Here is a 72,089-nt window from a genome sequence, read left to right as displayed (position 1 = left end):
TTGTCTTTCAAAATTTATTATATTTATGTCCCCTAAAATTATTCGTTATGTCCCCTAAAATTATTCGTTCCCCTAAAATTATTTGTCCGCCTCCGTGGTGTAATGGTCAGCGTGTTTAGCTACCGTGCTGGAGGTCCCGGGTTCGATTCCCAGGGGGGGTGAAAATAAATATTAGTGATTTTACACTGTAATATTTATTTAATATTACCCTGGACTGGTTCCTGAAGCGCAAGAGTGATCACCTTGCCTTCATGTAAGTAATGATCAAGATAACACTGCGTCAATTCGATGCAGTGCCCTATGCACCATTGGGTGCGGATAAGGGTTATAAGTAAAGTAAGTAAGTAAAAATTATTCACTTTTTTCTAATTTTATTTTCCTTTAAGTGTTTTTTGTGCTTAACAAATGATCGAAAGTAACATTATTATAAATTCACCTTGTTTAAGAGAGACAATTTTATTACGAAAGTTTATAAATGGGTACATCATCATGCATTATATGTATCATACATTATAATATCTACAATATTCTGTAATATGTACTTACGTACCTACTTTTAGTTAAGGGGGTCTTAAATGATTTTCCATAAACAGTATTGTCAGATTGGAGAAGGCAGGATGCGGCTGCAACCAACAGACGTGAAATGCGCCACAAGCTCCCGGATCTTTCAGCGTAGTTTCCGGTGTTTAGCGCCAAACCGGAAGTACGTATCTACAGCAGATACAGCCTCTGCCAAACGTGTCACCACCGCAATGTATAAATATATTAATTATCTACCATATATTATTGTACTTACATTTGAGTAAAAATAGCATTACAAAAGCCATGTTCGCTTAATGATGTTTTTTTTCCATTTTTTTAATCAAATTTATGAGGCAAATGTGGTTGGTAATACAAGCAGAGGAAGAGCTAATAAAACTTGGCATGATCGAGTATTTTAAAAACTTGGGCGTAGTCAGGTCAGGAGTCGGAATAATCGGCGGGTATGAATGAGGAAATGCATGATTGTGGAAGAGGCGAATATTATTTGCAAAGACAGATTGGTGTGACGTTCTAATTTATCTGACTACCCTTGCAATGAAGCGGCATAATGGTTAGTTAGTTATATTATGTATTGATTCGAAACTTTGCAGAATGACATGTTGATTATTTTAAAAATTAAACACTTGTATATTACCACTTATTGAGTTTTATTTCATTACACATGTTCACACGTTCAAAAACTACTAATGTTTTCATCAATAGGTGATTATTATTATTGATTGGTTTGTTTGTTTGTTTATCACTATAAATACAGTATCAACTGTAATTAATGTAATGTAACGTATGTATTTACAAATATATTTGAAAAATTACTATATACTCGTATTACTTAGTTGTTCCGTTTCGAGCACAATAGTAGAAATAAAAGGTTTTATAGGATTGCTCTGTAAAGTAATGATGTAAAATTAACATCAACTGAGGTCGAAATGAGGTACCACCTAACCTTTATGCTACATTAAAACCACCACAGCGTTTTCGGGAACATTTCTCGGCACCTCGGCTTTGTGGCGCCGGAAAAACACAAACTGACATTCAAAAACACATTAAAATCTTAGCGAAGGGAAAAATTATTGCAATTAGATATAAATTTCTATTCAAAAAGCATTTTAACAGGGTTTGAATATTCTATATAATCTGTAGTAAAATAATATAGTTTCAGTAAAATATAAAATTGTTACTCAGCTATTTGAAATTTATATTACTTTTTGACATCTCATCAAAGATAAAGAATAATATGGAAGTCTGGGCATTTACGGGGCTGACGACCGTCATAGGCTGGTTTAAGTGATCACTTTACACACGTGTAACATTTACCAATTCAACTCATTATTGACAACCACACTACTCAAATTCTTGGAAGTTTTATATATTTGAACCAATTTAGAAACCTTGTTCTTGAATCACTAGAACTTTACTAGAGACATCAATTGGTGAGATGAAAAAAAAGCTTGTTATTGAGCGTAAACTCTTTTATAAGTATGTGAGGTCCGAATCCTAGATTATAATCACACACATTAGAAATGCCAGAAAATATCATTTTCATTTTTATTTTTTAAGCTTATAATCTGACCAGATAATTTATTCACAACATTTTGAGTATGTCTAAATACTTGTTCACAAAATCTGGATTATCTCCATTTACATGAGTTATTTTCATATTATTTAAAATAATATGAAAATAACTCCTGTAATTGGAGATAATCCAGATTTTGTGAACAAGTATTTGGACGCACTCAAAGTGTTGTGAATTTGAAATTTACTCCAAAGTATGTAACGTCGCTCGGCAGGCAAAAATACTAAAAAATAGTTTATTTTATTATAATTCAGTGACTTTTTATAATTATGTGATACGAGTCAATTATTTATTGACCTATGCACACACGGGTATGATGGTTAGAAGAAGACAAGGAATGTAGTATATATTTAGAGATAAAAGGTAAGGGTGATTTTTTTAAAGTAGTATTCAATGGACCGTTCAGTCGGAGTGAGGTCAGAAGGAGAAAAATACAATTGATGGGGATGATTTTGTAAAATAAAGTAAGCAAGGTTGGATTTCTTCTTATTCCGATGTTTTAAGTCAAGGGATTCTTGTCCACACCCAATGGTGCATAGGGCATTTATTAGTAATTCAATGCTAATTGGATCGTTTTTTATATGAAAGCATGGTGATCAGTCTTGCACTTCAGGTGACAGTCCAGAGTAATATTAAATAAATATTAGATTGAAAAAACACCGGTATTTATTTTTACTCCCCTGGTAAACGAACCTGGGACCTCCAGCTTGGTAAAACATGTGCTGAACCACTACACTTGAGTACGGTCGTATGGATTAAAAAAAGTATAAATAAAGCATTTATATAATGTGATGTATCGCTCATTCCTTTCAACAACGTCATATATCAAAAAAACTTGATTTTTCAGGAGATCGTTTTTAAAGTTTAAAAATATAAAACAATGTATTAAAAATACATATCAAGCCACTTATTGTGTAACACTTTTTAGGTAAAATCTGAAGGTTTTTTCTTCATTTAAAAATATTTAGTTATCTTAAAAAAATAATTAAACAATACATTTTCTTCAAAATGCAAAAACAACACTTTCTGCCCTATAGCAAGTAAATATTAAGTTTAAAATATGCCGCTTTTGTTGGGTTATAGTACATTTTCTGGGCATTCCAAAAACATGCACAACTGAAAATTGACGATTTTTGATATGTGACGTTGTTGAAAGGAGTGAGCGATATGTATATGTTTATTTTTGAATGCCGAAATAATAAATAAAATGTTTATTTTTGCATTGAAATTACAAAGTAGATTTGACATATGAACTCGTTTTTTTCTGTAGATACTGGAGCCATTCGCGCTTCGTAGAAGCATCTAGTTATGAATATTCGAGTACAGTGCATAGCGTCATATCCATAGTTCATATTGTGTTGGCGATGCGGTTAACATTTCTATGTAGGGGCTGAATGTTCAGTAGCCAAATGCCGCAACTAATGCTACGTTGTTTCATTCCTCCCCAACTATAGAGGGTTGGACGCTGAACACCCTGTGTAAGAATAATTTAATTAATATATGCAGAACCCACAGACCATAGCCTATTATCGCTCTTTGATTTAGGAAAATACAAATGAAAATTGTTGATGGTGAATTTATAATTATTACCATCGTTCTTTAAATTCATTGCAATACAAGTTTGCATTGTTTTGAAGTAATAATATTGAAATTTGATTTACCATGAGTAGAACTGGAGAAGGATTTAAGCAGAGCCTGTTTATTAAATGTACATATAACTAAGTATAAAACTGAAAATGCTGAAATTTGCATTTTGAAAAGTATGTTAGGTTTGCGTTCATATGTAGAATAACAAATAAAAAACATCAAACTGGAGTTTTCTTTTTATTTCTATCCTTGTAAATATAAATTTTATTATTTTATTATTAAAATTTAAGATACAATATTTACTTTTCAGTTAGTAATTTTTGCTTTTTTTTTATTTTTCTTTTTAAATGTTTTTTTTTATAAAAGTATATAACCTCTCACACACGGTTATACTAACATTACTAATATTTTTGTAAAAAATCAAAATAATAGATGGGAAAGGAAACGCATTTCAGTGTAACTCAAAAAAGTTAGTACAGTTTAAAGATTAATTAATTGTCAAACATTTTAAGATTTATTTTGCACTTCTCACAGACACGAAACAATTCAATGAAAATAAAATATAGAAATGATCGGACATTTACAACGTTAAATAAAGACTAGAAGTAAGATGGCTTCATTGTTTTATTCTCATATGAAATTTGAAATATTCTGGATCGTTTATTTCAAACATGTTATTAATAATATATTACTTATGGTATCAACTATTTTTAAAAAATACTGCACATTATCTTTATTTTATTATACTCAGTGTTTGTTATTCATAACATATGTAAATGTACGAGAATACTGAAGATGACACTTTTCTTGTTCTAATTCATAGTATAAAAAAGTTACATTAACGAATTATTTATACAAATCCATTTAACGAATTGTTATGCCTTGGGTAATGGAATAAAACTTTTCATGAATGAAAAGGATTCAAATGGGAGGTCTCCATGCATAGAAGATATCACTAAATGTAGTTGGTTTTGTATTAGACCATAGAGTAGGCATTGTACGAATGTGGTGACCATTCTTTGAATAAAATAGAAGTAGAAATAAACATTAAATTAAACATATGTATAAATAAATAAGAATATTCTGAAGATTACAAAAAAATGTACTTATTTGTTTGGAAATATGATATATTTTTTTAAAAAATGGAGAACAATAATTGTTCACTAGTGAGTTATTCACAGGAATGTTTTTTTAGAAAAATAGTTTTAAACAATGTCTAATGAGATTAAAATTTAAAATTGTCGTCGGCACGGTCAGGGTTATTCTCGATTTTTAAACAAAACTTATATTTCACTTGAATCCAGAATAACTTCGACACCTCCAGTCATCATGACACCGATTTTATATATATATATATATATAAATATATATATATATATATATATATATATATATATATATATATATATATATATATATATATATATATATATATATATATATATATACATATATATATCCGTAAATAGTAAGATTATGGTCACAGGAGTATGACGCTATCAGACAACACAGTGAGGACGGAGTAACGGGCCGTTAGGTTGTCATGAAGCCCGTTAGCGACTGTTCCTAACGCCCGTTAAACAGAAAATAGCGGAAGTCACTCATTTTTATACAACGGAAGTGTGGTAGATATATGAAAATTATACGGGGAATATATTTTACTAATGAACATTTTGTGGGCGGTTACAATTATCGTTTGAAATATGTTGTGGACCTTTAAACTTAAATTTTCGCGATAAAATATAAATTGAATTATTTTGAATTATTTCGTCTGGATAAGTAAAAAAATACCAAAAGTAGGTACTGTATTAAATATTATAATTTTATTTTTTGCTATGATAAATGGCTGAAGAAAATTAAACCAGTTCCGTAATTCTTAGATAGTAAAGGAAAATGTGCATTCGAGCAATGTTTAACGTATTATAAGAGTATTTTCACCCTTAATATTTAAAGTATTCAAAATTTGGATGAATAACATAATGATTCTGTCATAACTTTTCTTTTATAGTTTGATTCTTTAAAATTGATTTAAACACGTGTTTCGACATACTCATATCATCATCAAACACCGTGTGTCCGTTGATAATGACGTTCGACGCATCTAAATACGTGTTTTAAGAGATATTTATAAATATTGGTATTTACTTACTATAAGGCGAATTAAAAATATTCCGATTTTTAGTTTTAATAGCGTTTTAGTAGAGTTGATCCATGAAATAATAATAATAATATATTTTTATTTTTATTTAAAGGAATAACCCGCAAAGCGTCTATTTTAGACGCTTGTCTGCATGTAAGATAGTAAGGGTAGGAAAGGTAAATATGAAAAATCACAAACACCCAGACCAATTGCAAATAAATATTTCTTGAATCAATTTTTCAATTTGCGGTAATCGAACCCGCGACGCCAGTTTCGCAGTTGAGCGTCTACCCAACTACGCCACGGCGCCTGTTTTTGATAATGCACTACTTAAATTAATACATTTAATTTACGTAGTGCATTTTCAATAATTATTATTTATTTTTTAAACAAATGCATATTTCTGCAGAGATAACAATAATGTGGGACGATCGTAAAAAAACACGGTGCTCTCTCCCGCCGGCCTAAATCTATCATACATTCATATATCTGTGAACAAGATTCACACAATAAACACATTTATTATGCTCGCACTGCCTCCTTGACAGATTAATAGTGGTCGGGAGATGAAATGGCCTCCGACTCCAGAACACAGGAGTCAACTGGTAATCGTCACTAATATTTACGTTGGAATAATTGATCGCCCTTGCCAGCATTAACATTTCTAAAATATTTATCCAAACATCGGCCGTAAATTATTCATTACGGGCTCTTGTAATTATAATTGTGGCCATTAATATCGAGACGACATCGGGACGAGACATTTAGTGCCTGTTTATGATGATGATCTTGTACAACTTGTGCTAAACTAAATGTTTGTAATTTCATTAATTGGTTCGGCAATCACTTTGGGGTAGCATCCATCTATTTTTAATTAAAATTTTGCTATTCTCAATATTATTGATATTTAAAGCATTTACTTTGAGGTACGTTACTTTTACTTTTACAACATTTTGAGTATTTGGCATACCTGATCGTGCCAAATTTTTCTCGGTCTTCCTCTGCTCCTTTTTCCAACTCATTCGTTCTACATTCTAATTCTCTAACCATTTATTAGATAATAATAATAAATAAATAATAATAAAAACCTTATCCGCACCCCAATGGTGCATAGGGCACTGGGTCATATAAACGCAGTGTTATCTTGATCGTTTACACATGAAGGAAAGGTGATCAGCCCTCCGCTTCAGGTACTAGTCCAGGGTAATATTGAATGTGTCCAAATACTGGTTCACAAAATCAGGATTATCTCCAATAACAGGAGTTATTTTCATATTTTTTGACATCTCATCAAAGATGAAAAAGAATATGGATGTCTGGGTATTTACGTTTTTTTGCGGCAGTTCAGCCTCGTAAATGCTTAGACATCCATTTTCTTCTTCATCTTTGATGAGATGTAAAAAAATAATACTTTACTTTTATATTTTTTTTTACAAAAATTTTAGTAATATTAGTATATAACCACTCACCAAAATTTTTATGTCTACCGGTTACGAGACGTACCCGTCTCTTCGTCAGGGCAATCACTACCAAAGCATGCAAACAATACTACCCATCACTACCATGCATGTTAGACCGTGCACTACAGTGCATGTTAGACCTCGGCTCTTAATGCATGTTTGTTCTGCAACCCCTAGTGCATGTTGGTCTTCGGGTCGACCAAAATCGCATGTGTTAATCATTTTGCTTAGTTTTAAGTGTGTAAATAGTGCTATGGTAGTGACGGGTAGTATTGTTTGCATGCTGTGGTAGTGATTGTCCTGAGGAAGAGATGGGTACGTCTCGAAACCGATATACATAAAAATCTCGGTGAGTGGTTATTTACTAATATTACTAACATTTTTGTAAAAAAATATAAAAGTATGACTGACTTTAAAAAAATAATTTGTACAAAAAATAATTGAAATGGAATTGGATGGGTGTTTTTTTACTGGAAGCAAATGTACCCACAACCACAGCAACGTTAGTATTTTTGTTATGTTAAAGTATAATAAAAAAAATATTTGTGATTTTACACTGTGATATTTATTTAATATTACCCTGGACTGGTTCCTGAAGCGCAAGAGTGATCACCTTGCCTTCATGTAAGTAATGATCAACATAGCACAGCGTCGATTCGATGCAGCGCCCTATGCAACATTGGGTGCGGATAAGGGTTATAAGTAAGTAAGTAAGTAATAATAGTTGGGTTATTTATATTTTAGTTTACGCTTTTACACCCGTACACGTGTTGCTGTGGCTCAGTCTAATTAAATGACAAAAAACTATTGTTTCTAATATGACAATTTTAATCCGCTTCCATAGTATAGTAGTTAGCGTGTTAGGCTACCATAGTAGACTTCTCGGGTTCAATCCTTAGGGGGTCAAAATAAATATGACTTATTTTACTAAAATATTTATTATATGTAACCTGAGGTGCAGGGCTGATCACCTTTCATTTGTATTTTTTACTATCAAATTTACACCTCTTCTTTACCATGCAGTGCCTTTACATCTTTGGGTAAGGTTGGGTAAAGTAAAAATTTTAAGAAGTATTTATTTAAATCGCTTTTTAATTTTATTGCCCGTCTACACTTATATAAAATGTATATAATGTACAATTGTATGAACTTTTCAGTGACGTAGTAAATAGGTATTAATTACTTTAAACTATATAACGACTAAGAAATTTATTCCAGTTATTGGATAGTCTCCAATTCTCAATGGTAAATTTACATGTAGGTATATATTTATATATATATATATATATATATATATATATATATATATATATATATATATATATATATATATATACACATATATATATATATATATATATATATATATATATATTTATATATATATATATATATATATATATATATATATATATATATATATATATATGTATTTATATATATAAAATATAGCCATCTCGATTAAAGTCAATGTCATCTGCCTCAGTGATCAAATTAGCACATATTTATGTAAGTGCGTCTGCAGTTACCCATGAATGTATATTGGCAATTTCAAGAAAAATGCTGTGTACGAAGTCGCGGCGTCTCATATCATATCTATCAAGGAAAACGTCGTAAGAAAATTGAGTAGAGAATATTGATATAATAGTTTGAATGGACCTGACCAAAATATCTACGGTCGTTTGACTAGCGAAAAATTCTTTAACCACGTTTTGGTAATGGAATCGGTAACACGACACTTCACCCTTCACACGAATAATTGTAATTATTAAAACATGTTACGATATGTACTAAAAAATACCTTCACCTACAAAAAACGGCTGCTGTAGATGATTGTAAAGCAGTCGCTTAGCTAGTTTTACATATAACGTTTAACTAGTATGCAACTAGTTTTATAACATTTAACTAGTATGTAACTAGTTTCATAACACTTATCAAGTATACAACTAGTTCTATGGTAAAATCGTTGTTTTTTCGTTAACATTCAGATAACACACAATTTAAACAAATTCTAGAACTTACAGCAGTTTTTCAATAAAAGTTTAAATTGCAATAAATTTTGTTAATTGATTTGGCAGTCACTTTGTGGTAAAATCGATCCGTTTTTAATGAAAGTTTTACCTTGTAAAACCACTATTTTACATTAATACTAGATTTTAAGAAATAGTGATATTTACCGAATAAATCTTAAATTAAAAGTAAAATATTTTATTTTTAAAAATAAACACAAGGATTTAAAATCGTTTTAGAATTTGAAGTCAAAGATATATTTATTTTAACAATAAACGAGATATTTTCTCTCATAAACTTATAGTGTTTTTCTTGTCAAGGCGAGATATAATCTGCTTTATTCATTTTCTATTTCTATTCATGAACAAGCAATAAACCACTTGAAATACCAATCATTGAGACTTTCAAAGTATGGTAGCCATACACCTGTATTTGCTATAACATTTGTATGAATACAAAATGTATTTTTGTAACACATTCAGTCGCGGTGTTAAAAAAAAATATTGGTGTGGATTTTTTAAATAATGATATTTTTAAGACCATTGATATATTATTAGTATAATTGTAATTTACGCCTATAAATAACATATTTTGTTTGTTTTTTTACTGACTTTCAAATGAGTATAATCCAAAAATAGGTTTTCCTGATTGTGAACATTGATTTCTTACACTGGCAAAAAAAAATGTATTAATGATGATTTTGATACTAATATTCAAGTAAATTAAAATATTTACACGTATGATAAAAAAAAATATAAAAATAAATGTTTTTTAAAGAGATTTAAATGAAACAAAAGAAATTTAAAATCATTTTAGTTTATTTAATAAGGTTTGTGTAATAAGTATACATGTAATATATTATATACAACTTGGTTACGGCCATTAATAAAGGAAAAAAACGATCCTCCATAAAAATAATCTAAAAACAAAATAGAAAAATTCAGGTATCGAATAAAGAATTTGATTTTTAATTAATGTTTTACTTAGTAAATACCACTATTTCTTAAAATCTACTGTGACACGTGTTTTGATGCATTCCGCATCATACGGTGTTTGAAAATGATGCGGAATGCATCGAAACACGTGTCACAGTAGATTTTAAGAAACAGTGGTATTTACTAAGTAAAACATTAATGAAAAATGGATAGATTTTACCACAAAGTGACTGCCGAATCAATTAATTAAAAAAGAATTTGATATTTAATAAAAAAAATAAAAACGCAATAAACATGTTTATATTACAATAACACCCGGTCTGGTACAAAAATTCATCTATAATAACAAAAATTTAACAAAATTCTGATTCTTATCTATAGGCTTGTATTTAAAGCGTTAGTAACTTTATGGAGACTTTACTTCAATGTGTTAAAAAGAATATCATGTTTATATGAATAGGCTTTACACCTTCACCTCAACATACGTTAAGGTAAATTTAATCAGGTGTTTTTAATAGCAAAGTAATTGCAACTGAATTAATATTGCATGTTTGCTTGGAATGGGAGTACATACCTTAATTGGTTAATTGAATAATGCGACCATTTGTGATATGTTATCATCTCTGTAAATAGTACTGAAATAGTGTTCACGGCTATTGAGAAAATATTTCGTCTTCTAAGTTACGTAAACAGTAGTTATTTCCAGCTATTATATTATAAATATTTCTCAACGCCATGGCCGGTTTTATCAATATTTACTTTCGTAAGGATTCATGTCATCTGCGTGGACTAATAAAAAAACTTGTAAAAACATTACAAGTTTAGATTTGAACAAAGTAAAGAAGAAAATGATAAATTCAAGACAGTATATCATAAAATTGTAAAAGTAATTCTGCTTTATAAAAATACAATATTATGATTGGATTTTCAGAACGATAAAATTGTAAAAGTAATTCTGCTTTATAAAAACACAATATTATGATTGGATTTTCTGAACGATGAAATTGTAAAAGTAATTCTGCTTTATAAAAAAAAATATTTTTGATTGGATTTTCAGAACGATTTAATATTAAGTAGAATACATTTTTACAGACAGGTAATTTAATAATTACAATTAACTTGATTAGGACAAAATGAATTAACCGCGAAAACGTGGTCACTTTAGAAGAAGCGGATTGCATCGAAACATACAGTATGGATTTTTAGAAATAGTGGTATTTGCCAAGAGAAATTAAAATTAAATATTAAATATGACATGTGGTAATGATGCTGGATGCATCGAAACAAGTATCACGATATGTCTTAAGATAGAGTGGTATTTACCAAATAAATATTTAATTACATAATATATATTTAAATCTTCTTATTCAAACCCTTATCCGCACTCGATGGTGCATAGGGCACTGCATCATATAAATGCAGTGTTATCTTGATCGTTAACACATGAAGGAAAGGTGATCAGCCCTCCGCTTTAACTACCAGTCCAGGGTAAGATTGAATAAATATAATTTAATTTAACACTCGCCTAGCTAAATTTTCTTCAGTAGGGTCATCTGTTTCATTGTACCAAATTGTTTACTGTCATTGGTAAATATTAATCAGAGTAATGTCATCGAAATCATTCGACTCCATAGTGTAGTGGTTACCGCGTTTGGCTGGATTCCTGAGATGAAAATAAAAATTGTTTTTTCACTCAATAAAATATATTGAATATAACCCTGAACTGGTACCAGAAGCTTACGACTTACCACCAACTAATCCATATAATTAACGATCAACTTAACAGTGCATCAATTTGATGCAGTGCTCTGTGCATCATCGGGTGCGGATATCGGTAAGAAGAAGGAGTAATGTCATGTCTTCACTCGATGTTGAGTTCGTGGCAGTAGGAAGATTTTATTGACAATCCACCCTATGATTACTATAAAAAATTTGACACTCATATTTAAAAATAAAATAAAATAAATTCCATTAATTGATTCGGCAGTCACTTTGTGGTAAAATGAATTTGTAGCAAACTCCGACGTCCCATGAATTATTTTTCCCAATATATTAATAATAAATCATTTTTAATTCTCATACCTAGTGGATATTTAAAAAAAAAACTAAAAAGACATATAATAATACTAAGGTATGTATTATAGGTGTCTCAATTTGAGATGAAGATCTAGCGCTTTTACACGAAAGAAGATGGATAAAGTGATCACTTAAGGCTAGCTGCCTTAAGTGATCACTTAATAAATTTGTATAATGTTCACCATTCTGACCTTTAATCGCTATATGCGATAGATATTCATCTTAGGGCGAATAATACAGTTTCTGATAGAATAAATAATCTCACATTCTGACTACCGATTTGGAAGCGAGCAGCATTTTTCAAGACATTTTATTGTGTATGCATGCTTGCAAAGACGCTTCCGTGTAATATGTATAGGTACCTTTATGTGTACCATAGGAATGTTTTTTTCTTCTTCAATAATATGGCTACCGAAAAACACGAATTTCGATATCTGCCCCATTCATCATGATATTGTATGATGTGTTTGTTCACAATCAACTTCCGCTCATGACATGGTGTAGCGTTTTAAATCATTTGGAGATCAATGCAAATATTGATTTGGGCATTAGGTGCGATTAGCAAACTTCGACAGAACAAGCCCACATTCAAGGAACACAGATTACAAGTTAACGACAAGATTATATTATATAATAACACGTACACAATTTGTTTGTTCAGTGATAAGTATCGAATTACAGGAATTCATAACCATCAGAGACATCTAGTGAATTCAGTAGAAGAACGATGTCTGTTATGCAAAAAAAAAGCTAGAATAAAGTTTATCATTTTACATGCGAGTCAGAGAATGCAAAGAAATATATATATATATATATATATATATATATATATATATATATATATATATATATATATATATATATATATATATATATATATATATATATATATATATATCCTTGATAATAAATCATGTTTTGTAATTTAAAAAGTATCAGTAGCATTATGCATTGATGGGACTAGTGTCAGTGGTTGAATATATTAGGGAAAAAAAGAAAACGAAATTAAACATGACAAAACAAAACTCGTATCCTAAACATTTGTAATACGCTTCTAAATATTTTTAGAAACTGAAAAAAACGTTTTATTGAAGGCCATTAGATGGTATGGGCACATAGGACGTAGAGAACCTGAACATGTTGTAAACCAGGCAATTGCGACATCTAGAGAGTGCGAAAAAATCACGGATGTTACAGAAAAATAATATGATTCGAGGTCGTGTCCTAGGTGACGTTGTCCATGATAGGAACTACAACCCGAGGACGAGGAGAACTGACCCCACCAGTCTGCAAAGACTAGGAAGAACAAGAAGAAAAAGACATTTCATTGTTTTTAAAAGGTGACGAAAAAGATTATGAGCGCGCAACACATACCATGAAAATATAAATTTTAAACTTTTTGACTGCGTGGTGCACGACAGGACGTTTGCGAAGTGTTCCTGAATATTATTGTACTATCAGCACCTCGACTGCGGAGTACGATAATTAATTAAAATAACTAAAAAAAAGTTCACTTCAATTATATATAACGTTTAATATTTGAATGAATATCAATACTTTTTTAATCCTTAACACATCTGCCTGCAAGGAGTTATAAAAAATTAATTTAAGTTATAATTAAAATTTAACTTTGTTTTAAAATCACTAAAAATATTTTATTATAACCTAATTATAATGTTTACCGGTTTCAAAGTTGCTTTAACCGGTTTTGTTTAAAGACTAATTCATAATAAAACACCATCTACTTAACCAATTTTTTTTGGCCGCTGGGCAAAAGAGCTTAGGTAGATCTCAACTGGCTTTATTTTTTTAACCGGTAGACATTACAATTAAGTTATAATAACATATTAAGAGTGATTTAAACACAATGTTGAATTTAATTTATAAAATGGAAAATCGCAAAATTATTGCATTAAATATAAATGATATGAATTTAAGTTATATATCAATAATAGCATCAGTTTTATGATAGCTTACATAACAGAGAGTAAAAATACCCAGACCTTTCACTCTGTGCATTCATTTCTGAGATAGGACAAGCTTATTAATGTAATTTTCATACAATCAGGTACCAGCACGAACACTCTTCAAAAGAAAGAAAAGACACAAAATAAAATGAAGAATCAAAGTAAATAGATTTTATTAAGCATGTAGGTATCTATAAATGTCTCATATACCCTTCTCTTGCGTCTCGTCCGATTTAATAAGTCAAGATTTCATTGTAACACATGGAAAATGCAGAGGTAAATCGAATTTAAATGTCTGGAATTTTCATTGTGCGCGAAAGAGATGCAACGACTCATTTCAAACCCTGTAACTCCCTTCTGTCTTCTCTTTGCTTTGAGGGGAATGCTAAACTAATGAAGTTACGGCTTTCTTTAGTGGCTTGCTCATGAATAGGAACGAAGTACAGAGTAACCGAGTAGAGCTCTCAGTGCTTATTGCAAAACAATATTTAACATAAAGTACCTATCTACTGTAGGGTCACCATATTGCCAACTTGACGAAATATACTATGTATTTTTGAGCAACTCGAAAAAATATTCGGCAGTCGATTCCAAAGCATTTGTTCATTATTAAAATCAACGAATTGTTTCATGGTAGGTGCCTACATGGAAAATAGAACATCTGAGCCCAACACTATGTGGGTGGTAGGGATTTGCTGAACGCAAGTGAATAATTATTTACAGGAGGAAAATATTGTTACAGAAAAAAATAAGTTTTTGTAAGAATATATTTGAAAGTATTATACTTTACTGGAAAGTTGTAATTTTGCTACTTACACCCTCACTGTGTTTAGATATTCTGCACATAAAATAATGAATCATTTTATGATATCATTTATTGATTCGTGGTAAAATTAACTTTGTGGTAAAATCTATCCATTTTACTTAGTTTTAAAATGACGCGGAATGCATCGAAACACGTGTCACAATAGATTTTAAGAAACAGTAGTATTAACTAAGTAAAACTTCATTAAAATGTAGGCTGTTCCAATGGAATTTCGCCAACGGGTTTCAAAGAGGCAGTTTGGGTGATATTGATCATTTTCTAATTATTTACGAGATGGAAAAATTTTTCACCCTCACTTGAAAGGAGAACATTAGATGTGTTGGGAGAAAATAACGTGTGGTCACCTTACGCTCTACATAGATTCTCCATGGACACACAGTTCGTGGTCCCGCAGGTATAACATGATTGGTGAAAGTGGCTCCTTGCGACGCCATTTTCATGTACCTGCCTATACTGTGCAAAAAAGTGTTTGGCTCAAAGAACAACTTCATATATTTTATGTAAATAAAATATATGAAAATATATTTTAGTAAAACAAAATGAAACCTAGTGTAATGTTATCATCAATACCTACATTGCTTTATGAAATAGTGAAAAAAAACTCTGCAGAAGAAAATCAGCATTGATATTATTTGAATTTTTTAATTCCATGATTTTATTGATATTACGATTGAAATCATAGATAAATATATTAACTCTCTTTATAAATTGTGTGATTATGTATATTTATAGGTACCTACATGAAATCTACTTAAAACATTGAAAAAAAATCGAAATAATATTTATACAACTTTTGTGAAAAGTAGTTAATTTAAAATGTTCTACTGAGGTATACATACATATATCGCTCACTCCATTCAACAACGTCATATATAAAAAATCGTTAATTTTTAGTTTTGCATGTTTTCGGAATGCCCATAAAATGTACTATATCCCAGCAAAAGAGGCATATTTTAAAATTAATATTTACCCGCTACAGGGCAGAAAGTGTTGCTTTTGTATTTTGAAGAAAGGGTATTGCTTAGTTATTTTTTTTAAATTTATTAAATATTTTTCAAATGGAGAAAAAAACATTTGGAGATTTGTTGCACGGTAAAAAGTTCAATAAGTGGCTTGATATTTATTTTTAATACATTTTATTCTGTTTTTAAACTTTAAAAACGATCTCCTGAAAAATTAAGTTTTTTGATATATGACGTTTTTGAAAGGAGTGAGCGATATCACATAAACACAAATACTTAAACATTACAAAGTAATTCATCAATTTTATGTTTTCTTCTGAACATACCACTGATTAACGGAATAAATAACTTATTTTATTTTCTGTAAGAAAAAAAAGTAAGTATATATATATATATGTATGAAAAAAACACATATTACAAGTTTCATAACAATGGATTTGAACTAGACATAAGAATACGAGTATTCGCCACTATTCGAATTCTATAAAAATGTCATATTTGATTTAAAAAGACACGTGTACCAGAGGAAAGTGACAGCAGGCACCATCGCGTCGCTATCTGACCCCACTCCGACCCTCTGCCTACCCCTAAATGTCGCTTCATGGGGTGTTGAGTGACACATAGGAAATTACGCCGAATCGGTGCCCCAAACCCCACGCGGTTTCTGAGGGGCTGTTCGTGTGGGGAAAGAAAAATAATGGCCTCATCTAAAGAAAATTTAATAAAAGTTGTCACAATTTTACAAAAGCCTCGTTGAAACCTCAAATATTTAATGAAAAATGTCTGTAAAATCATTTAAAGGAAATACTCGTATTGTTGAGATGTCAATTTATGTATTGCGATGGTACCTTTGCATTTTACATAAGTGAACGTATTAATAAAATAAAATAACAACTATGTATTTTTACCATATAAATTTGATTTGACCAGCAACCGGTTTTCGTCGGTTACGACAAAACCCGGTTGCTGGTCAAATAAAATTCGTGTGGAAAAAAAATACGTAGTTGTTACAATGATTAAAGAAAACACTTCGTTTTTTACCACTTGAGTTTTATTATAGACTACATGTTTCAGAAGTTAAACTTCCATCATTCAGGTCTGTATAATAACTAAAATATAAAATATATAATTTTTCTATAAATAAGGAGAGGGGAAAGTAAGGGGAAGGGGTTAGTCAAGGAACGGAGTTTGAAAACAAAGGAAAAATTGAAACATGTCTTACCACAAAGTTAATGCCGAAACAATAAATAAAATACGTAGTTGTTAGTTTATTTTAAAATATGCAGATCTACCAAGAAATGTCAGCACAAAACTTCAATTATCAATTTTAATAATGCAATAATCAAAAGACAACAGTCATTTTGTAGTTTCCGTTTTAATTTTCAGGATTTTTACAAAAAGATTTTGTGTACATGCCATACACTCGTACATAATTTGCAGGTACATACACATTAATGAGAAAGAACATCACTATCTTCCAAATGATACAAACATAATACAATACTTTTCAATACCGTACAAATCCTATATATTCTTAACGTTTGACGCACGATTATTGTACATATGAATTTATTTGTGTCTGTAGCGTTGGTGTGTAGTTTTGACTGGCGAAATAGTTGGTATAATTATTTTTCCATACATCTTGATTCCCTTTCTAAATAGTTTATTGTGATTCATCCCTCAACCCCTCTACAATTCTGTATAAATTTATATGGTAATTAAGACAAACTCGTCGCAATCCGAGAGCTTAGAACACCACAAAATGTGTTTTCGTGTATTAGGGTATATACATATGTATAGTGTATCATGGCTTTAAAGGTATTAATATCTACACAATCGTTTGAAATTTACTATGGTAAAGAAAATTTAAAAAATAAAATTATGTGTTTACTTTACTTCCCAGGATTAAAAATACACAGAAAACAAACGGAAAACTATATTTCACATAAGTTCCTATAAGTATGTATGTTTAGTTTTATCAGCTTCAATAGTATATTTGTTGATCAACATAAGCTCTCTGGTTCAATTACCGGAGTATGTATTAAAATCACTTATAATATTTTTTCACGTTTTTAGTCTTCTCAATTGACGGAACAATTTGCTTTGGGGTAATTAACAAATCAATACTGCATCAATTAAATTTTGTTCTTTATGCAGTATACAACATCAGGTACTTAAGTACTTTGGTATTACGGTAGTGAAGTAAGACATTGCTGGTTTAATTATGATTTAAAATTAATTATTTCATGACACAAACGACGAATACGAATTCTATTATTTTAATAAGATTCAGCACGGTATGAAATTGATACATTGTACAATTTTATGGTTTGAGGTCTGAGTAGATATTTTCTTGGGTACTTCAAAGAGACGTCTAATTTAACCAATTTGCACATTAGGTAACCGTACTTAGCCCACGGCAATAAATTAATTATGTAAATTTTCATTTAATCAGTAAGAGTATTTAATATTATAAAATAGGTACTGTGATAGGAGGAGATGTTTGTTATAATATTATGATATTTATGATATAAAGATATTTGATAATAACATATCTTGTAACGTAATAAAACATTCGTTTGGTCAAATAGCGCATCATATATATTATAGAAATATTAAAAATTATTAATTAATTATTATTCATATATATTATAGAATAAAGAAATATTAGAAATTAATGTTTTCTCATACTTAAATGCTCATACTACAAGCATATACTACAATTGGTGTATATTTCTACAAAAAAACTTTTAATTTCAGTTTTTAGGCTTATCTTATTAACGATTTGCAGATTCAATTTTTTCCTGGTATACCTACATATTATCGTAAACATCAGTAGGCTATGATAGTTTTAGATAGAATTTCTACTCAATAAATTATACATGATTTTGAAAAAATGTACTTCGAAATATTCTTTTATCGTTCCAAAGTAAGTATATAATTTTTTTTATTTATCAATACTAAATATTTAGTAGATTTACAAAACGATCTTTACCGAACTGGCGTTTGCGATAATTTATCTTTAAAATATTGATATTATTTATTTTGTACGTAATTATTTGTAATTTCATACTAAAAAACAGGTAGATTTGATAATAAAATAGTATTCATTACTTTAAATACATTGCTTTCAAGAAATATTTATTCAGAAAACATAATATGTTTATTCATGTATCTTTCTCTTGTGAAAGTAATATAATATTGTAACGTCAGCTCTTAAAATCAGGATACTTTAAAAAAAGGTTACCACAATGTGAAAATAAGTTTGTAGGCAATGTAACAGTTCTCACTCTTATTCGTTATTTTGACGCCCCCACGGCAAGCCTCGATAGCCGTGATCGTCTAGTGGTTAGGACCCTACGTTGTGGCCGTAGTAACCCAGGTTCGAATCCTGGTCACGGCAGCGAAATAATCGCTGTCTCGGCGGGGCAATATTTTTATTTCTATTTCAATATCCATTTAAATTTTCTTTGAGATTTTTTTGTCGTTATAGTATTCAAAATACAGTATTTTGTTTAGGTCGCTAGTGTTGAAAAAAATCTTTATATATTGCCATTACGTTGAATTATAAGCCAAGGATAGTTAGGTACCTACCTTGTAGAGGCAAGAGGCTCGGAATTCTACCTGTTATTTTGCCTCTATATTGGCACCACTGTCGAGGCCATTGACCAATCAAATAGTTTTGTCAGGTTTCGGTTTTGTATTGTGATCACCAACAGGTTATGCTTGACAAACATAAACAAATATATTTTAGTCACTTGTTTTATAGGACTTATAATGTTAATAATGGATAATGAAGAGTATAAATAATTTGATTTGCTCTACATATCGCAAATATATAATTGGTGATATTTATTCGTGAAAATAGATTGTTTAATCATATTGACCGGTATCGAGTTGTAATTTTTATAATTATTTTACACTCAGTTCATTGCGAGCGTGTTATAATTTTTAAAGTAAGTTTGTTTTTTATTTATTTTATACAGATAAACCATCATATGATTATTTTAAAGTATTCTTATTTGTTTATTTACATGCGTACATTCTTTAAAACTTGTATAACATAACCTTTAAAAAGGTTTTTCAACAAACGGTTGATATTTTTTATCAAGTTTTAAATTAATTAACTATATTTTGAGTATAAAGTGATTGAAGTCGCTTTTAAATTAATAATAAGTAATAATTATCATTTTATTTTTAGTTACATTTTGTTAATACTACTGCCATCTATCAACCAATAGATTAAGGAAATATATTTTTACGTGCGCGCGACTTTCAAATAACAAACACTAGTGGTACTACACCTAATGACTAAACTTATATGAATGAAGTTTTTTATACTAGACGGTATTCTAAAGTATAAATTGTTTGAATTTCTATTTGTTTTTAGTTGTGAACGGAACGGGGTCATCATTTTTTATCCAAATCATTTTAAATCGACGGGAAGGATGGGTACGCGGGTAGGCGGCGCTTGTTGTCCCGCCATGGGAGCTGAACGAGCCGGACTTCCCGGACTGCTGAGGGATTTGCAAAGGTTATCTGAGGACCAAGATTCCGCTGACGTCGTCTTTCTGCTGGGACAACAGGAGGAAAGGGTCTACGCGCATAGGCTGATTTTATCTGCACGGTTAGTATAAATTATAGAATTCAAATATTACGTAAATTAAAAAAATATATAAAAATGACATTTACAAGTTTACAGAATTTTACCGACCGTTTAGCGGAGACACGAACCTTTGGTTTGTTATAATAATGACCGCTAGGTGATGACCATGCTTGTGAACGAATGGATAGAAATAAAATATATTCTTTCGTTTATGTATTGAAAGCGAAAAATAAAGTGATTTTGGATCGGAATTTTGGTGCAAAGCATTGTAATTTGTACAATATGGGATACAATTATACTTCTGGCCTTAGATGATTTTTCAGAAAAGTGGCGCTGCATAAATTGCCCATTATAATATCTTGAGCTTTTGTGCGTTCCACACTGCTCATATTTACACTGCTTACCCTCATCTACACCCGATGGTGCATAGGGCACTGCATGAAATTGATGCGGTGTTAAGTTGATCGTTGATTATATGAAGGCTAGGTGATCAGTTTAGCGGTACAGGTATGGTACCCGAACCACAATATTTAAACAAATGTTAACTAAGGTTTATTTAAATGAACATTAGAGTGAAAAAAAAACTTTAATTTTTTTTTACCCCCTTGGGAATTGAACCCGGGATCTACAGAATGGGAGCCAAACGCGGTAGCCACTACATCTATGGTACTACAAAATATATATATTTATCGAAAATTTTGCAATTTATGAAGAAATATTATTGCTATCCAAAGCATATTGACTCATCTAATTCCATACTATTATTTAGATGTACGATGTATATAGGGTTATTTAGGACCGTACTTTCTATAGAAGTAATAAAACTCGTGGGTAGGTAGGCGGGCCGCCTAATGCCGAAGTTATTACAAAGCCCAGGAAGGGCGGGAAGTGCCGCCCGTGACCCGCCCTTTCGTTAGTCAAAATCAAAGATTTACAACGTGAATTCACTAAACAACACCAAACTGGGCGTATTTCGAAAAAATAAATAAAATTATACTATAGCCGAGCTAACCGTTTAATTTAAAGGGTGCCACCACATATGACGGGTATTTTAATGAAAACGTGTAGTTAAATTTACGAGGTCTAGCTCTATATAATTGTGAATGTGGAAAAACAATTATTTCAGTAATATTAAAATACTACTGCTACTAACATTACGGCTGTCCAAATTTAAAACACAGTAAGGGACATTTTTTTTGTAGTACATTTTTTTAGCATTTTTGGACTAAGTAAAATCTACTTAGTCCAAAAATGCAAAAAAAAGTACTACAAAAAATGTCCCTTACTGTGTTTTAAATTTGGACAGCCGATTAGTTCCGTGTGTGTTTCATAAACATCATTGGCATTATTTAAATTTCTTTTGAATATATACATATTTACAATATTTTGAGTGTTGTGCAAATACTTGTTCACAAATCTGGATTAACTCCACTCGAAACGAAAAAAACAAAAGTCTTATTTTTAACGTCTTATCTCAATAAAGATGGAGAAGAATATGGAAGTCTGGGCTTTTATGGGGTTTACGACCGACATAGGCTGGTTTGATTGTTAACTTTACACACGTGTAACATTCAATAATTCAACCCACGATTGACAACTACACTACTCAAATTCTCGGAAGTTCTATATATATAAGCCTATGTCGGTCGTAGGCCCCGTAGATATACCCAGACTTCCATATTCTTCTCCATCTATATTGAGATGTCAAAAAATAATATGATAATTAGCTCTTATAATTGGAGATAATCCAGATTTGTGAACAAGTATTTGGACACACTAGAAATGTTAAACAAAAGTCTATTTCCTAATGAAAAGTATGTGATTGTAATCAATGTTTATATTATCAAGTTAGGTATAGTGAAAAAATATATTTATTTACTTTTTGAGTTTTATAAATATAAGTATACCAACCAATTATAATAGTGAAAAATAATTAATAAAATTGAGAATTGAGTTTTTTTTAACACTGAGAAAACTTAAATGATAATGTAATGTAATGTAATGTAATGATAATGTAATTATTTTATACATCATTTTAAAGCGATCTCAATAATAATATTACTCGTATCAGCTACGGTATATAGGTTTGATGAGATTTTATTAAAAAAAAACTATATAAATGCTCATTTTATATTGTCCGCCTCCGTAGTGTAATGGTCAGCACGCTCGGCTACCGTTCTGGAGGTCCCGGGTTCGATTCCCAAAGGGGGTAAAATAAATATAAGTGATTTTTTCACTGTAATATTTATTCAATTTCACCATGGACTGGTACTTGAAGCGGAGGGCTGATCACCTTTCCTTCGTGTGTAAACGATCAAGATAACACTGGGTTAATATGACACAGTGCCCTATGCACCATTGGGGTGCGGATAAGGGTTTAAATTAATTTAAATTAATTATATTGTCAAGTGAAAATTTATGAAAAGTTTAATATTATTATATCCAGTTACCAGAAAAGTAAGGAAAATTACATCATTACGTTAGAACACAAGTTGAATTCCAGAATGTACGTTCCAAGATAATTTGATTGCAAATGGATTGTATTATGTATGTTAATGCTCTCAACTCCGCACTAAGCAATGGGTACACTAATGGCATTAAAGTACACTTCATTAATGGGCCCAAACCCACTTTCGGTGTACCTACGTACGTAATATGCATTCATATTCAAAAACATAATATACTATGTTATCAAATTAAGGTAACTCACCCAAATATCGTGCTGTTTTAACTGAGATGTTCAGTGCCGATTAAATGTTTATTTAAATAAGTAACAAATAAATATTAGCACGCAAGATCAAAAACTCTTTAATACAATCAGTTTATGAATTATAGTTGTTAATATTTATTTTTCATTGATTGATTCGCCAGTCACTTTGTGGTAAATCTGTCTATTCTTAATTTAAGTTTTACTTGGTTAACATTTTTAAAAATCTTTTATGACACGTGTTTCGATGCGTTCCGTATCATTTTTCCTCATACGGAGTTTGAAAATGATGCAAATCAAAATACGTATCACAGCAAATTTTAAGAAATAAAGGTGTGTACCAAAAAATACTTAAATTAAAAAAGATTTTATTTTAGTTAAATTTAAACAAATGCAAAAACATTATAATTTAGATGTTTCGGATAATGCCTATAATTGTTCATACTTTAAAAATTACTTAAATCTCGTTTAAATCGTTAAAAACGCGTACGTAAAATTAAATAAAGCAAAAACTCTATGCAGTTGTACTAATTATTCATATGAAATATGCACATATTTTGAAGTGCATACATAGACCAACTAACTTGGATTTTAAGTGTAATATCTATATTTTTTACTAAGATGTCACGAATTCAAAATTTTACGAAAAATTGTAGGAGATTATAAAACACTGTATTATCTAAATATATGTAGTTTAAATTTAACAGTAAATGTTAAATTTACGTTCGTTTAAATTACTACTTTCACTATCATTTCAACGACAAGGTCAATATAATAAATATATTTGTATCGATAATTCGTTTAAATATGATATAAAATATTTATCTACTCTACTTTGCGCAAATGACGCCATTGCTTTAGTTTTATGATTCTACTGATTTTTTGTAATACTTAACTGTTTTCTATACCAAGGACTAATCAAACTGAGTTGAAAAACAGATAAACGCATTTCTGTATAATATTTATTTGAAGCTGTAAATACAGTTGGATTATTCTATCATTTAGTAAATGCATTTTTTATTATATGCAATGCAAAATAGTTATGACAAAAATAAATAAATTAAGTAGACTCAAGTAAAGTTTTTTGATTTATATTAATAATAATAGGTTATGGAATTCTATAAAGTAAATTTCATTCGAACCCTTATCCGCACCCCAATGGTGCATAGGGCACTGCATCATATAAACGCAGTGTTAACACACGAAGGGAAGGTGATCAGCCCTCCGCTTCAGGTAATAGTCCAGGGTAATATTGAATAAATATTATTGGATAAAGTAAATACTATGTTAATAAATATCATAATATTTTCTGTGAAAATTTTCTAAGAATTAAATCTTAATTTATTGTCTTTAATAGGCGCTCGTACCTTTGGTTGCTTTGCAAATTATTTGTGAGGGTTAACTTTTAGCTTTAATGCACTCCCCTAATTGACTGTCAATCACGGGTAATTTTATTTCCAATCCACAAGGGATGTTCTTACCAATTGAGTTATGAATTCGCAAAGGATGGAATATTACTTCTTCGATATGCTTGCAATGCATACAATTCAATGTTGCAAGGTTCTCAAATATTTTCACATTTAATTTTCACAGTAATGAGTACTTTTTTCTGCCTCTGCAATATAGTAGTTTGTCAACCGTGCTATAGGTCCCGTCTTCGATTATCAATGGGCTTATAAGTCTTTGTAATTTTTATTATTTTGAGAAATAAAAAAGACTTTGTTTTTTGATCCATTCACATTTTTATTAACAACCAACTAGTTTCGGCAACAACCTGTTGCCCTCTTCAGGGTTTATATTTATATATAGTCATAAATTAAACCCTGAAGAGGGCAACAGGTTGTTGCCGAAACTAATAATAATAATAATAAACCCTTATCCACACCCCAATGGTGCATAGGGTACTGTGTCATATAAACGCAGTGTTATCTTGATCGTTTACACATGAAGGAAGGGTGATCAGCCCTCCGCTTCAGGTACCAGTCCATGGTAATATTGAATAAATATTACAGTGAAAAAATCACTTATATTTATTTTACCCCCCTTGGGAATCGAACCCGGGACCTCCAGAACGGTAGCTCGGCTACCGTTCTGCCGAAACTAGTTGGTTGTTAATAAAAATGTGAGTGGATCAAAAAACAAAGTCTTTTTATTTCTCACAATAACATATCAATATGATCCACAAAGTTAATGCTTTCAATATTCAAAACGTTTGTAATTTTTCACTGTAATATTTATTTATTATCTCCCTGTATTGGTACCTGCAGTGGTCCGGTAAAGTAATTAACGATCAAGATAACACTGCATTAATGCGATGCAGTCCCCTGTAAACTACTGGGGCGAATAAGGGTTCATACTTGTTCCCTAGTGTTTCCTGTTTTAAGTTACCTTTAAGCGTTTTTATTATTAAGTGTCGAGTTGTGGTCCCGAAGTTAGTGTCGCGGACTCATAAATCAGAGTTTCTTGGTTCGAACCCACTCTACCACAATTTGATACCTATTTCTAATAATGAGCCGCTTAGGCTCACAGAAATAGTATGAAATTGAAATATTTGTGTAAATAATTAAAACACAAATATTTCACTTTAAAAAAAAAATCGAATCAGAAGTTAACATCAATTTGAAAAGCGTTTAAGTACGAAAAATAAATTTGGCGGCATGGTTGCTTATCTCTGTCTACAATGTAGCAAAGACAAAAAAAATCAAACGATCTACACGTCAAAATTCAGAAACGTCTTAACAGTGGTCGCACACTCAAAAAATGTTATTAAACAATAACACAAACGTGAGTGTCCAAAAATTTAATAAATTATTTTACATTTTGGATGTCATGTTTCTTGCGATTCAAAATAACACCTGTAAAAATAAAACGATTCTAAAATTCACTCACCAAAATGATAGACTTGTCAATAATTTTTATCTATTTCTTAGACGAACTTAATCGTAAGTAGGTGTTACTTAGTGAATTTTTTGCAGTACTTACCTGGGAATTTATTTTATCTGTTACATTTTGTTTTATCGTTAGAAATCAGTCAAGGAATACTTGAAAATAAATTTAAAGGTTTTACTTTACGTCTCAACAAATTGTATTTTTAGTATTTACTACCTGTGGTTCAGTCTGGTTAAATGGAAACGAAAGAAAATAGGGCGCACATATTCCTAATACGTTTAAATTCACAATGTTTGTGAGGCATTACAAAAATATTAAATCTATGAAAAAAAAATACGATCAAAATGAAAAATGTTAACTAATAGCAGCTGTCAAGAAACCTGCTGTTTGCCATGAGCAATGGTTAATATTGCGTGTGTTAGTGTTAGGTTAAACAGATGGCACTGCCATTATGGCAAAAAAAAACAAACATATTTCACTTGTAATAAGTCTGAAAACATGCGCGTATTTGAATGCAATGTTGTGTCAAATTTTCAAAGCAATCTGTTAATAACTTTAACTGTTAAGATTTTAGATTTTGAACAAACGAACATTTACATGTTTATTTAAATATGTAGATGAGTTCACTTTAAGAAACAATTTTTTCATTTTATTTAAAAAATATATACTTATAGTAAATAAATTATTGATTGACAATTTAACGTATAAATAGACAATATTCTTGTAAACCTTCCATTTTTGTATTAACTGCATTGTACCGTGCTTTCACAATTTTTATTTGATAAGACTATATGTTTGAACAATAGTCAAGCGACGTTTTTGACTTGACGGGTCAATATTGTCTTGTACGTAGACTCGACCCCGCGGCTATGAAAATCAATCGTCTCACGAGTCACCCGCCCTTTATTTACTGGGGGCAGGGGTTCGGACCCTGGACAGATCATGCAGCGAATATTCTTGCCTCGGGGCAGTTCGATATTGCGTCCCCTCAAAGTGAGATTTTCAATATTTACACGAATCTTTTATATCGTATTTGAATTCATGTAAAATGAATTTTCACCTAAAAATGTCCAACGTTTCTGACAAGTCCACTTCAAAATGCCATATATCAACAACATTTTGAGTGTGTCCAAATACTGTTTCACAAATCTGGATTATCTCCGATTAGGAGTTATTCAAATAATATAAAAAAATAACTCCAAATTTGAGATAATCCAGATTTGTGAACAAGTATTTGGGCACATTCAAAATGTTGTAAATAAATTAACTTGTGAAATTATAAGCTAAAATAAAAATAAATTAAAAGGATATATTCTAGCGTTTCTCAAGTACTTATGTGATTATAATCCAGGATTCGGGACTCACAAACAAATTAAAGAGCTTCTGTTTAATAAAAAAGCTTCCCTCATCCCACCATAGATGAATCATCTCTAGTGAAATCAAGCACCGTGTATTGAGTTTGATCAATATATCTAGAAGTTTCAAGAATTTAAGTAGTGCGGTTGTCAATCGTGGGTAGAATTGGTGAATGTTACACGTGTGTAAAATCAGTTAAACCAGCCTATGACGGTCGTAACCCCCGTAAATGCCCAGACTTCCATATTCTTTTTCATCTTTGTTAAGACGTCAAAAAATAATATACAATATATCAAGTTACCTTCCAGATATTACGAAAAATGAAGGTTTTTTTAAACGAATAGTTTTATTATTTTTTCGTCACGACATGTCATGCAAGTGAGACACGATGTTTATATAGTTATATGTGTAGATAGCAGCTGTGTGGATTTAACATTATTGTTTAATCGTGTACCGTGGAATGGGTGTATTAGTCTTCGTTGGTATCTATAAAGAAAAGTGTCTCTCGTAATTAGATCCGCACCATGTCTAGTACGCTGCAAAACGAAAACAAAAAAGTAGCCCTTATTACTGGAATAACGGGGCAAGATGGGTCCTATTTGGCAGAGTTTCTACTGTCGAAAGGTTACGAAGTTCACGGCATCATCAGACGAAGCAGCACGTTCAACACCGGCCGGATCGAGCATCTCTACGGGGATCCGAAAACTCATCGCGAAGGCAACATGCATCTCCATTACGGAGACATGACCGATTCCGGATGTTTAGTTTCTATCGTAGCGCGAGTTCGTCCGACAGAAGTTTACAATCTGGCAGCCCAAAGCCATGTGAAAGTGTCCTTCGAGATGAGTGAATACACTGCTCAAGTTGACGCTATGGGGACTTTAGGCCTGTTACAGGCCCTAAGGTCCACGGGTGTCAAAGCCAGATTTTACCAAGCGTCTTCGTCGGAGCTTTTCGGAAGCGCTCCCCCTCCGCAAAGCGAGACTACCCCGTTTTATCCGAGATCTCCGTATGCTGTATCAAAGATGTTCGCTTACTGGATCGTCATAAATTATCGCGAGGCTTACGACATGTTCGCTTCTAACGGCATTCTGTTCAATCACGAGTCTCCGAGACGTGGAGAGAGCTTCGTTACTCGTAAGATAACTCGCAGCGTGGCTAAGATCAGTTTAGGTCTATTGGACTTCATGGAGCTCGGAAATCTAGACAGCCGCAGAGACTGGGGACACGCTAAGGACTACGTAGAAGCCATGTGGGTTATGCTGCAGCAGGACAAACCGGGAGACTACGTCATAGCCACCGGAGAGTCGAGATCCGTTCGCGAGTTTGTGGAAGCCGCCTTCTCTCACGTCGGCCGTTCTATCCGCTGGGAAGGAACCGGCGTGGACGAGGTAGGCGTGGACACGACGACTGAAAAAGTGGTGGTGAAAGTCAATCCTAAGCTCTTCAGACCGACCGAAGTGGACTTTTTACTCGGAGACCCGTCCAAGTCTAAAAGAGAGCTCGGCTGGTACACGAAAACTACATTTAATGAACTAGTCAAAGATATGATGGATTCCGATATTGCGTTAATGAAAAGAAATCCGTTGGCATAGTATGAAAAATATAATCAATATTTTTAACTTAACAATATAAAATATACATACCATATATATTTATTAATAAAAAATGTTTTTAAAATAATTCAGTTTATTTTCATTCATTTCAATTTCCCTAAAAATGATTTATTTATTATAATATTAAACATATTGTTCTTGTACGGAATGAATGTACACTAGCAGGCTTATTGCTAAGAAGCAATTTCTCCCAATTAAACAATAAAAGACCAGTGATACTGGTTTTATCTCACACGTCATTTTCACGACTCAGATAGGTACTTTCAAGTAGGTACATTCAGGTAGATACTTTCGGGTAGGTACTTTCATGCAGGTACTTAATTTTCCCACAGGAGTTAAAGCCGGGGACATATTGTTTTAGATTCACGAAGGAATCGTTTTTATCAGAGATTTCCCGGATAATGTTTATGGCCCCTTTGTAGTACATAAAACAGGCCATTGCACTGGCGTTTATGACTCCATTTTCCTTTCTTAGTGGAAATAAATGATCCGATGGAAAATTCACAGCTCCTTTGACCGTGACTCGGCATATTTCACGAGTTTAGGAATAAGGCTCTTCTCTTCTGTATTTGCCATTCATCTTTTACGACCTTGTCCTTTGAGCCACCCTATCCTGCCGGGAAATGATAAATTATCCTGTGACGAACTATTTCTCAGCTTGATATACTTCCTGTAATAAAAATATATCCGGTTTTTTTGTGGTTAAGTTCGCTCGTTTTATGTATTTTCCTTTTCAAAAATAAATTACCTCCAGTTGCTTGCGCTTTGTCATTTTGACACTTTTTACATGCTTATTTAGTTTAAACTATTTATTTAGATTTAAGTTTTTAGTTGAATGGTTCTTGAGATTAAACCGGTCGCCAGGCGTTAACTCAACTTATACGACGTCATGGTACTTATGGCGAGGCTAAAAGGATCTCCTTATTCCGCTCTTTCACATTTTTTTCAATTGTTTTTTCTACGTCTCGTTGTCTACCATGCTGGAGGTCCCGGGTTCGATCCCAAGGGGGTCAATATAAATCAATTATTACTCTGGACTGGTACTTGAAGCGCAGGGTTGATAACTTTTACTTAATGAATTTAACCATCAAGTTAAAACTGCTTCCATACCATGCAGTACCCTATGCACCTCTAGGTGTGGATAAAAGCCAAAAGAAAGCTAGATTTTATTGACATTTTCAAATTAATTATTAATTTATGTGTATTTTAAGTTCAAAATTATAATCTGAATAGAAAAGCATGATTTAGAAGAAAAACTGTCACTTTATTTTTTATAATAATAAATCTTTTATATTTACGTTATATTTCATTTGCGTCCTTCTTAAAGATACTTGTACATTTTGCAGTCCGGACATAATTTCCCATTAGTTTCATAGTAGGATCGTCTTTTTAGTGCTCATTTTACGAATAAGTCCGTTTAAGTCCCTTGCACCTTGGATCGGTTTTTAAGCCGTCTTGTAACAAAATCTTAACAAATTATTGTTGTGTTTAGGAGCATGTACCTTTGAAAGCTTCTCGCTTAGAAAAGAGCTGAGAAAAGTCGGGGCATTGAAGGAGGAAAGCAATTTCGTTAAGCCGGAGGAAGGGCAGGGATTCCTTCGGATCTTAAAAACTTTCCCGCCACAAAGGGCCGCCATTTGCCGTGCCGCGGAAATTCGCAACAGAATTACGGGAATTTAAGTGGATTTGATAGCACGCCGAGGAAAGCTTGTATTCCCGGACTAATGGAATTCATTCAACACTCGGAGGGTCGTAACGGGGTGGTTTTATATAGAAATCTCTGCGGGCGATACATTCGGCACCCGAACGCGAGCGAGTGGACCATTATACTACGATAATGTAACCTTTGCAGTGTTATTGCCATGGCCGAATTGAGGACATTTTACTTGCGCCTAAAACTTGACCAATATATTCTGATTCGATCTTACGAAACCGTGATCGCTCTCGGAAATTAACGAACTGAATTGTTTCGAATTTTTATCGTAAGTGATGTTATTATATTGAGTTTTACACAAGACTTATATTATTATTGAAGTGAAAAGTACGCGTACATAAACGTCAAGTACATTAAAAAATAAGCTGAAAACAATTGACTTATGGGCGATCGAATTAAAAAACCGAACCAAATAACGGCTTCTTTTAAATAAGTCGTCACTTAATTCGGTTTTTGGAATCGATCATATTGAACAATCACACCAATCAGAACAACTATCGTTCTCGGCAATTGACGAACCGAAAACCTTGTTTAAAATTTTAAGTGTAAACAATGTTTTCATATAGGTTTTCACACAATATTTATGTAATAATATTGGAGGAAAAATAACATAGACGCCAAGTATATGAAATATTTAGCTGAAAATAATTTATTTAAGGCAATATTATAGGCATGGACGATTGAATTTAAAACAACTGAACCAAATAACGGCTTCTGTGAAAGAAGTTATTGCTTAGTTCGATTTTTGGATTCGGTCTTTAAAGTAATCATGTTAATCAGTGCACATATTTAGTTGCGTATTGCGTATTCGCAATACGCGACTGACATATTTCAGAATTTGACATGAAAATCTTAAACTGGAAAAAATATATACCGAGAAAACTACAATAACAAAAAGTATCCCAATCGGGTAATCGAAAAAATAACAGATACTTGTTAGGCACATTTGTATAATGGAGTAATATGTGTTTTTCTGATATGGTATAAGTAATATATTTTTATCTAAATTTTAGTTTAAAAAAATATTACAATATTTTTAATTGAGATGGCGTAACGCGCTAACTGCACTGCAGAGGAAAACAAAATAATTCCAATTTTATTTCAAGTTTTATTAATTCTTAAATTATACAGGCATACCATGTTAAAATATTTGTTTCTAGGTTCTTGTACAGCATTGTTTGGCATTAAAGCGGTGATTCCTTTTATATTATTACACAGCAAAACCGATTTCGTGAGAGCTCGCGATTTTCCTTCTCGTGAACGAACAACGAACAGGGCTCTCGGCATACTTGCTACTTATGGCACGTGATGACTTGCGTGCGGGAAGGCCGGGATTTCTTTGGCGAAAAACCTTTATTCGACTAGAAGTATTTTCCCCGTATTCACTGAAGATTGATTGTAATTTCTGGCCGAGCTGTTTGCACGCTCTCCGAAATTTTCTTGGGAAATGAAAATATGCCATTTCCCGCTCAAACCGACCCCCTTCCAAAGGTCGAGAGAGCTGTACTTAACATCCCACCTGGTTTTTTCACACCCAAGTTGAGTTTCATCATGTTTTATGATACCTTTTGTCCACTCTATTTTCTGACATCTTTATTCGTGTTTACACGCCATTTGCGATGCGTATAATATTTCACTCTACTGTTAATTTAAATTGATTCTCAATTGATTACGATATATCGCTCTTTCCTTTCAAGAACGTCATAAATCAAAAAACTTGATTTTTCTGGAGAACGTTTTTAAAGTTTAAAAATATAATACAATGTATTAAAAATAAATATCAAGCCACTTGATATTTATTTTTAACTTTTTACTGTGCAACAGATCTTTTTAGGTAAAACCTGAAGGTTTTTTCTCCATTTAAAAAAATATTTAGTGTATTAAAAAAAATTAAACAATTCCTTTTCTTCAAAATGCAAAAACAACACTTTCTGCACTGTAGCGGGTAAATATTAAGTTAAAAATATGCCTCTTTTGTTGGGATATAGTACATTTTCTGGGCATTCCGAAAACATGCACAACTGAAAATTGACGATTTTTTATTTATGACGTTCTTGAAAGGGGTGAGCGATATATTAATTGAAAAGCACTCGCAAACAAGTGGAGCCTAATACAATAAAAATAAAATATACATACTTATATTACATTTTTTAAAGTGTTGAAAGAATTTTCGTAGAATATATATTTAAATGGAAAATATTCTTATATTAACTTCATAGACCCATAGGGCACTAAACTTAAATTGAAACCATTTTAAATAAATCGATATCTTCTACACATAGTATCGTTAGCCACAATCGAGTTTTGAAAAAAAAAGTTTTACATATTTCTTTGTATCTTTATGAAAACTAAAAAAAATATAAATTAATCGCAAAATTTCAATCAATTTGTATTTCGGTATAAGTTTGGAATATTTTAAATTCGGTATTAATAATATATTCCGAACTAAATATGTTAAAGCCCTTCTTCGAAATTGCATTTTATGTCTTACGTAGGAGGGATAGAAATGTGAATATCTTGAGATAGCAAAATAACCCTGCAAAAAGCTATTAAGTGATCAGATAACGAATAACTTTACTGCAAAATGTTTACGTTAATAGCATACTAAATCAAAAATAATGTTTTAATTACGTTAACGGTGTTTGTTACGTTTCTACGGAGCGTGAGTGCGATAAAACGTACTACGTTCGTATGTTCATAAAAATCACATTTTTTTTTAACTTTAAAATTTTTCAACCATGCACGTTTGAAAAATACTGGTTATTCACAGCTTTTAAACATTCAACATTAAACTTTAAGTAATTATTAATTGTAAACTTTTGAATTACTTCGGATTTCGTAATCGAGTCTTACGTTATTGTGTATTTCATACATTTTTGGATTATGTAAGCCTGGTAATTCGAATTCGTGATTTAATTTTACTGGTATCATTATTAAATAACATCAAATATACCTACTTTGAAAATCTACAAGTTAAATATTGAAATTACATTGAAAAATTCATGTTTTAGTAATTATTGCATACTATGGTGTACCTGGCAACGCACTGTTGTGGCTCAGTCTGATTAAATGCAAAAGAAAGATAATGGAAAGCGCACATTTATAATAAATATATTTTCACACTGCTTGTGAAGCAAGGATATCATTAAAATCTATGAAACAACAAGTGAGCGCAGTTGCCAAAAAGCATGCTGTACTACTGTATTGCGTATGCTATGCTACGTTCAACAGGTGGCGCTGCCACAAGGGTAGGAAATTCGTTTTACAAAAAACATCGTTTAACCTCTCACAGGTCACATCAGTTACCATTTTTATTTACATAGACCGATAAAAAATCACGCGTATTTTAATTCATGACCATGTTAAAATTTCAAGGCAATCGATGAATAACTTTAAGAAATTTGACATTTCGAACATTCGACTATTTGCATTTTTATTTATATAAATTATTTTTTCTTTAAAAAGTGCTCTCACAGTAATAATCGTTTCTTAACTTTGAATGTACTGATTTTGGGGACGAAACTCGAGGCGAGCGGAAGATCGTGTTCCGGAAGACAAAAGATGGAGAATTTGATAGCGAAGTTTCCAGAACATTTCCTCTCCGCTGCTGACGCGTCTGGTCATCCATCAGATGCTGTCAGCGTTTTATTTCCTCTTAGTAAACATGCGGCTTCTGCGTTTCCACCCGCCCCCTCTGACACACTAACTACCCCCCAAAAGCCGCCCCAGGGGCGAGGAGAATGAATTTTATATTCCTTACAGAAAATTCAACAAAACATTAGCATATCTATTTTGCCTGATATATGTTTTTTTCTGTATTAGAATATCATCATTTTCTAAATATAATGTCTTGGTAGGAACTCGTATATCGTAAAAAAGAATTTATCAGAAAATCCCAAAAATAGGCACTTAACACATTTACAACATTTTGAGTGTGTCCAAATACTTGTTCACAAATCTGAATAATCTCCAATCATAGGAGTTATTTTTCATATCATTTTTTGACATCTCATCAAATATGAAGACTTCCATATTCTTCTTCATCTTTGATGAGATGTCAAAAAATAATATACTCAATAATATACACATTGCTCAATAAGTCTGCGTTTAAGTAAGAATTTTTTTTATTATTCATTTTTTTTTTTTTAGAAATTTGATTTTATTACGGTGTTTGTATGACTGCGTTTAATTTCAGCATACACCAGTCTATAGATGTTGATTTCCCTGGTGCAAACAATGTTTAAAAAAAAATTAATAACCCGCGAAGCCCTTATTTTAAGAGGCTTGTCTGCAGGTAGGATAGTAAGGATAGGGAAGGTAAATGTAAAAAATACATTACAAACACCCAGACCAATTGAACATAAATCTTTCTTGAATTCATTTTACAATTGGCGGGTATCGAAACCGTGACGCCAGCTTCGTAGTCGAGCGTCTACCGAACTACGCCACGGGGCCTGTATGTAAACTAAGCTTCACATACTGTGTTTGAAAATGATGCGGAATGCATCGAATTTACAATAAATTTTATGAAATAGTGGTATTTACCAAGTATGTATCGATTAAAAACAGCTAGTTTAGATTTCTGTTTGTATTTTCACCTGTTGATAAGAACATGTGTAGTTCTCGAAACTAGTCGTGTTTACATTAATTAATTAACTCGAAAGGTGGTCTTATTCATGTGTTATATTTTTATGTTCATTTGAACATAAAAAGTTTAACAAATAAATAAAATTTCTGATTTCTATAATTTCGTCTCGCTGATTAAATTCATACCTTTTTCGAGGTAAATCCTTCTCTGGAGGTGTATCGCGATCTCTGTTCTGAAACTTCATTAAAATTAATTTGTTGTCTATGAATATTCATCATATCGCTCACTCCTTTCAAGAACGTCATAAATAAAAAATCGGCAATTTTCAGTTGTGCATGTTTTCGGAATGCCCAGAAAATGTGCGATATCCCAGCAAAAGAGGCAGATTTTTAACTAAATAAGTATTTACCCGCTACAGGGCAGAAAGTGTTGTTTTTGCATTTTGAATAAAAGTATTGTTTAATATTTTTTTTTAATAAACTAAATATTTTTCAAATGGAGAGAAATCCTTCAGGTTTTACCTAAAAAGATCTGTTGCACAGTAAAAGTGGCTTGATATTTATTTTTAATACATTGTATTATATTTTTAAACGTTAAAAACGTTCTCTTGAATAATCAAGTTTTTTTGATTTTTGACGTTCTTGAAAGGAGTGAGCGATATGAGTAATCGTTATCATATGAGTATGACTAAACGAGTCGATAGCCGACACCCTTGCCCCGTTCCCAATCCGTCCAGCGCCGGCTGCAGGGAGATGCCGAGATGCGGAGATGCGAGCATCGCCCATCAACCCTTTCCAGGGCCGCCACACACCGGCCAGATGGAAGTTGACGTTGACTAATTGCGCCCTTCTCGTCATTGGTATCACCATCACCATCGCCGATAATGAAGATTAATTGGCCGAAACTCGTGACGTCATGCCGGAGGAATATCGCTCACTCCTTGTGACGCTGTCGCCGCGAATTTCGCTTTGTTTTTCTCATCTCCGGCTAATGAGCTGATCGGACCTGAAATATCAAAAGTGTTTGTTGCGGTTTTTCCAGCTACTCTAATAAATTGCTGCTTCGGAATACTTTGTATCCCCATTAATCGTGAATCCGGTAATCCATCTTTTAGGAATAATTTCAAAAAGTGTTCCGAAATTTCACTTAATGATTAATTTTTAATTTAAGTTTTACTTGGATATTTACCATGGTATTTACCAGGGAAAACTTAAATTAAAAATAGATAGAATTTACACAAAGTGACTGCCGAATCAATTAATGAAAAATTAAATTATTATCTGCAATGTTCATATTCAGGTTCCAAACTGAAAGTATCGTATTTTTCTTTTTTAAGAAAATACTAAATACAAAAATCTTTTTAATAAAATTCGAGTATTTTTATGGACCAATCAATACTTTTGTTTATAATATGCTGATAATAATTATTAAACGATTAATTTTTTATGAATTATTTATATAATAAAAGAAATACCTACAATGAATTTATAAAATATATGGGTAGAACATTAAAAATAAATATAATTTTTTTGACATATCATCAAAGATGAAGAAAAATATGGAAGTCTGGGCATTTACGGGGCTGACGACCGTCATAGGCTGGTTTAAGTGATCACTTTACACACGTGTAACATTAACCAATTCTACACATTATTGACAACCACACTACTCAAATTATTGGAAGTCTATATATATGAACCAATTTTGAAACATTATTCTTGAATTACTAGAACTTCACTAGAGACATCTATTGGTGAGATGAAAAGAAGCCTTTTTATTGAGCAGAAACTCTTTTATTAGTATGTGAGGTCCGAATCCTGGATTATAATCACACATTTTCACGAGAAACGCCAGATAATATCATTTTCATTTTTTATTATTTAAGCTTGTAATTTGACCAGATAATTTATTCACAACATTTTGAGTGCGTCCAAATACTTGTGAACAAGTATTTGGACACACTCAAAAAGTTGTATTGGTTATAATATTTATTTTCTTGCAAATATTCGTTTTTCTTTTATAAAGTAAATAATATGTTAAGAATTATATCAATTTATCTTTAAAACAAATTTTCACTGTGAACTGATAATGAATCATTTACTGAACATGCTTCAGTCATTATTTGGTTGCATTTTTCATACAGCATCCCGTCGTGACAATGGGGTAGTTAAAACAAATCAAAACGTAATCTGCATAAATGGATTATAAAAAAGCTTTTGCAAAATGTCCTTTTTATGACAATAAGCACGAGGCTCGGTGCGGCGTTTTTTCTCGTCACAGATCCTGATCGCTTTGATGGTAGATAATGCAATTTTCATAGTGTTTTTAGCTCCCGAGTGCCAGAAGGGACCATATTGTAATTCGATTTATCAACTTTCGTCATATTGGTGGAAGTAAAATTGATACTGATATACTAATTTTAAAAAAATATCAATCGTTACAAATTTCATTTATTTATTGTAACTGCAGACAGTTGGTAGAATTCCATATTGAATTGTTATAAGGATATTAATATAAATTTATACAATCAAACAGGTAACACAAATCTACTGACATAAAATTTTCATAGTTTTACGATATTTATAAAAAAAATTATATCATCGTTACTTGTCTCTATACTCATATCGCGTTTAAGATCTGTAGGGCAATATGGTACAATATAAAATACATTACATAAATCGGTTTTAGGTAATTCCATGCATTAAAATATGCGCATCTTTATTTCTCCTATATAAATAACATCATAAATATACATTCATTTTTAAATTGCAAAGTTTTTAAGGTATCTCTTACTACGAGTTTAATATCACGTAGGATATGCAAAGTACGTTGATTCTATTATATTACTTTGTCTTCTTATATATTGCGCTGGTGTGTGCAAGTAAATAATTTTGTGCACACAGAATGAAATCTCTATAGTCTAGACGAAAGCAATTAATACAATTTTGCACTACTATATTTTGACGTCCAAACATTTTCCCTTGTTAGGTGAAATGCTGACAAGCAATTATTTTTCTATTTTTTCGTTTTTGTTTATTTTGGAGTACGCCAAAGTAAGAACGTACCAATGATGTTTGAACTACACGAATGCGAACAAATAGTACTGAGTATTTTTGTCTAAGTAAAAGTAGTATTGGACATCATTTAACTACAACATTTTGAGTGTCCAAATACTTAAAAAATCTGGATTATCTCCAGTTATGAGTTTTTTTTAGTAATGTGGTTGTCAATCGTTGGTAGAATTCGTGAATGTTGCACGTGTGTTAAGTGATCACTTAACCAGCCTGGGTATTACAGGGCTTATGACCTGTCATATGCTGGTCAAGAGATCACTTTACACAAGTGCAACATTCAATATTTTTACCCATGATTCACAACCACACTACTCAAATTTTCGTAAGCCCTGTAAATGGCCAGATTTCCATATTCTTCTTTATCTATTATGAGATGTCAAAAACGTAAACTCCTTAGCGGAGATATTCCAGATTTGTGAATAAGTATTTTGACAAAATTACGCAAATTTATTTTTACTTCTGTGGGAAACGCAACCGGGACCTTCAGCGTGTTAGCCCAACACGGTAACCACTAAAAGAAAATTCAGAGTACAGTAGAACCTCTCATAACGAGCATAATTCGTTTCAGAATCTTACTTGTTAAGCGAAACATTTTTGTTTTGACTGGCGTGGCTCATAAGTGAATGCCGTGAAAAAGGGACTATGTAACTCGTTATGCGAAATGTCACTCGTTAAGGGAGCAACTTTTTCGCATTTTTTTTGCTCGTTATGCGAATCACTCGTTATAAGAGGTTCCACTGTATAGTGTGAGAGCGGGTGAACGTATAATAATATACTTCGCTTTCTTTGTTGTATACTTCGTTCGCGTTCCATTCCATTATTCGCTCGCACAATGCTCGTATACCTTCCAGATGCCTCCTCCGGGCAATTATTTTGAGGATATGTCAGCCGCACTCGTCCTCATTTGTCCAGCTTGGAAGTAATTGCGAGAAATCCTTTGTCCGCCATTTTGTCGAGTCCGATGTTGGCTGTCGGCTCGGTGCAGCTTGTTTCAGCGCCTGTGACAAAGCAATTGACAGGCGGCGACGCAATTTCCCGCCTTTCGGAAAATGAGGCTGGTGTAACGAAGGGTGAGAAAAGGATTTGCTTATCGGTTCGATACCTGCACGACGTCATTACTCCACATATTGCGATGGCAGCAAGAGAGCTTATATTTTATACTTTTTGGTGTTGTCAGCGAGATAAATGTCCACATATTATATATATAAGTGTATTGATTGGTCCATAAAAAGTATTTATAATATTCTTTAAATGATTTTTCGTGTTTTATTATTTTTTATGAAGGAACGTACGATATTTTTGCTTCAAAACTTGAATATGAACATTGCAGTAAATAATGTTTTTTTTAGTATTTAAATCAATGTTTTCTAAGTATCTACATATGTTACATATTTTTCGAAGTAAAGATGAACTTCTTCATTTTGAATTTGTTTTAATTCGTCAATTCGTTATTTTTAAATATATATGATATACACGATAAAGAATAAATGGAAACTATATTAGTTCCTTAAAATTTTGTACTGACGTTTCTTGGTGGAACTGCACTTTATATAATAAAATAACAACTAAGTATATGGTTTTTTCCACATATTTTTACTACCTGTCTTATGATGTCGGTTACGACGAAACCCGGTCATTGGTTAAATAAAATAAATGTAAAAAAAATGTATATGTACGATATGTTAATTGCATTTTTAATATATCACAATGCATGTTTTATACAAACAGTATCTGCACATTTTTGCACGTAAATTATTCGTCAAACATTTCTAAGAGTGCTAAGTGTTATATTAAACAGATAAACTATATCTTATCTGTATGCACTTACGAGTGGGTATATTGCGGCATATTTTTATTTATATGTTTAGTGATGTATATTTTTGCAACCTTATTTTACATACAAATATTTACAATATAAGTAAACATAATTGCTTATTTAAATAATTTTATTACTACAAGTTTTTATACTGTAATTTCGAAATCACGAGTTAGTACAGTAAAAACAAGATAAAAAAGTATGTTATCATTGAATAAAAATAATGTCTCGCATTATTGTATCCATGTGAAAATATTTTTCTATTATACGTAGCAGATTTGCTTACTTAAGGCCCTACATACGTTAAATAGCAACTTAACTTTATTTAAACCCAGGTATCATTTTACATACATACTTGATTTTTTTCATAAAAAAAATTCTTTGAAATAAATATGTAGTTTTTAAAAGAAATAAGTTATTAAAAGGCAAGGAAGGAGTTATTGAAAGGTTAAGTTTAAAAACATATATGTATATATAGAAAAAAAAATTCAGTGCATATGCTAAAAACAAAAAAAAAACAATATATCGTGGGTGTATTGGCAAAAAACGTTACTAAAAAACTAAAAAATATCTAATTTTGACTTAATGGTGCATATTATAAAGTTTTCAAAATTCTATAAACGGGAAAAATACAAGTAGTTTGAAATGTCATATTTATGTGGTTTTAAAAGCAAATTCAACTTTAAGTTTAATAGCTGGTATTTTATTCAGGCTAAAAGCTTTAAATAACAGGGATTATTCAAACAGGGGTTTTAGAGTTTTCCTAGTATTCCCACGATATATTCTTCAAAAAAATCGAGCGTGAAATGACGTGAACGCTGAATGAGATCTGTTATTGCAAGCAACCCCTTAATAATCACAAAGCTATGTTTATATATTTATAGTCGCTAAATATTTCCCGATGACGAACAGCAATCCCCTTCGCAACTAACTAACCGACAATTTTCTCAGAAACCATGTTAGTTCGCGGGATGGAATTTATTCGTGAGAATCCACCACACGCTACCCGAGGCAGGTAAAAAAACACGGGAAAATGTATGAAAATTGGATTATGTGGTGACTTTGAAAATTCCTCAATGTTTTGTGCACTCACAAAAAGCTTTCTAGTTCGTTTAATTGGTCCCAATCACCCTGCCAATGCATTTAAGGACTGTAATGTATTGTAGATTAGTTATATGGTTAGCAAGGATTTTTCACGAAACATATATTCATTCACCATTAGAATCTCCTCTCCACTTAACAAAATTCATGCAAATTTTTACACTACAGATACGAGATCATAAATATGTTTTCTTGCGTTAAAAATATGAGGGTAACGATTTAGTGATATTGGTTAAAAATACGTGAAATGATATATGAATTTATTATAAGTTATATGGCATGTAAATTAAAAATAATTTTAAAGTAAATACTTACATACAATTTTAAAGCAATAAAGTAAATATACTACATACTATAAAATTCTATGAAATCGGAACGGATGTCCCTAAAAACGTTTTGAATATTTAATAATACTTTCATTAAAATCGGAGCGGATATCTCTAAAGACCCCTTTTACAATACATTATTTTTCACTTGTATTAAAATACGGGGTGTGTCAACCCACCAAACTTTATTTTTCTTCCTCTTCTAACTCTTATCCGCACTCAATGGTGCATAGAGCACTCCATCATTTTGACGCAGATTATCTTGATCGTTACATTCACAATGGCAGGGAGATCACTTCTGCGCTTCAGGGTGATATAAAATAATTATTAGAGTGTAAAATAACTTTAAAAAAATCACCCCCCCTGGAAATCGAACCCGGGACCTCCAGCACGATAGTTAAAGACGCTTACCAACAAACCACAGAGGCAGACAATTATTTTTACTTTTTAATTTTATTACCTCATTTTTGCTATTATGGATTGAATACCTTTGTTAGTATTACATACATTATTAAAGGAAACACTTGGTTTTTTACCACTTGAGTTTATTTATGACAACTAGTTTCGGAAGCTAAGCTACCATCTTCAGGTCTAAACCACAAAGTAAATGCCGAAACAATAAATAAAGCATTACACAAACATTATGTACCATGACTTGTAACTCGACCACGCTTCCTCAAAGCTCGCAGTAGATCAGGACCGGGTTAAGTAATATCCAGTGGGGGCGAATGGCTCCTGCATCCGCTTGCTCCGAATCTGGGCGATAAAGACAAATCATGGTCCGGATATGTTATGACGTGGCAAGTCCATAAAATAGCGAGCTTCTGTATTTGCGCCACGCTGCCTGTTTGTGCATCCAGAAACTCCGCCATTTCTTGATTAATGTTCCATTATTAATTTTGTGCTTATTTGAGCTGCCATGGAAAAGTTAGTGGACGAAATTATAAAATTAACTGCGACGTTGTAAACAAAGCATTTATTTATCGTAATATTTAATAAACATGTCTTTTAAAATAATTTATATTTAAATAAAAATATTATTTGAAAAGTACCTTAAATTAATATATTACATAGTATTGTGCATCACACTTTATTTTTTTTTTTTATGAAGCAAATACAATAATTAAATACGATCTGGTGCTTATGATTCATCTAGGTGCGGATATAGGGGCTAAAGACATTCGAATCATGCATATTTATAGTTTAACATATATTTTTATTTATTTATTAAAAGTATTGTAAAAAAATAATAAACTAGTATTATTATTTTCTAAACATCTTACGAGAATGTGAACATTGTTTATATACATTTTTTTTATCGAAAATTAATAAATTCAAATTTAATTAAATTAATTTTTAAAAAATGTTTAAAAAAATCAAGTACTAAATCTGGATTTCATTCTTAATATAGGGTAGTTAGTAGTTATACATTATTTTCTTTATAGAATTCTATGCACCAATATATCAATGAAAACATAATGAAAAAACAAAGGAATAATGATTTGACATGCTCTTAATTTTTATGTTGGTGACAGCACTAAACAAATAACACAGCCATTTAATGGAATTGTATTTATCCAGTGGATATAAACTAACGTTATAATGGTGGGAAATGACTCGACTGTATTATATTAGTGTGTGATAATAATCTCTCGTATTGTTAGAAGAAATCTCTTTATTTGTACAGACTCCTGGAGACTAATGGAGTAGAAATAATGTTTACCGAAATGTTTCCACCGATTGAAGTGTTTTTATAAGGAGGCAAACGTCTGCCGGAAAATAGCGAGAAACTCGGGAAGTCGTTTTCGATTTCGCGTAAATATGTTTTCATAGAGCACTGAGAACGTTTCCAGCAAACTTCAAGTGCTTTCTTCTGCCCTTTGCAAAGGGCAGTAAGTTCTCGAAGATGGAATTGACAAAGTCACTCGCAAGGAGCTTGCCGGCGATTTCTATACGTTAAGCAAACACTACATCGCTTCCGAACACATTTTTGTAGAGAAAATAAACACTACCCGCTCTATCGAAAAACACCTAACGTAAAATCCACACGTAACACGAGTCAAAGAAAAATCACAAAGGTTGTGTAGCGTTTTCATTTCTCAATATGTTATATGAAATGTTCAAATGATGTGAAAGCGAGTAACAAATAGTCGCATTTGAGGAATTTTTCGGCATTTACTAAATCGTACGACATAGGTAGGTACTATTTACTAGAAAAAATAGTTCTGAGTCGTGCGACTTAAGCAAATTTATTATGTAACTATTTTGATGCCTTTATCGCGGTTTTTACCCACAATTACATTATTTTGATCGATAGCATTTGAGTTTTTTCAACGCCGTCCTGAAAAGATTGAGAAGCGCCCTTGAGCATTTTACGAAATTTGCGCTAAATAAATTATTCAAATTTATTGTTTACTTATCTTGTCTTATTTTCAATTTAGAAACTGTGAATCTGATTGTAGTTTAGTAAATAAATAAATAAAATAATAATGCTAGATGGATATTATCTATGAATGTTTTCATACATACTTATGTGTATATTTATATAATTTCAATAATAATTTTAGTCGTGCATTAAGGGCTCTAACCGTTTATTATTTGATAACAAATTATTTTCTGTTGTATATGGATAACCTTTTCACATAAATCCATAGATTTTAAGAGAAGTTTTGAAAAATGCTTTAGTATTTAATTATGGCATGGTCTCCTCCATTTCATATTAAATATTAAAATTTATTAATACATTTTATTAATTTTTCGTGTAGGTTTTTTTGTTCATTACTTTGTGGTGGATACGAATATATCGCGTATTTTTTTTTATAGATGCAAAAGTTTTCAAAATACCAAGCGTGGTGAAATTTGTCGCATTCCTGGTTGCACAGTGTCGCCATCTGCACCTGGAACTCCTACGCCGATACGACTGCAGCACACTCTACCGGACACTTTCAAACAATTCATTCTCTACGTCTACACCGGAAAGGTTTGCGCTTCATCTTAATAAAAATAAAAATAAATGCACGCCATCTATTGACGAATAGCATAATCACCATAGACATCCAATCGATCATTTTAAATATTGTTTTTCATCGAATTCTACAAATAAAACGGGATTAACACAAGATACCTCTGGACAGAGGTATTAATTATTCATCCCAGGCAACTTTGCAGCGCCTTGTTGTCTTGTCAACATGTAGTGGACTTATTTATTTTTTACTTGTATTTTATTTATTTTTATTTTACTTTTCTTATTGAGACAATTTTTCTTATTTTTATTATTTCTGTAGACAAAATATGTATTTAGGTATCTTCTGATATATGTCAGTTTATCGGTGTTGCTCTGCACTTTTATACAAACAAATTCATTCTACCCAATCTTCGCACAAAGTTACTTAGATAGATAAAATTCCTTTTACTGAATAACTTTCATATAACATTTGATCAATTTCACATAAGTACTAACTTGTTAAAGTTTTAAAATCTATTAGACCTATCTCTTATATCGACAACAGACTCCGATCTTGCTCTTAAATTAAACATTTGACTGCCCAGTATCTCTTTTCATTCAATGTTCTCTCATCAGTCTCGGGTGAATAAAAGAGTCGGTGCTAGTTTCTTTCATCTCATGACAAATTCCAAAAACATAAATATTTCTGTAGATGCAATTATAGCTTCGGTGATTGTTTACGTTGTGTCTTGTTTTAAGTTTCAATGGAATCTACATCACGTTTTCCAAAATATCTCACACGTTGAAGTACAATCTCTCTGTAATCGGGCTGCAAGATTCATCACAGGGATATTGAACATTCCATAACACTTTCACGATCTTCACTAGTTTATGTATCAAATAAGAATTCAATATGAATTGTGTTAGGCTTTCTTTAACTTTTTAGACAAAAGAGCTTTAGAATATTTGTTGGACCTTTGTATATTAGAAAATTTGTAAAAAGCTTATGTAGAAAATTTGCAAAAAGCTTATGCAGAAATAAGTCAAATATCATATAAAAATATCCAATGCGATTATTTGCCATTATTGCTTTATAGTTGCTTCTTCAAGATTCGGGGGTTTTTGAAATGATGACTCTAGCAGCAGATTTGGGAGTTGAAGAATTAAGGTCTGCGTGTGAGGATCATGTTACCTCTACTTTATCTGTTGCAAGTGCTTGCACATTTCTGGCAGCCGCTATGGACATTCAAGAAAGACCCTCAGGTAATATTTAAAATGAAATTTCCCATTTTATTTTACATTTTATGAACTGGTTGAACAGGTATTTTAGTATATGATCTTAACTCGTCACCACATGATTTAATCCAATTGTTTTTTTTTATATTGATGGAAATCTCATTTCAGATAATTTTTTTCAAAACATAATTAGGTATATTGGTTATTATTCTGTGTAAACGTGTATTATTTTGTGTGACTGTCTCTTTTTCAAAAACTGAAAATAAGGCGTATTACGTCGCGTATTCGTTGCCTATGATAGAATGTGCCCTCTAGTGCTGCACGCTGTGCATGCCATACTAAAGGGATAGGTAGGTACTATTGATTCATAGACTAAAAATAAAATATACGCAAACTTTTTGTCTATGGCTTGGACGCCGCGGTTTTTTGTCTCTGGGTGCCGGTCGTTTTGTGTCGTTTGTACATAATTTTGAAGTCTATGGTCGTTTGGGAATATTCCGGTTCAGATTGTTGTAAATTAAAATTTTATCAAAATGTCTTACAAAGGCCCCCCGAAAGTTCAGAAGGTGATGGTTCAGCCCATCAACCTTATTTTCCGTTACCTTCAGAATCGTTCTCGTGTTCAAGTTTGGCTTTATGAGAACATACATCTCCGGATTGAGGGTCACATAGTTGGATTCGACGAGTACATGAATCTTGTTCTGGACGAAGCGGAAGAATACTACGTCAAGACGAAAGTTCGTAAACCCCTTGGAAGAATTATGATGAAAGGAGACAACATAACCCTTATACAAAACGTCAACCCGTCAGCCACGAAGATTATGTGAACATCATTGTGATTGTGACTTTTTAGGTTAAGAAACAAACAAAATGTGATTCGAACTAATGTCGGTACATTGCGACAATGTTTCGCTTCGTGTCATTTATTTAATTATTTTGGAGGACTCATGACGTTCCCAGTATCAGAAAGAAAAATACACTGGCAAGATTTTAATCTAACGTTTTATCTAGCTCAACATGAGAAGCCTTTCCTAGATTTGGGATTTGGCTCTTCCTTCTGTTGTGTTATTTTTACAAACTGTTCAAGATTATCTTAGGATTCCAAGATGGACAATTTCTAAAAAAAATATTTTACAAAGTTGATGAAGAAATTAATTCAACATTATGTTGTCAACAAAAAAGTTTTAGTTTTACATATAAATAAAATGTAAAAGGTGTCTTCCTTTAAGACAGTCTCCGCGTATATTTTTAGATCTTTCTTATAGTTAAGGTATTTTTCCTATGCTCTTATCTGTATTTTTTTTTTTACTTAATAAATATTTGTTGAGCGAATAATTGTTTTTATTAATGTTGTAGGTATTCCTTTGCCTTATTCTTTCAGGTTTTATTTGTGGATTTGTTTCAAGTATCCCAAAGGTGAGATATTTATTTATATTGTTTACTTTTGAAAGAAGCTAATACCCTGATCTGTACAAAAATATATTTAAATTGGTGGTGTTTTCTATAGATGCAACACTTACTGAAAGGTTGATGGGGAATGAGGATGGATAGTAAGGTTTATAAAGATTTTTTATTACATGATCTATTATAACAGATCTGTATTCAGAGTGAAAATGAACTGTTGTGCAAATACAGTAAAACCACAATATAACGGACCTCTATTTAACGAACTTCGCATATAATGGACAAAAATCCCATCAAGTGTAAAAAAATAAAATCATGTTAATATTTTACATGCTTAAATTCAATATCAAAGAGTAACGTCACCTCATGACAAGTGTTCAAAGACAATAAATAGAATTTCGTTTGTTTTGTATTGTTTGTTTATATCTAAATACAGTGTTAATATTTATAAAAGAAAGGATTTATTTATTTTTAATATATACAACAGACTTTTGGCTTTAACGGACATCCCTTCCCCCCAATTATATCAAGGTTTAACTGTATGTTATTCACACTCCGTTAAGAGCAATCCGCTTTGTTTTACCACCTAGAATGAACATACTGTATAAGTAACGACATCTCCATTGATCTCCATTAAAGTAGTAGCAATTCCGCAGAGCATTCATTTCTGCTTTCAAGTGGGTACACACTTATAGATGTTTATGACTGAGTAATAAATTGTTATCAGTAGTTGCAGAGGTGACAATAACTCCAAAGAGTTATAATTACCTGATTTTATCGTGGGTATTATGCAGTCCATCTCCGTAGTATAGTGGTCAGCGCATTTGCTCAGCTGGAGGTCCCTGGTTCGATTCCCAGGGGGGCCAAAATAAATTTACTGATTTTTCACGCTAATATTTATTTAATATTAATATCACCTAGCCTTCATGTATTTAAAGATCGAAATAACACGGCTTCTTTATAATGCAGTGCCCTATGCACCATTGGGTGCGAGTAAAGATAAGAGAGGAATTTTGCAATCATACAACATTTTAATCGAACAGTAAGCATATTTTTTCATCTTATTCTTAGGGAACAAGAGTGCAGCATCATTCATGGAGAAGTGTATTTCATACATTGGCGAAAATGCATCTGAATGTGTGAAAACCAACGCATTCTTAAACTTGCCAAAGGATGCGCTGATCAAACTTATTTCATCAGATTACGTAAGTATCTGTCTACGGACCAAAGCATAATTATCTCAAAATTATGCGATGGAATAGCAACATTATTTTATTTAGGTTTTGAATATACTTGGTAATTATGGTCACTGTAATATAAGAAGGTATAGAATGGTAGAGTAAACACCCATGTGTGTAACAGAAGACTGTCGCGTGTTACATTTGAACGCCTAATACCAATTCCATACGCATATCTCAAAATATGTTAAACTCTTCAAATAAAAAGGTATTGCAGTTGTTAATATCGTTTGATAATTGTCATGTTATACAGGGGGAAATTAAATTCATGTTCACTATGGTATAATATTTTTGAAAGGGATATTTAATCCTTTGTATGCTTGAGAAGAATATTAGCTAGTAAAATATATTACTCATAACTTATTATTTCACAGGTTTGCAAAGAGATTGTTTACCTACTCTATCAATCCATATAAGGGGGCGTGATGGCCATAATAATTGCATATAATCAGTATAAGCATTAACTTTTGTGTTTTCCGTTTTATAAAATCACAAATAAAATACTTTGTTAAAAAATCAGTAAATCTTATAACTTAATTGTAACGTCGACCGGTTTCGAAGCAAACAGCTTCTCAGCAGTCTTAAGGTGGAGACTGACCGGAGCATTTCTTCGTAACGTAACACGTTACGATGCGTGCATTCAGGCAGTCAGTACACCGAGTCGAGCGCTCCATCCATAGTTTCGGATGCTCGCCGTGAGCGATGTTACGACGTTATGTTACGACAAAATGCTCCAGTCAGTCTCCACCATTAAGTAAAATTTTGTTTGCTTCAAAATCGGTTGACATTTAATTATGTTATAAGATATTTATGTGATTTTATTCAAGCTAAAAATATATGAGTCCTTCTGTTTTACTACGTCTTGTGCCTTTTACACAGTTTTTTTATTGTTATAGCTATTTAAATACAATAATCGTTTACATGTCAATTTTGCTTTCCATGCATACAGCTTTGCTTGGAAGAAGAGGATGTTTGGAGATGTGTGTTGGCGTGGGCTAAACACCAGGCAGGAGTTACGCAACCCACGGCACACTGGGCTGAGGAGGAAAGGGCTCGAGTTTGTCAACATTTGGCACCGCTAATGGCACATGTACGACTGTTGTTGATTGGTAAGCATCAAAAACAATATGCCGAGTATTAATATGAATATAAGAAAATATACATTTGGGCTAGAAGTAATAAAGAAAAACTGTGGATTTCTTAACAGTGTTCATAGCGTAACATTTTTTGAAAACATAATATACAGTAGTAGTAAATTTATTATGAGAATTTTCACTTTTGATGCTGATATTAAGTTTCTATATTGTTTGGATGATATTAAGTTTGTACATTAAATTTTTCAAAATATTTTTTTATAACAATATTTTTAAAATGCAAGAGTTCCAAGCTTAGAGAAGGGTAACCCAGTGGCTAAGAATAGTCTCAACATTAGTGACCACTTTTAGAGACTTAAAGCCAACAAATACCAAGTTTTTGTCTCTTAATTAAAGCATTAATATCATATCTAAGATATAATTTTATTTACTCTTACATATTATTTGGTAATTTATTAGTACTAATACAATACAAGAAGTATGCACCATTATATTGCGCAGTTATCTAGAGGTAAATTGTAGAGCCACTCTGATGTGATTTTCATATATATTTATTTAATTCATTTCAATATGTTAATTGTTATTTCTTACTAGTTCAATATCGCAATTTCAGTATTTCAAATAAATAAACCGGAAAACCTTTATTTGAATGGTTTGTGTTTAGTTAGGAGAGAGAAGATAGGCTTAAAATAATAGATAAATAAGTCTTAAATTCACTTTGCAATCGTCTGAAAAACTGTCAAAAAATTTGCATAAATTGTGAGGTGTATGACATTATGATGTATGTAATAATGATTAAAGGAAACACCTGTTTTATACCAATTGAGTTTTATTAAAGACTACATGTTTCGGAAGTTAAACTTCCATCATTCAGGTCTGTATAATAGTTATTATACAGACCTGAATGATGGAAGTTTAACTTCGGAAATATGTAGTCTTTAATAAAACTCAAGTGGTATAAAATAAGTGTTTTCTTTAATCATTGTAACATGTCTTACCACAAAGTTAATGCCAAAACAATAAATAAAATATGATGTATGTATGCGTATATGTGAAAAATGCTTTTTGTTGCATATTTCAGACAGCCAAGTGTTTGCCGAAGAAGTGGAGCCCACTGGAGCGGTCGCTATGGAGGTGTCTCTTGAGAGGTATCGCAGGGCGGCGCTGAGGGGGGCGGGGCCAGGTAGCGGAGGGGGAGCTCCTGGGGCGGGGGCGGGGGGCACTCTGGGAGCCAGGGGCAGGAATCATCATTTGGTCGACCAAGATAAAAGACTGCAGCCCAGGTAATACTTGATCATCGCCTTGACTCTACAACCTGGTATAAACATAATGTGAATTTTATTATCAGTCTTTTTTTAGTCCGCCGCTATAGTATAATGGTCGGTATGCTCGGCTACCATACTAGAGGTCCCGGGTTCAATTCCCAGGGGGGGTGTGAAATAAATATAAGTGAATTTTTCACTTGGACTGGTACCTGAAGCGGAAAGCTGATCACCTTTCCTTCATGTTTTAACGATTAAGATAACATCGCGTTTATATTATGCAGTGCCCTATGCACCACCGGGTGCGGATGAGGGTTTTGATTTAATTTTTTCGATTGTTGGGAGATGTCGTTTCTTAGCAATTAGCCCGCTATTGTACATTTATGCTGTGCAAGCAGTCAAATAAAAATGAAAAAAAAATAGGGATATACATAACTAAGAAGATGTAGATAAATTAACTTATTTCTATAATTAAGTTTGTATAATCATACAAGTTAGTATCTCCTTATGTTGTTTATCTGCATCCAATGGTGGATAGGGCACTTTGTACAATTGATGCAGTGTTAACTTGATCATCAACCTCAAGGAGGAAAGGTGGTGCTCCTCCACATTGGGTGATAGTCCTGGGTTATCTAAAATAAATATTAGAGTGAAAAGATCACTATTTATATTTCAGCCATCCTGTGAATTAGTACCGGGATAGCACACATAGTAGCTAAACGCACTTCACTAGCTTATTCTGGAGAAGTTGTCATTGTCCTAAAAATCTTCCTTCTGTCTGTTATCATATGTAATTTAATTTTGATTATATATATATTTTTTTAAAGATTATCTCTGAATCTCTATCCTGGATCAGTGATATTGCAGCATGATCGCAGTCCCTTGCAGAGTGTCCTGAATAGTTGGTAAGTCATTTTTATTCCAGTTTTTGTTTTGTTTTACATACATATGAGGGGCGTTCTATATATTCTCGGTGTCAATATGAAGGATCAGTAGTAGTATAAATACCGAGTTTCATAACAAGCGGATCGTTAGTCTTTGATAGCTGTTGTCAAAATACAAGCAAGATGAGTCATATATTTTATGTTTGAGTTCCGTTCCAGAGTAAAATTACTCACCAAGCAAGGAAAAAGTTAGAAACTATCCACGGAGAGATATCAGAAGTTTCTGGGAGTCTACTCCTCCATAATAGATAACTGAAAAGTGGCACATTGAATTTAAAAGAGGTGAAAAGAACAATCGGTCATCCAATCGAAGCCAGTAATCAAGAAAATCTAGAAAAAGTTTAATAATATATATTCATCAGAGGACTCAAGAATTATGCTGAGTTGCTGAGAGATGCTGGTTCTAGATTGAAAAACGATAGGATTTGGGCTTGCATCGTTCATTGGCGTATCTATTAGTAGCATTGTCTCTATTCTACATCACCCTCTACACATGCCAACAAGATGGGTGCAGAGTTCCATTATGTCACTTCAAATATTACTGAGTACAAAGGTGCAAATAGTTTTTGGATTTCTGTGGTGGAGATCCTTCAGAGGAGCAATCATTGGCAAAATTTTTACTAGCGACGAAACCTGGGTGTATCACTATGACCCTGAAAGTAAGCAAGAATAAATGCAGCTGCACATTTTTTTATTATCATAATAATGTTCTTTGTACTAGGGTGTATTATTTTTGTATTGTCAAAAATCTTTGTATTATCAAAAAATGTTCAAAATATTTTTAATTTGTGTATTGGTTCATTCATCAACAATTTTTACTAAATCATATTTCAAGGTATGGGGTCCCAAAACAATCTTGGAGGTTGGTTTTCCGGGCATCTTCCCATGCATATTCAGCTGCTGCTTTCCATGCACACTGCGATGAGGTGGCTCCAGTGATGATTGTAGTCATGGTAAGCTATTTCTCACTATATTTTATACAAAAATACCAGTGGCGGACCTACCCTAGAAGCCCAGAAGCCCGGGTTGCCTAACAACTCCAACAATTATTAAAAATACATAATTAATGTATGCCTGTTTTTAAATTATCGCGCGCTTTTTCGTACTACCCGAGATAGCCGAGTGTAAACATTCGGCTTTCGCCCTGTCTGTTGCAGGTGCAGGCGATACATGATTAGCCATCTCGCTCGCTCTCATTGGCTTCAATTTGGGCTTCTGCTTCCAGCAAAACGCATAGTTGATTTGGTTTAAAAACATAACTTTAAACCGTACAATGTAGGTACCTATATGGCATTTTGTATCGAGTTTGGAAGCCAGCTTCGGTAGCGTGAACATAGCTACAAGAAATTTAAGCTACAATTCGCAATATTTGTAACGAACGTATTTCATTATTGTTATCTGTTACTCATCTGTCAGATGCTTATCAACTAGTTTTATGCCTTTGTAGAGTTCATAAATATAAAATATAATAGAAAATCCATAATTAAATACAGTAATTGTAGGAATTATTAAGATTTGAATAAGTTTTCGCATTATTATCGTTCTTCGCTACGTTTTTCGTAAGCACATTTTTGTTTGAACGTCATAATGAATTCGGATACGGCCGATGTCGTTTGTGCTGTTTTATTTATTTATTTGTTTTATTTATAAAAGTGGTTGAAGGAATTAATTTATAATGGAAAGGTGAGCGCATTGAATTTTATTAAAAAAAAAGAAATGATTACATCTCAAGGTCTCAAAGACCTACTCCTGATTTAAAAATATCACAACTGTTAAATTACATAAAAGGAAGTTTAATCAGTCGATATACAAAACTCGTTGGATTAGAAACGTATTGAAATATATTATTAGATTAAAACCAATATTTTTAGCTTTTCCACTTTATTTTTATTTGACCAGCGACCGGGTTACCGACATTTTATTACCGTTACCGACATCATCAGACTGGTACTGTCGATGTCGATGTACTGATGATGTCGGTAACGACGAAACCCGGTCGCTGGTCAAATAAAAATAAAGTGGAAAAGCTAAAAATATTGGTTTTAATCTAATAATATATTAAAATGCAATTCCATCACGAAGTGCCAGTGGAAAATAAAAATCTATTAGAAACGTATTTTACTGCAGTCAACATTTTCTTTATTTCAATGTGATGGCTATTCTATACAAAAATTACATCTTTGCATTTTTTACACTCATTACAATACATTGTTTATCTTTATATTGTTTTTTTAAATAAAGTTTTGTCCTGACATTCCTCGGTTGAACTGCATTTTATAGAATAAAATAACAACTATGAAATTTTTTCCACTTGAATTTTATTTGACCAGCAACCGGGTTTCGTCGTAACCGACATCATCGGACTGGTGGTGTCAGTTATGACGAAACCCGGTTGCTGGCCAAATAAAATTCATGTGGAAAAAATTACATAGTCGCTATTTTATTCTGGCTACGCTTGGATGGCTTGACTCTGGCCAATATCTGTACCCGACGGATTCTCCAGTTCTTTAAACACGTTGTGCGTGGCAACGAGGATAGCCTGGAACGACTAGTTGTTTTCGGTAGCCTAGAGGGAAAGAGAGAGTGAGGAAGATCCCCACACGATGGACCGATCAAATTAAGGCAGCAGCAGGCACTTCAATGGTTGATGCGCTACGTGCAGCGCAGTCAAGGGATAACTGGAGAAGATGCATTGCTTCTGCAAGGGTCACAACCCTTAGCAATGAGGAATAAGACGGAGAAGAAGATTTTATTCTGAAAAATAATGGGCTTGCCTTACTGGTAAGCCCTGGGCACGCCACTGAAAAATATATATATTTATGTTAGCACAAAGATGATACATTTTAGCTCCAAGAGATTTAGTATTTGAATGCCATTGAATAAAACATATACAAATACCGCCCATCACTATTCAGTAGTTAATTTTTCATTATTTTAATGGCATTTGTTGAAATCATTTCATACTAGAAAATAGCACTAATTTTCATTCATAACAAGTAAGTCAGCACTCATCAATTTAATGTAATACATAATGTATTTCCTACTACTATATTGAATAGGTTTTTTTTTCCCTAGAAAAACAGCAACCATACACAAGTATTCTGTTTTGGTTTCTATTGTAATGAACTTATGGGAACTAGCCATCAGTGATTTTTATCCACGCTTATTTAACATTTTGAAAATGTATCATTTGAGGAAAAGTAGTGCCTATGGAGGTGGCCATATTTACTTGTTGATAAAATCATATATTTTGAAATTTTTTGAAAGCAGTTAATAAAATGTGTTTACTCTTAAAAAAAATAAATACGCATTAATTATTATTGTCTGTTGTTCACAGGGGAGTCGAGGAGAAATATGTGGAGGCTTTAGTGATGTTGCTTGGCACAAAACTAGCCATAAAGGAGGCTACATTCTATCCGAAAAAGCCTTTTTGTTTGTGCTACACGGAAACCCTGAAGCACCTGCTAAATTCAATATTGTGAAGAAACCTTATGCCATCTGTTACCATCCTGAGTAAGTTACATATAAAATGAATTGATGAGTGATTAATCAAGTCTGAAACCGATCATTCCTAAGTTATTAAAAAATAATACAAATGTAAACAAGAGTGTAGTATTAGAGAATAAATATAAATTAATGAAAGCAAAATTAACTTTCATAATGTTTGCAAACGCAATGGCAGTAGCTCTTCCCACAGGCATAACCATCAGCAGGTTGGTCTGTATATTGAGACTAAAAACAATGTATGTTGACGTTGTCTTAGATAATTATAAGGAACATATAATCCGTTACACTGCATAATTTCTGGATAAATGATCATTTTGTGCGACAATTGAAAAAAATGTGTTGTCAAATGTACCTCCCTTTTAAACTATTGTAGCCAAGAAATACCCTGGAGAAAGAGAGTACCGTATGGGAAGAGTCATAGATTGATGAGCCACGCTTTACACAGATTTAATATTTCCAGATGTGGCCCCATTTTTGGTGCCGGTGCAGACCTCCTCATCTCGCACAATTGCAACACTAATATGGAGAGTTACTCTAACTTGCCTCACTCTTACGACGGAGACGGGGCAAGCTCTGCCAGTCTCATGGGCGACTATAACTTCACTGTTGTGAATTATGAAGTGTTCACTTTGGACAGCACCGTTCAGCCACCCAACAGGCCAAAACACGAAAGATATTGATTTCATTTTGAAATTTCAATCAGCGGATATTTAGACAATGATTTTTGACTTGTTGACGTAGCTAATATGTATGTACATTTGTACTTTAATATGTTAATATGTGAAGTAATATATAGTTAATATATGCAAAAATACAAGAGGCCGCTTTGTGACCACTTTTGCCTGATATGTTTTATTTTGCTTGAAAAAAAACAAACTAATTATTGACATAGAAAAAGTATTTAAAATGATTTTGACATGTAATTAATAACTAATTATAAAAATGACAACAAAGTGATAAAGTATATACAAATGCTTACATCAATTGAGAATTGGTTGAATTTTCCCTTCCTAATAGATGGTAGTCTATAGCCGCTTGTGCACTACACGGTCTGGTTTTAAAAAATAAAAGCGACTACAACAGTTTAGTGTGATCGAATTTACGCGCAACATGTTCACGCACAGATCAAGAGCACCGATCCAAAAAAAGATGGACAAAAGCACAAGCCAATCCAAGCCAATCATCGTTTTATCACGCTAACTGAAGTGCCGGACGGTAAAATTCCGTGTAGTGTACAAACGCCCTATGGATAGTTTTAAAAAAAATTGTTAATTTTTTTTGTTCTTATATGCAATTCATTCTATTTTCGTAGACCTAAGCGACCCGTTATGAAAAATAAATATCAAGTTGTGGTAGAGTAGGTTGGAACCCAGGAACTTTGACTCTGAGCCCGTGACACTTACTATGGGACCAAATCCCGATTGCAACACAAACTTTATATAAAACTGGATAAACTTAGCATATTAGCATAAAAGTATGATACATATGTACATAAATATCTAGATGTAGCATGACAATTGAATATTTAGGAATTTTACATTGTGTCAATTATACTGTTGCCAGGATACTTATTTTGAAGCAAATATGGAATAATAGAAAAATTTATTAAAAGTATCAAATCCTTCAAAGCACAATTTTATAAGAATAATATTCCTTTACATTCCAGATCTGAATTGTATAATCAGTATAATGTATGTATGAAAAATTGTAAACATATGTAAATCAATTGTAGAAAATGTGATTTAATCTTGCCACTTTAGAATACATATATGTATTTTAATTAAATAAATAATGATTATCATCAAGTATTTAAGTTTTCCCATACTGAATTCGTCTTTTTAGTTGTTATGGTTAGGGTAATTATATAGAAATTAAAATTAATAATGGCTCTATTAAGTTAGTTACACATATTTGTGTTTTTAATATGTGTTTATTTGAACTGCTCTTCAAATAAATATCTCACATGAATTTACACAATTAAATCTCTCTTTTATCATAATATGTATTGCAATGAAATGGGATATTATTATTACATTTTAATATGTACATATTATAAGTACATAGCACTTTGTATTATAAATCACTTGTTGTATTTAATTATATCTGTGCAAAAGTACAAATATTCAAACACTATGAATGAAATTAATTTAATTTTCTTTATGAATAAATAAGTACTTGTAAGGTCATATAATAAATCTTGATATTTCAATTTCTGCTAAAATAAGATATCTTGTAATACACATGTCGATAAACATACATGTGATACAGGTTATGTATGAGTCTGTTTGACTCCTATTACTGATTAATTTGAAACTACAAAAAAAGTTAATTCAACAAACAGGCTCTAAATGTGTTCCTATATATTCCAATTAATATTTCTAGTTAATAGAAATACAATTTTGTTTTGACAAAATACAAACTATTTTACATATTTGTATTAAGTTTCATAACATCCTAAACCTAAATCATTCATGCGATGAATGATTTCATAGCAATTTTATTTATAAACTATGTCTTCCAAAAATACGAAATTTAAACTTTTTTAAATAAGTTGATTTTGTGTTCATTCTTGCCTTCTATTGTTTCTATTTTTACAAATTCTAATTATAAGTATTTAATTTTTTATGTGTACTTTTTTACACATTTTTTTGTCATCAGTATTATACTCAATCGTAATTATCTTGCCATTTTATAAATTTTATATTTTTTACTGAATAAAAAAATGCTTCATAATATTTGCTTTATTTCTTACCCATATTTGAATATACTTACTATAAAAATCAACAGATGTAAAACAAAAAAAAAACCAGCTATGTATAAGTCCAATGCATTTTATATTTTCGTCTCACACACATTTATGGACAATAAATAAAATACTAAGTCACTCAATGATGGATGAGGGTAAGTTAAATAGCACGAGAAGAAATCAACATTGTTTTACTCATGATAAAATTGTTTTTATCTTTTTCGGTATGATGCTTTATGAAGCCTTTAATTCTTTAACTGTAATATAAAATTAGTCCGAAATTAGCGACATCTCTGTAATACATCTAGAAAAAAAACATACTCAGGAGCGATTCAAAAGATGCTTCAATATTGATTTGGAACGAATAACAACCTTTTACTTTGAAATGATATAGCAAAGATTTAAACCATTAAAAAGGTAGTTTACAGCAATCACAACAGATGCTGTTTTTTTTTTAAAGCACAAAGTTCAAATTAAATGGAAATAAATTTTCCAAATCTGCGTACTTTATCACAATATGTAGAATATAGTATGATGTCGCACTGATAGTGCGATATCACAATACCATATATTCGTACAACTGTACTGAGTCAATATTATCTTGATAGCCGGATTGAGGTATTTTTATTGCTGAAGGCCATGATAAAAAAATCACAGCAGATTACAACTGAGTATAATATTCCATTATTTTATGCTAATCTCCATTTAATCAGATATCTGAAACTTATCAAGAGGCTTAAAATATATAAATTTCAGTGAGCATAGATTATCATAGATATCCTTCAAGGAAATGTCTCGAGTGATTGTTTGGCCAGGTGCAGGACTTTTGGAAGGTCGTTGACCAATCAAATTAATTTAATAAAGAATTTTCCAGGAGTCAAAACCTATTTGTCAGTGAGGGGGAGATTTTATTCTCGAATTAAGCGCGAGGCATCATATGTGCGAAGCCTTTTGCGGCCGTATCTGTCATCCACCGCTAGGGATGTTCCTGGTATTGATATACTTAAATGGAACCTCGGAAAGTGTTATTATATTTTTATATGCTGAAATTAAATTTAAATAAGAAATGTACTTATGTAGATGTGTCGGGTTGTGGTCATGTGGTTAGTGTCGCGGACTCTTCAGTCAGAGTTTCTGGGTTCGAACCCACTCTAGCACAACTATATACCTATTTTTAATAATGAGCCGCCTAGGCTCACAAAAATAGTATGGAATTGAAGTATTTTCTAGGAATGTTCCTGGTATTGATATACTCAAATGGAACCTCGGAAAGTGTTATTATATTTTTATATGCTGAAATTAAAATTAAATAAGAAATGTACTTATGTAGATGTGTCGGGTTGTGGTCATGTGGTTAGTGTCGCGGACTCTTCAGTCAGAGTTTCTGGGTTCGAACCCACTCTAGCACAACTATATACCTATTTTTAATAATGAGCCGCCTAGGCTCACAAAAATAGTATGAAATTGAAGTATTTTTGAAAATAATAAAACCTCAAATATTTATCATTAAATAAATAAAAAGTTAAGTAATTATAAAAATCTGATGATATTGCCTAAAAAATTTAAAATGTTTTATTCAATTTTAATTTCATTCATTTCATTCAAACCATTTTCCGTACCCCAATGGTGCATAGGACACTGCATCATACAAACGCAGTGTTATCTTGATCGAACCCGGGACCTCCAGAATGGTAGCCGAGTGTGCTGACTATTACACTACGGAGGCGAGTTTTAAAGTCGTTAATTATAATAATGTTAATATTATTGTATCTAATCACGTAATAGATGATTGGAATACTCGTATTTTGCTTGTAAGTTTAATAAAGTCGTGGTTCACTTAAGGCTGTGATTTATGGATAATTCTCGGATGGAACGAGTATTCTCGCGATACATTTATTATTCGGACAACCCTTAAAATGATTTCGGTGGGAATAAATCAAACATGTAATCCGCCCACAAATTAGTTTATTTGTTCAACGAAGATGTTTTCAAACTTCAGAAAAGATACATAGGAAAGTTTACGGGTATTTTCGTTGTCTTTGTATTACATATCGTTTATACCAAATAATAAAAAAACACATGGACTCAAAAGCATATCGTAAAGATACAAATTTTATGAGCGTTCATTAGCTAGTAGCATCAGTATACTCATTCTTTCGAATCGTGTTCTCAAATTTTGCACACTTCCATATCGACTAAAAAATGTCGTTTACGTAAAAAAAAATCACTAGCGGTTTGCAGAATTTTCAAGTTCCCTTTTTTGGACGTCTTAAGCGTCTCATTTGACTCGACTTTCTCGTTCTTTGAACGTTCAGTAGACTCAAAGCAGTGTTTGATTTAAATATTTACAGTATTAATGTAGAATTTTACCAAATAAACCCAAAACCAATTATTATTTAATTTTTACTTCGTAAATTTCACTATTTCTTAAATTTTAGAGTTGTCCCCTTGGGACCATCCTTTTTCTACTTCTTCATTACTCCATCCCAACTTATCGTCTTTGTAGATTGTTTGGGTCAGCTCTCCTCGCCCTCAGGCTGTAGGTCCTTCTATCATATACAACGTCACCCAGGTAATGCCTTCGAATCATGTTATCTTTCTATAGAAACCATCAATTTTTTGGTCTTCCTCTAGATATCTTTCGAAAAAGATCCATGGCGATCATGTAAACCAGGCGGTTTACAATACGTTCAGGTTTCTTGGTACCATTATTCATTGCACATAAAATTCAATCAAAAAACATGGATAGATTGAGTGCCACAAATTGGTTGCCGAATCAATAAATGAGAATATCTCTTGTCTAATTTCGAATGTTTTACTTCCTACCTTTTAACGTATCTTGCTTTTTTAAATTCATTTAAGGATATTTATTTGATTTTTCGATATTAATAAACCAAGTGTTGAAACAAACCTATTGACATTTTGAGAATCTGTATGACTTTTGCCCTGTGCCTGGGCGGGACCGATTGGATCTGATAATTTTTGTGGCCATATTTTTAATTGATTCTCTCTCAACTCGAAATTAATGAAAGATTAATTATTAAGCACAATTTAATTTACAGTACACGTCCGAATTTACCTTTTTTCAATTACTCACGTGCGGAGTGTTCAGGAAACGCATTTCTCTGCTTTCTTTTCCTCTTACGGACTTATCTATAAGAATAATTATCATCAAAATAATTAATTTTCAAGGAAGAAAAGTTTTTATTTAATTTGGTTTCAAGACAATCCATTACTTTAAATTTGAGTAAAGCTGTCTAAGATAAAATATTTTATAGGTTATCTTTATTTATTTTTAAGTAAACGATAATTACTACTTGGTTACCCTAAACATATATATATATCGTCTAAAATTAACAAGAGCTACAAAAAATATACTTTTCTATTTGAAATTATTTTTTATTTTGAACAGAGAAAAATAAATGAAACAAACTGGCGATACTAATTAACGATACTTGTAGAAAGATATGTGTATATAAATAATGAATTATAAATATACTGAGAATAAAGGTGAAACAAATACATCTTAGCTTTCCGTTAAGTATGTTAAGTGTCGAGCTTGATTTTTGGCTAATGGGAATTCAATGGGACTTCGATTAGTTGAATTGAATTCATTCTGAAAAATCTGTCTATTTAAAGTGATTCTGAAGAAAAATAAATGTGAAACGAAGTGTAGTTTTTAAACACATCATAAAAATCAAATTAATTCCACTGTAACATCGCATTTTTTGGAGTTTGATGTCTAATCTTGATTTTTTCTTTAGCTTTTACTAGATTACGTTTATCTAGTACAAACGATTAACTGAATAATGAAAACAGCACCGAATACAAATATATAATTGTGTCGTTCATACATAGCTATTACTTTCATTAAGTACAAACTATGCCAGCATATTATGCCACTTCAATTTCTTTTCCCTTATTAAAAAAATCTTTAGACCTACGTCATCTGTGTCTCATCAAATATACTCGACTTTAAGATTATAAATCTGGAGCGCTGGACTGATCACAATGTCTTCATATAAATTACGATTGTCGATTCGATGGGGTACCTTATGCACCGCTAAGATGCGGAGAAGGACCAAAAGAAGAAGATAATAACATTTTAAGAAAGACGATATTTGTTTTCAACTTAATATTAAAAAAAAATATGCATATACACATTTCAATATGGGTCTTTATGTATCTTAATTAGTTTCTAGACATTTTTTGCTATGATATTAAAAAAGTATTTAATAAACACGATTTCTGTGTGGGCTAACTCAATAATTCAATTGGCTTAATCAATGAAAACACATGTATTCAATTGAAGGTTAATATGTTCGTAGAATGTTGGTATATTAAAAACATGATTTATTTTGTAAACTAATTTTTCAAAATTATTAGAGCTTCACCTGGTTCGATAATTAATAGTATTTGTTAGCCTCTATCGGGTTACTAGTGAATTGAAAAACTTAACAAATCGTTTGGGATGTAAAAGGCACTACTTTCGAACGATTTATATGATTTATGCTTAATTTCGAAACCGCAATATTATGATTATACAAATCGAACAACGCCCCTCGATGAAAACGTGTGTTGAAAAATGAGATATAGAAAAAACTTTTCTGAGCGGTTTTTCATTTACTTATTTATTTTTATTGAATTTGTTATATAGAATACTTATAATAGGAAGGTAAAGGAAGAAGTATTAGGCAAGGAATTAAGGAAGAAGGTTTTTCATTTATTTGTTATTGAAATAAAACTGAATATGTTTAAACTTATACTCAAATATATGTTTTCATTTCATTTGAATGTTTCGTTGGCTGCCTTATATGCGTAGGTATAATTTTTGTTAAAATATGAGCTTATAATGAAAAATCGCTGCATAAAAAAAATATTAGGCCAATATTTACCTTTAACGTTGTACACTATAATCTACAATCCTCCTCTCGTTTGCGACTGATTTTGGCTGTTTCAAACAAAATCCATTGTAATATTATAAAAAGGATAAAAAAGGAGATAGAGAGAGGAGAAAAAAACAAAATCGATAATAATTAACTGAAATTATATTCATCTGAGAAAACGCTTAGATGTTAGATGAATGTAGTTTTTTTTCATAATTTCTTTCACAAAATACGGGTGGTTCCTTTCATCAGAAATTCATTTATACGAATAATGCAATTATGTACGATATAAGTTATTCGCTTATATTTTTCATAATCCACAAGTTAAAAGAATTCATGAATATTGTAAAAGCTTGGGAAGCTTCAATATTTCAAGCTCCTAATATTTTCTAAGCAAATTATCTCTTTGTGTACTATTGTGCATCCATATAAAATTATAGCGGTGAAATAATGTTAAATTTTTGACGAATTACAGACTACAACATCCACTAATAAACCATAAAGAAAGGCATTATAAAATGATGAACTCTATAAACACTTAATAAATAAACTTCATTACAATTTTCGTAATGGACAAACGCAGTTAGAAAACGCTTGTGATTTGTGATTGATATTTTTCAGAATTAGTTAGCGTGATGAAGTGTGGCATAAAATACAGATAAAATAAATCTATTACGACTTTGTATGATTTGATGATGTGTTGATAAAATCGATGAACGGCATCATTTGTATGTTTAAAAAAATATATTTCACACTGTACAATTTCACCTTGATCGATCGCACAATTTTATGCGGCTAAACATCGGTAATCAAAGTTCTGATTAATATACATAAATATCTGCCCATCTTATCTAAGTAACAAAAAATCTATTTGCATGTACTAACTTGTATCTATTTGATTCAACTATCAATCTTAGTGTAAATACTTATATGAGCATCTATGCCGTTGTTAGCATATACTCGTAGTTCTTTTTCTTCTTCTTATTGGGCCACTCCACGTTGGAGGTTGGCAATCATCATAATAATTCAAGTCATAATCATTATTTAAACTTTATAAAATCAAACAACTTTGTTTTAACCACCTTTGTATTATAAGTACACTTTAACCTACCGGTGTCGACAAGAACATTGCCATCATCAGAGTTTAATAAATTCTAAAACATTAAAAACATGAAAATACTCATAATTAATTACATTCCCTACCCAAAAACTTCCACACACTCCGTAAAAAATCATAAAATACGGAGTGTGTGGAAGTTTTTAGTAAGGGAATGTAATTAATTATGAGTATTTTCAGCCCTTCTAAAGCCCTTCCTAAGCCAGTACTGTTTTAATTTTCATCGTATTTCGTAAGAATCCCTTGTTTATTATTTAGCGAGGTAATACTTTGGGGCTGTTCTAAGGTTAATGCGCTGTATTTGGTCATACGTATGTTGTGCTTTTTATGTAAAAGAACTTTGACATTTGATTTGTTCGACATTTGTCGTACAATTAAGGGAACCACGAGAAACAGTAACTAGAAATAAATTAATATTAATACGTACTTACCATTTTCATTTTGTATTAAGTTGAAACCGTCTTCGTCACTTGTACAGTGATTTGCTTCTGTTTATTATAGCTTTTTTATGTAATTTAATTGTCATGTATACATATTAGTGTAACAAAATTACACACGTAACGTTAGGTTTCCTTATTAACAATGTTTTGGATTGTACCTTTATGTATGTGAATGAATAAAGATATTAATAATAATTATAAGTAGAAAAATAAGGAACGGACATTTATATTATGTGAGAAAAGCTTTCGAAATGATAATTTACTATTTTGTTAGCAGATAGCACGAGACTCGAGGACATGACTGATTGGCGATTTATGGACAAGAAACGAATAAATTTAGGCGGCAAATACCATACTTTATTTTATTTAAATTAAAATGTGAAATTCAATATACGGCGTCCGGGCTGTTCTATTACCTCGACTTGTGTTGAGCGTCGGGTGAATTAATTTATGTTCCAAAGTGTGTCTAATATCTTAAATATTCACGGTAAACGCATAGATCGTGTGCTGTTGATTTACGGTCACCATCGACGCGATAAGCGGCCTGCGCCCGGCGGGTGAGGAGTGAGGGATCGAGGAATGCCAAAGCGAACCGACTTTTTAACGTCGGACGATTTCAACAGCTTTTTCTACTGATAAGTCGATCAAATGGCATTGTGCGCGCGCGCAATTTGACATTTTAATTAGTTCTGCAGTCAAATTAATGGCTCGATCCCCGGAGATAGGTCGACTGACAAATTACTACATCTCTCCGAACAGGTAATGCCGCTTTGCGACGGCTGCACTATACTTCCTTCAACCCGTTTGAACGAGTCCTTTTTGTCAATCCAATTAAACAAATATATAACATTTCTCGATGAGATATAATTATTTATTAAACTTACTATTTTGTCCGCCTCCGTAGTGTAATGGTCAGCACGCTCGGCTACCGTTCTGGAGGTCCCGGGTTCGATTCCCAAGGGGGGTAAATAAATATAAGTGATTTTTCACTATCATATTTATTCAATATTACCCTGGACGGGTACCTGAAGCGGAGGGCTGATCACCTTTCCTTCATGTGTAAACGATCAAGATAACACTGCGTTTATATGACGCAGTGCCCTATGCACCATTGGGGTGCGGATAAGGGTTTTATTATTGTTATTACTATTTTAATTTAGAAAATAATAAATTTCGAAATCAAAATTTCATTTTTTTTTAAAAACCAAACCATCTTGTAGCATTTACATTGTAAACAAGCCGATGTCATAGCGTACCTAAGTTTATTATTATTATACTGTTGTACGACATTTTTTTAAATAACAATTAACTCATTAAACAAACTAACATTACTAATAAAACTAACCCCACTAACAGGAATACTAACACTTGAAAGTCAAATGTAAAAAGTGTAAATAAAAAATAACTCGACACTGGCTATAACACCCAAGATGGGTGAAAAGCCATTAAAAAGAAGAAGCATAAATAACAATTACATTTTAATCATATACTTATACTTCCTAACTATAAACCAATATTGATTTCAATATTTCAGGCAAATGCATAATTCCTTGTTTTTAATGTGTTCATCCTTGTTTAGACAAGTAATTTTCGAACCAATAATACACTTAAAAGAGAAAGCATATAATTTTATCATAAAGTATACAGCATATAATATATTTTATAAAAAAAAAAAAAAAAAAAAACATAATGTTCGTTTACTGCAAACGGACTATCATCCATGATTCCCATCAGTCAAATAGAGGCATGGGTAATTTTTCTCTTTATCGGGACCTGCCACCGCGTCATCTTGTTGAAACAAACACCTTTGTAACTTAAATCTAAAACTCTTCATTATTAATTTATACACGTTAATGCCGACACGTTTGTTTTAAACTATAAACTTGTTTTGTAGACGAAAAAAGTGGTGATTGATAGTAAAGAAATACGCTGGGGGTATATGTTGGAATGGATTTATCGACAATGCAAGGCGTTGCATAGATTAAATCATACGGATAGGTGCATTAGCGCGTGATTGGTGATCTGGCGATACAAAGCGATATATAAAAAGCATCGACACTTTAATGTGTGCAAAAATAATTCTCTGTTTAGAGGTCAAAGGTTGATATTAATTTTTAAAAAAATGTTTACTATTCGCAAGCTGTATCTGGAGTAACTATTAAAATTTCAATCTCTTTTTCAATTTAATTTATTCAAAAAAATTATACATATATACATTACAAACAAATATTTAAAGCGTACACATTAAAAACATAAATTGAAAATAAGTAAGAAGACTCTTGTTAAAGATGTAGAAGAATCCCGCTTCGAAATACTCCTTCAGACACATGGAACAGATCAATATCCAGTGTGATATTGTTTAACATAGCGGTAGCTCTTCCTACAGGCATAACCATCGGCAGGTTGGTTCTGTATATAGGAATGTGAAACAATCTATGCGACGCTGTCTTAGGTAACTATCGGGAACATACAGATCAATGCTACGAATAATTTCAGGATTATCGATCATACCGCGCAACAATCGATAAAAATGCGTAATCAAATACACAAATCAATTACCATGGCTCAGTCTGGTTAAACAAAAATGAAAAAATAGACATAACACAAATTTCTAAAATGTTCAATTTCACAATGCATGTGGGTGTCCAATATTTTAGCAGCCATTAAAAACACTGTCCGCTGTGAGCAATGTTTAGTGTTGCGATTGTTTTTGCGGTCAAAAAAGCTGTTAAAAAACCTATTTTTACCTGTCAAATGAGAAAACACCTGTAGTAGGTCAAAGTTTGAGTGGTCATAAATGGATAAAATATGTGGATTTTCCATTTTTTACCACAACCATTTTTTTTGCATTTTTTTATTATACATTTTAATGCATAGATGTACTCTAAATGTTTACCAATAAATGAGTGAAAGCTGTCATTGGTTAATGAATAAGTGGAAATGCACAAAGTATTTTTTTATTTGTATAATACTACTCACTCTTATGCAGTATTATAAAATAATTAGTCAAGAGTTTTTTTTTACTATTTATTTCTTAGTTTAAATTTACATTGTTTAAATACTTTTTTTTAATGAAGATCTAAATGTGATGTTGAGAGAGATATAATAATATTTATAATTTAATTTTTTTAGATAATTCATCAATATCTATTTTGTAAAATTTGCCCTAGCAAAATAGTCTCGAGGCATTCGAAATGTCGATATTAAAGGAAAACTCTAATGGAAAATTAATGATAACATTCAAAGGGTGAGATAAAAGAAGGATGGTTCGGCAGAAGGAAATCGTCCTGACGTTGAAAAACAAGCGACTAATCTAGTATTTGAGCAGTCCAAGAACTGATCCAAAAATCACAAGAAAAAGTATGCCTTTGCCAATTGCCAACTCTTGTACTAGAAAAAGTACTAAATTAAATTTAAAAGCATTTTTTGTATCATGGTCAAAAACAGTGATTATTTTCAAATTCATCAAAACAAATATGCAATGCAACACTCGCTGACAGACTTGGCGTGTTCTCTTACTTTATATCTAACACCTAACATGTTATATCATATATAATAATATGGAGAATATAAAACTTGAAATATGGCTTCTTCCTAATTGTAAAATAAGTTGCAAAACATTGTATCACAATGTTGTTTGCGATTCTCTTGAACTTTACTGGGGTAACACAGAGGTCAACTCTTGTGTGAAAATAATTTTGATTGCTCCTTCATTCATGCCATATATGTACAATATAATACATCCACACACGACTGTACGCAAATTCCGTGAAAGGATATCCTCATAATACTCGTACTTTCTCTGTTCTACTGTAATGAAAGTGCTATGGATGTAAAAGCTGCCATTTAATTTATCGTTTTTAATGGAAAAAACAAAAATGAATTATTTATTATATATATTTTTACATACGAATGTCGATGGAACTATGAAGATTCCAAGGCTTTATATAAATAATAAAAATAAATAAAAATAAAACCCTTATCCGCACCCAAATGGTGCACAGGGCACTGCGTCATATAATGCAGTGTTATCTGGATCTTTACACATGAAGGAATGGTGATCAGCCCTCCGCTTCAGGTACCAGTCCAGGGTAATATTGAATAAATATTACAGTGAAAATATCACTTATATTTATTTGAACCCCCCTGGGAATCGAACCCAGGACCTACAGAACGGTAGCCGAGCGTGCTGACCATTACACTACGGAGGCAGACATATATATTTGTAATATATTATTAGATTAAAACCAATATTTTTAGCTTTTCCACTTTATTTTTATTTGACCAGCGACCGGGTTTCGTCTTTACTGACATCAGATTGGTAATCATCATGTCGGTAACGACGAAACCCGGTCGCTGGTCAAATAAAAATAAAGTGGAAAAGCTAAAAATATTGGTTTTAATCTAATAATATATTAAAAATGCAATTCCATCACGAAGTGTCAGTGGATAATATTAATATATATTTGTAAATATATATATTTATATATATATATATATATACATATATATATATATATATATATATATATATATATATATATATATATATATATATATATATATATATATATATATATATATATATATATATATATATATATATATATATATATATATATATATATATATATATATATATATATTTATATATATATATATATATATATATATTTATATATATATATATAAATATATATATATATATATATATATTTATATATATATATATATGTATATATATATATATATATATATATATATATATATATATATATATATATATATATATATATATATATATATATATATATATATATATATATATATATATATATATATATATATAAATATATATATATATATATATATATATATATATATATATATATATATATATATATATATTTATATATATATATATATATATATATATATATATATATATATATATATATATATATATATATATATATATATATATATGTATATATATATATATATATATTTATATATATATATATATATATATATATATATATATATATATATATATATATATATATATATATATATATATATATATTTATATAAATATATATATATATATATATATATATATATATATATATATATATATATATATATATAAACGGTGAACTAGGACCCCGGGGAAGACTGTAGTGATCCAGAAGAATATTTATTGTCTTCTCATTTGACGTTCATCAGCATAATGCACAGCATATATGGGGCTTATAACGAGATGGACTTCCTCCAGACTTGATCTAATACTTTCAGGAACAATAAAGTTTTATAAATAATAGAAAGAAGTCGTCAAAAAGACAGTGAAGGTCTATTACATCAAAATTTATGAAAATGAAGTGTGGATACCCAGGTTTGTGAACAAGTATTTAGACGCACTCAAAATGTTATGAATAAAAATTACTAGGCAAATTACAAGCTGCATAACATTGTAAATCATGTTTTCAGGCGTTTCCCAGTAAATAAAATCAATCAGGGGTTCGGATCTTGCATAAATCCAAAAAAGGTCTTCTCTAAATGAAAGTTTTTTCAAACGAACAAAGATGACTCTTGTGGACTCATATGAACAGCGTCGTGAGATTAATGATATATGTAGAAGTTCCAATATTTTTTTAGTAGTGTGGTTGTTAATTATGTTAATTATGGTGAATGTTTATACGTGTGTGAGGTAATCACTTAATCATAACCAGCCTCTGATAGGTCTAAATCTCTGTAAAAAAAAACCCAGACTTCCATATTCTTCTTCATCTATGTTGAGATGTCGAAAAATATGATTAATGATTAATTAAGATACGGAAACATTAATATTTAATATCTCAAATTGACGGGTCATATCTTGACAGTTGCAATTAGAAATGACACCTGTAAGCAATACATACCTATTGGTTGAAAAAACTAATAAAATTTCACCGAGAACACGTTTTTGCGTCAGATACAGTGCAGAATGTACGTAAAAGCTTCACAAATTACAGCTTGGGGGGCCAAAACATATTGTATGAGTGAACAATTATCATATAAATATGTATGTGCACTTGAATACTTATAAAGGGCCCCATATCGCTCACTCCTGTAGCGGGTAAATATCAAGTTAAAAATATGCCGCTTTTGCTGGGATATAGTACATTTTATGGGCATTCCGAAAACATGCACAACTGAAAATTGTCGATTTTTTATTCATGACGTTCTTGAAAGGAGTGAGCGATATATCAAACAGCTAAGGGCCTTAACAAGTCTAAATCCGGCACTGGTCAGATATTACGCAATGATAAATATTTTTAATTTATTAATTGACAGTTTCTGGTTCGATTAATTTGCATGGCCATGCTAATCAGACAGAAATGCAGAGCCAGGCGTTTGAATAAGAAACGGAATATTGCAAGCCTTTGTGATTCGATTTTGTCACAATCCACTTCAATACCCAAAATTATTTGGAAATTCGTTTTATTCAGTTTGTCGGCCTCAATCTGTGACTATCAGATGTTCAAACAAAATGGTTTAACGTCTAGTCGGTAATTAGTCAGACTCGAGACAGTAATCTTTCTACGCCGATAAGTTATTTGAGTTTAATAAACATCATGCATAATATTTAAAAAATAGTATAGTATTTTTTTGTTTGCTTGTGGTTTAAATGCGTTTTTTTTCAGATTATGTCAAATTAAGATATAAATTCCATTTCAAGGAGATAGTTTGAACATGAATTTTATGTAAGACGTTGCGTAACAAATTATCTCCTTGAATATGACTTTTCTCTTACGTTATGATGCATACTGCAAAAATGTAATAAATTGAATTTACAACATTTTGAGTGTGTCCAAATACTTGTTCACAAAATCTGGATTATCTCCAATTACAGGAGTTATTTTCATATTATTTTTTGACATCTCATCAAAGATGAAGAAGAATATGGAAGTCTGGTTTATCTCACCAATAGATGTCTCTAGTGAAGTTTTAGTGATTCATGAACAAGGTTTCTAAATTGGTTCATATATATAGAACTTCCAAGAATTTGAGTAGTTTGGTTGTCAATAATGGGTAGAATTGGTGAATGTTACACGTGTGTAAAGTGATCACTCAAACCAGCCTATGACGGTCGTAAGCCCCGTAAATGCCCAGACTTCCATATTCTTCTTCATCTTTGATGAGATGTCAAAAAATAATATGAAAATAACTCCTGTAATTGGAGATAATCCAGATTTTGTGAAGAAGTATTTGGACACACTCAAAATGTTGTAAATAAATTATCTGGTCAAATTATAAGCTTAATAATAAAAATGAAAATGGTATTTTCTGGCGTTTCTCATGTGTGTGATTATAATCCGGGATTCGGATCTCACATACTAATATAAGAGTTTCTGCT

General features: G+C 31.6%; 2 protein-coding genes, 1 non-coding gene and 1 pseudogene across 4 annotated transcripts; all 4 read left to right on the top strand.

Moving 5' to 3' along the window:
• Nucleotides 1-19,410: 19,410 nt before the first annotated feature.
• Nucleotides 19,411-19,482, top strand: TRNAH-GUG (transfer RNA histidin (anticodon GUG)). The gene has a single exon. It is a non-coding gene; the product is annotated as a tRNA-His (tRNA).
• Nucleotides 19,483-19,753: 271 nt separating this feature from the next.
• LOC148300895 (uncharacterized) lies at nt 19,754-58,230 on the top strand. Its single transcript, XM_088274153.1, has 11 exons — nt 19,754-20,035; nt 20,470-20,706; nt 44,696-44,852; nt 45,914-46,079; nt 48,528-48,661; nt 49,644-49,803; nt 50,870-51,071; nt 51,878-51,955; nt 52,830-52,947; nt 55,332-55,507; nt 55,962-58,230. The coding sequence occupies exons 2-11, from the start codon at nt 20,528-20,530 to the stop codon at nt 56,179-56,181; spliced, it is 1,590 nt and encodes a 529-aa protein (XP_088130279.1). The 5' UTR covers nt 19,754-20,035; nt 20,470-20,527; the 3' UTR covers nt 56,182-58,230.
• Nucleotides 28,084-29,320, top strand: LOC148300897 (GDP-mannose 4,6-dehydratase pseudogene; annotated as a pseudogene). Its single transcript, XR_015838876.1, has one exon. The product of XR_015838876.1 is annotated as a GDP-mannose 4,6-dehydratase pseudogene (transcript).
• Nucleotides 46,507-47,023, top strand: SmE (Small ribonucleoprotein particle protein SmE). The gene has a single exon (XM_088274154.1). The coding sequence runs from the start codon at nt 46,586-46,588 to the stop codon at nt 46,877-46,879; it is 294 nt and encodes a 97-aa protein (XP_088130280.1). The 5' UTR covers nt 46,507-46,585; the 3' UTR covers nt 46,880-47,023.
• Nucleotides 58,231-72,089: the final 13,859 nt, after the last annotated feature.

This window comes from Brachycentrus maculatus, unplaced genomic scaffold, assembly GCF_059751285.1.
Source record: "Brachycentrus maculatus isolate JH-2025_06_01 unplaced genomic scaffold, ASM5975128v1 h1tg000636l, whole genome shotgun sequence".
NCBI classification, from domain to species: domain Eukaryota; kingdom Metazoa; phylum Arthropoda; class Insecta; order Trichoptera; family Brachycentridae; genus Brachycentrus; species Brachycentrus maculatus.
This window is presented reverse-complemented; position numbering and strand designations above follow the sequence as displayed.

Excerpts from the sequence above, each read along its gene's own strand:
- LOC148300895 (XM_088274153.1), top strand. The coding sequence starts at position 20,528 with ATGGGTACGCGGGTAGGCGGCGCTTGTTGTCCCGCCATGGGAGCTGAA. Across the intron at positions 46,080-48,527 it reads CATTCAAGAAAGACCCTCAG|GGAACAAGAGTGCAGCATCA; the intron begins GTAATATTTAAA and ends TCTTATTCTTAG. Across the intron at positions 48,662-49,643 it reads AACTTATTTCATCAGATTAC|CTTTGCTTGGAAGAAGAGGA; the intron begins GTAAGTATCTGT and ends CCATGCATACAG.
- SmE (XM_088274154.1), top strand. The coding sequence starts at position 46,586 with ATGTCTTACAAAGGCCCCCCGAAAGTTCAGAAGGTGATGGTTCAGCCC.